The 72089-nt window shown below is 45.8% G+C and overlaps 1 protein-coding gene across 1 annotated transcript; it reads left to right on the top strand.

Annotated features, from left to right (window-relative positions):
- The first annotated feature begins 6712 nt into the window (after positions 1-6712).
- Positions 6713-35955, top strand: LOC134608379 (monocarboxylate transporter 7-like). Its single transcript, XM_063451187.1, has 5 exons — positions 6713-6938; positions 7386-7529; positions 24004-24132; positions 30583-31326; positions 35570-35955. The coding sequence occupies exons 1-5, from the start codon at positions 6713-6715 to the stop codon at positions 35953-35955; spliced, it is 1629 nt and encodes a 542-aa protein (XP_063307257.1).
- The last annotated feature ends 36134 nt before the right edge of the window (positions 35956-72089 follow it).

A 72089-nucleotide genomic window follows, 5' to 3' on the forward strand; every position in this document is an offset into this window, starting at 1 on the left:
TACTGTCTGTCCCCAAGTCGCCCACCCCACACAAGACCAATATGGGCAAAAGTTATAATCTCTATTTGGGCATCTAGGACTCACATATTTATTTTTACTACTGGGACAAATATATTTATCGTTAGACCCATACGTCCTCTCCCATCTAAGATCCCCACATACATTCCACGGCTTTCTACCACTTGATATCGCCTTACACGCATCAAATAGCAGAACACCTGAAGAATATACGGATTCTAATACCGTTTTATTAATTAGGGTCCCCTGAGGATCTCCATTCCTGAGAGTCAACCAAATTGTACGAGGTTGATACTCTGGACTGAAGCACTTAGGTTCTCCTACTCCTAAATGGCACACACTATATTCTATATTTAGGTATCTACATCTTGATACATCTCCTTTACACTCGTATTGTGAATGCCAAATTAGGGTTTGGGAAATATGGTTACCTGTTCTTGTAGTCTTAATGCATACCTCACAGCTAGGAGTGTCGGTACCTCTACCTTCCTGAATATAAAAATACAAATAAATAAATAAACATTATCATAAACACATCTTTCGTCGTCATCCTCAGTCTTCGTCCGTGCGAAGGCACCTCAGCTTCCAGGATGTAAGGGCTGCAGGGAATGGAGTTCTGCTCGTCTTCACAGGGGTCCCTTCGAGACTTTTCCTGGCTTATATACTATACGTCGGTGAGCGGACAGGCTTTATTATGGCCTTCTCACTCACTTACCAAATCTCTGAAACAATAAAATTTGTAATCCACAAGGTTCCTCGTCACTCCGACTGAGTCGTGCGCTTTAACCGGATCTTGCAGGGATTCTCTGGATCTGCTGTAACTTGCCAAGAATCGACTGCTGCTGGTTTAACCCTGGAGTGATGTATCCACGGAGTCACTTCGGCTACTTTTATCGCTGTAGGGGTAGACAAAAGAACAACATAAGGACCTCTCTACTTGGGCCCTAACGGTACATTATTCCACTCTTTAATCCACACTTGGTCTCCTGGGTGGTAACTATGAACTGGGGGATAAATATTGACAGGTAATCTATCTTGTACCCATTTCTGTACCTCCTCCATAGTCTTACCCAACTCTACAACCTGCTGCCGGGTAATTCCTTCTCCCAACTGACTCAAATCCCCCCTTAAGTTACCAAGTACGGGAGGTGGTCACCCATACATGATTTCAAAAGGAGAGAGGCCCATCCTTCTGGTAGGTGTACTGCGGATTCGCAATAGAGCTATGGGTAAGAGAACGTTCCACTTAAGTTGGGTTTCCTGACACATTTTAGCCAACTGATTCTTAATAGTTCTATTCATTCTCTCTACCTTACCAGAACTCTGGGGTCTATATGCCGTATGAAGCCTCCACTTTATACCAAGCATATGAGTCAGTTGTTGTAGGCACTGATGAACAAAAGCTGGACCATTGTCCGATCCTATAGAGCAGGGTAGTCCATATCGGGGTATTATTTCTCGTAACAGGAATCTCACAACTTCTCCTGCTTTCTCTGTACGAGTAGGACATGCTTCTACCCAGCCTGAATAGGTACACACAACCAGGGGCGGACTGACAGGTCGGGCAGATCGGTCATGGACCGAGGGCCCGAGGCAGTCAGGGGCCCGGCAGCACAGTCATGCTCTGGCTGAGGAGATCAGAGATCTCCTCAGCCAGAAAACACGATTCCTCTGTTATTCCAGTGATATGCTGCAGGGCCCCTGCAGCATATCACTCTGTAGTTAACCCCCTTCCTCCCTCACCCGTTTACTCTCTCTCAGGGAGACCTGGCAGTGAGTATTCAGCTCTTGCTGCCAGGTCTCCAGCCGTGCGGTGCTGTGTGTGAGGAGGAAGAGGCGGGGCCAGGAAGTGACATCACTTCCTGCCCTGCCTGAAGAGCACTGGACGATAAGTAGCTGGAGCAGCCTGGCAAACAGCACAGGTAAGCTTCTTATAATTTTAATTCAGGTCAGCACCCCCCTGTCTCCCTGTACCCATATCAGCCCCCCCTCCCAGTACCCACATCAGCCCCCCCCAGTACCCAAATCAGCCCCCCTGTACCCACCTCAGCCCCCCTGTACCCAAATCAGCCCCCCCTGTACTCAAATCAGCCCCCCCCTGTACTCAAATCAGCCCCCCCTGTACTCAAATCAGCCCCCCCAGTACCCAAAATCAGCCCCCCCAGTACCCAAATCAGCCCCCCCAGTACCCAAAATCAGCCCCCCCCAGTACCCACCTAAGCCCCCCCAGTACCCAAATCAGCCCCCCCAGTACCCACCTCAGCCCCCCAGTACCCACCTCAGCCCCCCAGTACCCACCTCAGCCCCCCTGTACCCACCTCAGCCCCCCTGTTCCCACCTCTGCACCCCTCTACCCACCTCTGCACCCCTCTACCCACCTCTGCACCCCTCTACCCACCTTAGCCCCCAGTACCCACCTCTGCACCCACCTCAGCCCCCAGTACCCACATCATCCCCCCCAGTACCCACCTCTGCCCCCAGTACCCACCTCTGCTCCCACCTCAGCCCCCCTGTACCCACCTCTGCTCCCACCTCAGCCCCCAGTACCCACCTCAGCCCGCCTGTACCCACCTCTGCCCCAATATCCACCTCTGCTCCCACCTTAGCCCCCCTGTACCCACCTCAGCCCCCAATATCCACCTCTGCTCCCACCTCAGCCCCCCAGTACCCACCTCGGCCCCCCTGTACCCACCTCGGCTACCACCTAAGCCCCCTGTACCCACCTCTGCTCCCACCTCAGGGCCCACATCAGCCCCCAGGAACCCACCTCTGCCCAACCTCAGCCCCCCTGTACCCACATCAGCCCCCCTGTACCCACCTCAGTGCCCACATCAGCCCCCCTGTACCCACCTCAGCCCCAGTACCCACCTCAGTACCCACCTCAGCTCCCCAGTACCCACCTCAGCCCCTAGTACCCACATCAGCCCCCCTGTACTCACATCAGCCCCCCTGTACCAACCTCTGCTCCCACCTCAGCCCCCCTGTACCCACCTCAGCCCCCAGTACCCACCTCAGCCCCCCTGCTCCCACCTCAGCCCCAGTACCCATCTCTGCTCCCACCTCTACCCCTCATTACCCACCTCAACCTCCTTTACCCACCTCAGCCCCCAGTACCCACTTCTGCTCCCACCTCAGCCCCCAGTACCCACCTCTGCTCCTACCTCAGCCCCCCTGTACCCACCTCCGCCCCCAGTAACCACCTCAGCCCCCAATACCCACCTAAGCTCCTCCTCCACACACCACATCTCCCCTTGCACCCACCTCAGCCCCCTTTCTCCCTGTACCCACCTCGACCCCCCTGTACTAACCACAGCTCCACCTGCACCCACCTCAGCCCCCCAGTACTAACCACAGCTCCCCCTGCACTTGCCTCAGTTCCCGTGCACCTACCTCAGCCACCATTCCTCCTTGCACTTACCCCAGGATCTACCTATCCCTGTACCCACCACATCCCTTATGCCACCTCCAACTACCATAGCTCCTATCCCTTTCAGTACCCACCACAGCCCCTATGTCCCTTCCTGAGCTCACCACAACATCTATGTCCCATCTCATACTCTGTCCAGCCCCACCCCCCACTTCAGTCCCCGTGCCTCCCTGCGCCCACCTCAGTCCCCGCGCCTCACAGTGCCCACCACAGCCTCTGTGCCTCCCTGCACCTATTTCAGCATTTATCCCCCTACACACACACACTACAGCCACTATCCAACTTATACACAGTAGAACCTCTATTATCCAAACACGCACACACTACAGCCCCAGTAACCACCAGATGCCTACTACAGATTCTATCCCACACACACTGCAACACAGCCAGCCCTCTCTACTCACATAATGCACTGCAAATAGCCCCATTCACACACGCAAAAACCCACAAGGAGCCTCACTGTATAGACACACCACAAGCAGCATCCCCACACATACAAAATGACATGCAGCCTCCCTTCACATACACATCACAAACAGCATACCCACCATTGCAATACTGCACACAGCCTTCACACACACAACTTTTACAATCTCTTATAAAGCGCCAACATATTCTGCAGCGCTGTACAATAGGTAAAACAAGAGAAAGGATTAATCTAACACAACACTTTGACATACAGGAACACATCACTAACCACATCCCCCACGCACGCAACCCCACAAGTAGACTCCAAACACATGTGGCTAGTTTTAAGGTTGTACATGTGGGGGATGCTGCTTGTGATGTCCAAAGCAAAATTAGTGGAAGTGTGTAATTAAATTTGCTTTATTTTAATTGCTGGGGAGGCACGCCAGCAAGGGTTACTCCATCTAAAAACAGTGTTTATTAAAACACTGGTTTTGGTTGGATTAACCCCTTAAAAGTAAATCTGGCCATTTTGGGGGGCACTCGGGGATGTGGGAGTCAGGGATTTGTGGCTCACACATCCATTCTGTGTGCTGGGCAGCCTACACATAATATATGTGTAAAAGCACCAGAAAGAAGGGGTAGAAGAATAGCAGGGAACCAGAAAACCTTGGACCAGGACCAGGAGGGCGGGCCCTTGATCAGTCCGCCCCTGGCTCTACCACATATGGTACTTGGTTCAAGTACCCTATATCCTTTGTAGGTGCTAATGTGTTAAAATCTCACACTTTTTAATTCACATGGAATACCTGGCAGTCCAGGTCCATGTAACTTAGAATTTACCCATGCACCTGCACAGCATTTCTCAATAGATGCACGAGGCATCATACAGAAGCCAAGTCAATGTGAACGCAGAAGTACAGTATAAGTAAGCATGCTTTGTACTTAAAGGCTTTCCTAGAAGTGGCGGTTATGCACTATGGAGATATTTTACCATTTTGGCAATAAGTACGACATAAATAAAGCCATAAAACTTGAAAAAAAAAAACAGAAACTCATCACAGCAAGTAGGACTGGAGAAAGACTTAAGAACCTGCTAGAAGGTTGTCATGATTTATGAAGATCTTCAGCAAGATGCACGGCAGCAACTCTACCAAAGGTAAAGCATGGAATGAGAGAGAGGTATTAACTGACCCAAGAGTGTCTGAGCTTAACGCTATGGAGGAAATATGAAATAACAGGACTACACTAAAAAATATATTCAAACCAGAAAGAGACAAAATAAAAAATAAGAATAAGTAAAAAAAATAACCATAAGACACATCCAGGTTGCAATGACCAGATATAAAAGAGATTTAAAAAAAAAAAAGAAAAAAGTGAGTTCAAGCACATTTTTAATAAAAAAAAAAAAAAAGTTAACATATCAAATATATCTATGACAGCCTTACCTGCATACCTCATAAACATTGTGATGTCACAGGCAGACAGCCTTATTTCCTCCTTGCTTTGCACATTGTTTGCACAGTGTATAGGTCATATGCCTTCAGTGCAGTGGTCACCCATCACTTATAGGTTAATATTGACTTTAATTCAAGAAATTCAAGAAAAGTGAGAATATTTGTACATTTACAGGTTAGTATTAAACCTCCTTTGATATTTAATTTTTGTTTAGAAACCTATTTGCCAAATACATATCAACCACAAGCCTTTACAATAACATGTGGACAGAAAAGGACTAGAAGGACAGTCTTTTGAATAAATAATTATATTTACATCAACATTCACTATACTACATTTACTAATATAATTCAAATTGAAGATCTGTGTTGGTTGACTACTGTGTTTTCAGAATTTTAGGCATTGACATAGGAACCAATTATCTGCTATTAAAAACATACTTTAATGAGAAGAAATGATGAAGTATTAAGAATAATTGTCTGTTTAAAGGGACACAAAGCACCATAACCACTACAGTGGATTCCAATATACAGTAGCCAGAGGTGGTATCCGGAGGTATGGGAAGAATTCTTCTATGGGGATGTCACTGGAAGTAATATAATGGGAGGCAATGACATTCCCGTAGAAGAATCCTTCCCATACCTCCGAATACCACCTCTGGCTACTGTATATTTACATCTATATTGGTATACTAATTTTGGACTTTCTCAACCTCTGGACTTTAAAATCTGGACATTTCTGTATTTATTACCATATTTTTCTTATTTAAGCTGTTTTCCACTGTACCTTAAGGATTATTAATCTGTGACCCCTTCTGTTGTTTTTTCTTTGTTTACTGTCCATAAGCGGGGAAGAGGGATCCCCCCTTTTATTATTTCTAGCAGGTGTTGTCAGCGCTGTCCCTTTTTCTATATCTCTTATTATCTCCATATTTGCACTCACACCTTTTTGGAGTAATAGTGACAAAAACATGCTCTTCTGATAATATGAAAATTACACTTCTGAAATCTGAATAAGAAATTGCCAATCTATCTGACCTTGAATGGCAGTGTCAGACTGAGAGAACTGCAAACAAGTTCTCATTGATGCTGCAGAAGTATAAATTCTACATTATCAATGTGGCTGCAAGGGGATTCCTGTTTTATGTTTAACTGCTCCAAAATGGTTTGTCAGCAAACTGGTGGACAACACCCATGGACTTATAGCACCCAGACCACTAAAATAATCTGCAGTGCTTGGAGTGTCCATTTAGCTTTACAGCCATCTTATTTCTGCCCATAGAGATTAGAAAAGCAAAAGAATGTGGCTTCTTCAGAGATAATTTCCTAATACTGTGTAAATGTAACTATTTTTCCCCAATATGTGTATGATGTATTATGGCTTTGTGTCCTCAGGGCGAACATGATTGCTATGAAGAAATTTATGCGCCCCAATGTTTATACAAAGGTGCCTGATGGAGGCTGGGGCTGGGTGATTGCCGTGGCCTTTTTCTTTGTGGAAGCCTTCACATACGGAATCATCAATACTTTTGGAATTTTCTTTGATGAACTAAAAGACTACTTTAATGAAAGTAACGACAAAGTATCATGGATCTTTTCTATCTGTGCATTTGTCTTCACAGTCACAGGTAAGTGGTTTAAAGGAATAGTTCTTTGGAGGTCAGGTAACCTGACTTTATATGAAGGGATAGAAAATGCTTTGATCTACAAGAACTGCATGTTACCTGCAGACATTTATTTGACATTTTAGCCCCACTCTCACGTAGAAAGACACCAGCTCATAGGCTGGAAGTTTATCTGGTTATTTTAGTCAATCCACAATTCAGTGATAAGGGAATCACCAAAGAAATACTCAGCATTAAATTCAGGCTCTCTTCATGAAAGGTTTTATATTCTAGAAAAATTATATTCTAGGAAGGGTGTCAAATTGACAAAGGAATTGCAAGATGAAAAAAGGCTATAATTTTCCTCAAAATGTGCAATTCCCAGTTGAGTGAATAACCCCTAAATGTATTTAGATTTGTTATGGAACACTCTTAATTACAGGAACAAAAGTGTCATCTGTTTAATTTTAGCTCCCATTGCTAGTATCCTGACCAGTCAGTTTGGACATCGCCTTGTAGTCATGGCTGGAGGATTGCTTTGTAGTATTGGCATGCTGGTAACCACATTTGCAAGCAATGTGAACACAATGTACATCTCAATTGGCGTTATGTCAGGTAAGTGCCCCAATCCCAAAATCATACAAAATTGTACCAGAAATGTTAGTAAGTGCCCCTCATTTACAGCTCTTAGTAGAAAAGAAAGATTAAACCCTCCTTGCTCCTATGGCCAGCATTGTGCGACTGAGTGAAAGAACTTTGTAGTGGCAAAACTAATATTTCCCAGTACAATACATTCACACATGGAAAGTGCCATAAGATTTCCGTCTGAGGAAACCTTACCTGAGGGATCCTGATTACTGATGTCGCGAACATAAAATTTTACGTTCGCGAACGGCGGACGCGAACTTCCGCAAATGTTCGCGACCGGGCGAACCGCCATAGACTTCAATAGGCAGGCGAATTTTAAAACCCACAGGGACTCTTTCTGGTCACAATAGTGATGGAAACGTTGTTTCAAGGGGACTAACACCTGGACTGTGGCATGCCGGAGGGGGATCCATGGCAAAACTCCCATGGAAAATTACAGAGTTGATGCAGAGTCTGGTTTTAATCCATAAAGGGCATAAATCACCTAACATTCCTAAATTGTTTGGAATAATGTGCTTTAAAACATCAGGTATGATGTTGTATCGATCAGGTAGTGTAAGGGTTACGCCCGCTTCACAGTGACAGACCAAACTCCCCGTTTAACGCACCGCAAACAACCGCAAACAGTCCATTTGCACAACCGCAAACTCCCCATTTGCACAAGGTTGGATACCAAGCTAGCCATGTCCCGTTCCTTGTCCTCACTGATGTCATTCCTCCACCCAGCCACGTACAACACCAAGGGTCCCCGAAAGGTGACAACAAGCCCCTTGGGACGCCTGCTGTGTTTGGTCTTCCACCTCCTCAAAGCCACCTTCCTCCTCTGACTCCTCTTCTTCAGACTCCTCTCTCTGCGTTGCCTCTCTCTGCGTTATTATAAGGTGTGTTAAGTAGTACTATTGCTATCAGTTTAATCCCTGTTACGTACCCTATCAGGGGACGTGTATATGGCATCGATTTTAGGAACCGGGAGATGGAAAAAGATGCTTGGTCGGTCCTCCTACTTCAAATTTGGGGCACTGCGCGTGTAATCTAATGTGCCACCAAAAAGGAGTGGTGTGTTAAGTAGTCCCCCTCATCAGGCCTTTTTTAGTCGAATGTATCGCCCACTGTCAGTTCTTAATAAAGGTGAGGTAATCTAGACTTTTTGACCTAGGCGACTTCTCTTCTCAGTGACAATACCTCCTGCTGCACTGAAGGTCCTTTCTGACAGGACACTTGAAGCGGGGCAGGCCAGAAGTTCTATCGCAAATTGGGATAGCTCAGGCCACAGGTCAAGCCTGCACACCCAGTAGTCAAGGGGTTCATCGCTCCGATATCTGCAGTTAAGGCGAGGTAGTCTGCTACCTGTCGGTCGAGTCGTTCTCTGAGGGTGGACCCCGAAGGGCTGTGGCGATCCATAGGACTTAAAAAGCTCCGCATGTCCTCCATCAACAACACGTCTGTAAAGCGTCCTGTCCTTGCCGGAGGAGGATTACTTTCACCTCTTCCCCTGTTAGATTCCCGTTGTGCTGTGACATCACCCTTATACGCTGTGTAAAGCATACTTTTTAATTTATTTTGGAACTGCTGCATCCTTTCCGACTTGCGGTAATTCGGTAACATTTCAGGCACTTTCTGCTTATACCGGGGGTCTAGTAGCGTAGACACCCAGTACAGGTCGTTCTCCTTCAGCCTTTTTATACAAGGTCCCTCAACAGGCACGACAGCATGAAAGACCCCATTTGCACAAGTTTGGATGCCGAGCTACTCATGTCCCGTTCCTCGTCCTCAGTGATCACACTGAAGGTATGTTCTTCCCCCCAGCCACGTACAACACCACGGGTACCAGATAGGTGACAACGAGCACCCTGGGATGCCTGTTGTGGTTGGTCTTCCTCCTCCTCCTCAAAGCCACATTCCTCCTCTGACTACTGTTCCTCACAATCCTCTTCCAGCGTTGCCGCAGGTCCAGCAAGCGATGCTGATAAGGCTGTTTCTGGTGGTGATGGTGACCACAACTCTTCCTCTTCCTCTTTATGCTCATCTATGGCCTGATCCAGCACTCTTCGCAGGGCATGCTCCAGGAAGAAAACAAATGTTATGATGTTGCTTATGGTGCCTTCGGTGCGACTGACTAGGTTTGTCACCTCCTCAAAAGGACGCATGAGCCTACAGGCATTGCGCATGAGCGTCCAGTAACGTGGCAAAAAAATTCCCAGCTCCGCAGAGGCTGTCCTAGCACCCCGGTCATACAAATACTCGTTAACGGCTTTTACTTGTTGGAGCAGGCGGTCAAACATTAGGAGTGTTGAATTCCAACGTGTTGGGCTGTCGCACATCAAGCGCCTCACTGGCATGTTGTTTCGCCGCTGGATATCTGCAAAGTGCGCCATGGCAGTGTAGGAACGCCTGAAATGGCCACACACCTTCCTGGCCTGCTTCAGGACGTCCTGTAAGCCTGGGTACTTATGCACAAAGCGTTGTACGATCAGATTACACACATGTGCCATGCACAGCACGTGTGTCAACTTGCCCAAATTCAATGCCGCCAACAAATTTCTTCCGTTGTCACAAACCACTTTGCCGATCTCCAGTTGGTGCGGAGTCAGCCACTGATCCTCCTGTGTGTTCAGGGCGGACAGGAGTGCTGGTCCGGTGTGACTCTCTGCTTTCAGGCAAATCAACCCCAAGACGGCGTGACACTGCCGTATCCGGGATGTGGAATAATACCTGGGGAGCTGGGGGGGGTGCCGTTGATGTGGAGCAAGACGCAGCAGCAGAAGAGGACTCAGCCGAGGAGGTTATGGAAGAGGATGGAGTAGGAGGAGTAGAGGAGGTGGCAGCAGGCCTGCCTGCAAGTCGTGGCGGTGTCACCAACTCCTCTGCAGAGCCACGCATTCCATGCTTGGCAGGCGTCAGCAGGTTTACCCAATTCGCAGTGTAGGTGATATACCTGCCCTGACCATGCTTTGCAGACCAGGTATCAGTGGTCAGATGGACCCTTGCCTCAACACTGTGTGCCAGACATGCCATTACTTCCTTTTGCACAATCGAGTACAGGTTGGGGATTGCCTTTTGTGCAAAGAAATTTTGGCCGGGTACCTTCCACTGCGGTGTCCCAATAGCTACAAATTTTTGGAACGCCTCAGACTCCACTAGCTTGTATGGTAAAAGCTGGTGGGCTAAGAGTTCAGACAAGCCAGCTGTCAGATGCCGGGCAAGGGGGTGACTTTGTGACATTGGCTTGTTACGCTCAAACATGTCCTTGACAGACACCTGACTGTGGGCAGATGAGCAGGAACTGCTCAAGGCGAGAGATGGAGTGGCGGATGGTTGAGAGGGGGCAAGGAGGACAGGGCTGAAGATGCTGGACCAGGAGGAGGATGGCGGCTTTGAGTTTGTGTGCTGCTTGTACTCATGTGTTGATCCCATAGGCGTTTGTGATGTGCGATCATGTGACTTCGCAAAGCAGTTGTACCTAGGTGGGTGTTGGACTTCCCACGACTCAGTTTCTTTTGGCACAGGTTGCAAATAGCATCGCTGTTGTCAGAGGCAGACACACAAAAAAAATGCCACACTGCTGAGCTCTGCAATGACGGCATTCTGGTGGTGGCAACAGCATGCGGTGATTGGCGTGCTGTCTGGCTGACCCCGGGTGCCGATGCATGCTGTCTGACTGTGCCACTAGCTCCTTGCGACGACCTCCCTCTTCTTCCAACTTGTCTCCTCCTCCTCTCTGTCTCCCCATCTGAACTTTCCCCCTGTTCTTCTTCTCTTCTAGCCGGCACCCATGTGACATCCACGGACGCATCGTCATCATCAACCGCTTCACTTGTATCTGACAACTCAGCAAAGGAAGCAGCAGCGGGTACAACATCATCATCACCACACCGTACGTCCATGTGTGTAATGCTGCCTAACTGAGACATATCCCTGTTATCTACATCCTCTGGCAATAATGCTTGCGCATCACTCATTTCTACCAACTGATGTGTAAATAACTCCTCTAACATATCAAGTGAAGCGGCTGTGGTGCTAGTGTTGGTGGTGGCGGCAGGCGGGCGAGTGGTAACTTGAGAGGTGCCCGAAGCTAAGCTGGAGGAGTGTGGTGCGTCAAGGTTCTGAGCGGAAGCTGTAGAAGATTGGGTGTCCTGTGTTAGCCAGTCAACTATGTCCTCAGAACTTCGAGTTCAGGGTACGTGGCCTCTGAACACTGGGCATTATTCTAGGGCCAAAGGGAATCACAGCACCACGACGGCCCCTGAGGGGTGGCCTGCCTCTGCCTGTCATTTATTTTTCGATTAGTGGTACTATGCGTGCAAGCTACTGTGACAACAGATATGAGTGGCACTGTGCACTGGCAGAAGTTGGCAGAGTAGACGCTGTAGGCCTGACACACATGCTTGCAGATAACAACTGCTATTCAATCTATTACATTTAAAAACATTTTTTTTTTTAAATGTACACTGCTGTTACACCAGATATGAGTTGCACTGGTGTGACACTGTGCCCTGGCAGGCCCTGAAACGCACACGTGTGAAGGAAACTGACTGCTATTATTTCACAGTCAAATTTCTAGTTTTGTTTTTAAATGTACACTACTGTTACACCAGATATGAGTTGCACTGGTGTGACACTGTGCCCTGGCAGGCCCTGAAACGCACACGTGTGAAGGAAACTGACTGCTATTATTTCACAGTCAAATTTCTAGTTTTTTATTTAATGTACACTACTGTTACACCAGATATGAGTTGCACTGTTGTGACACTGTGCCCTGGCAGGCCCTGAAATGCACACGTGTGAAGGAAACTGACTGCTATTATTTCACAGTCAAAAAAGTTTTTGTTTTTTTTTAAATGCAAGCTATTGTGACACCAGATATGAGTGGTGGCACTGGGCAAGTGGGCACAGTATACGCTGTGAGGCAGGCAGGCAACTGCAATTAGATTACACAGAAAAAAAAAGCAGACTGATGTTCTAGCCCTAAAAATGGCTTTTTGGGGTGCTGTCCTTACAGCAGAGATCAGATGAGTTCTTCAGGACTGTAGTGGACACTGAATACACTAGCCTAGCTATCGTTTTCCCTATTAAATCAGCAGCAGCACGCTGCCCCTCCTCTCACTAAGAATGCAGCTTCAGAATGAATCTAAAATGGATTCTATCCAGGAGGTGGGAGGGTCTGGGAGGGAGGGTCTGCTGCTGATTGGCTGGAATGTGTCTGTTGACTGTGAGGTACAGGGTCAAAGTTTACTCAATGATGACGCATATGTTCGCCATCCGTGGCGAACAAGAACAAGTTATGTTCGCCAGGAACTATTCGCCAGCGAACCGTTCGGGACATCACTAATCCTGATATTTATGTTGGACTTTTGTTCAGTGTAGGACTGACGACTCGGGCAGATAGGTCATGGACAGAGGGCCTGAGGCAGATAGGGGCCATGCTCTAGTTGAGGAGATCATAGACCTCACCGCCTAGAAAACATAATTAATCACATATTAAAGTGGGAGGTTATGGGACTCCTGCAACCTCTACAATCACAGGTTAGGTGACCCCTTCTCAGTGAGACCCAGTGTTCTGTCACAGTTCTTGCTGTCTGGTCTCTTTCCCCTCTGCAGTGCTATCTGTGAGGGGGAAGAGGTGGCCAGGGGGTGGGAGGAGGAAGGGCAGAGCACCTAGGAGATAAGGAGCTGTAGCAGCCTGCAAGAAAGTACAGTTAAGCGCCATGTAGACTTTTTGTATAGCCCCTATCCCCAACGCACCTACCTTAGCCCTCCCTGCACCCACATCAGCCCCTAATGCAGAAAACCAAAAGGCAGATCCTCAGCTGTTATTGATTTTTATCTTCCAGTTGAGTTTCTGACTCATGCTGAAGCAGGCAGGTTCACCAACATAAAGGCCTGTAGGGCCAGTGACATGGTAGTAACTGACAGGGTAAAACACTAAATTCAGTATACACGACTAATACTTAAAGGGGCACTATAGTCACCAGAACAACTACAGCTTAATGTAGTTGTTCTGGTGACTATAGTTAGTCTTTGCATGCATTTTCATGTAAACACTGCCTTTTCAGAGAAAAACATTGCAGCCTTAGGACACCTGCAGTGGCCACTTCTCAGATGGCTTCTCTGGGGGCTTTCTGGGGCAGTGCTGGCCCGCCTCCTTGACGGAGATCATCAATGTCACGAAAGCACCCTACTTCAAGAGTGTGCCTGACATAGTTGTGGTGGTGAAAGGGTTAAAGATCACTATTTGTCTGCACTAAAACGGAAATAATGATAAATTCCCACTTAACACTACCCAAACTTAACCATAATAATATAAATATTAAAATGTTAACACTGCCACCACCAAGACAATTTATAAATGGGGTGCCTTCGTCCCCCACGTAAATTAATAAAAAAAAAACACCAAATACAACTTAGCACAATATTTATGTTATTGCATAACACTAATTAGTCTATTCTGGTAACGTGATTCTTTACCAGACAAAGGCAGAACACAATAAAGGAATATTTATTATGAGCATCAAATAGTCACAATGCATACAAAAAATAGATGATAAACAAATTATTTACACCAACAACAGATAAAAAACTAAAAGGAAAAAATAACAGAAGTCCCAATCACTTACTCAGGTTTAAACTCAGGTAAAACTTCTGCCCTGGGGGTCTCTGGCAAGGAAGATGGTGACTCACTCAAAATTAGATTTTGGCCCCAAGCAAGTACAATATGCATTTCGATAGCATTGGATATATACCCTGTGGATTACCAAGCCTGGCCCAGAGGTGAAGAAAAGGCTAACCTCTAGAAACAATAAGTGACCACCCCCTTGTGTTCCAGACCAACATGAATCCAAATAGAAATGTTTTCTTCGATCTCCTCTTTTGTACGTGCCAACAAAATAATAATTGCATCTATGAATTTGTTACAATTTTTCCATTCCATAGATACGGCACACTTCTTACTTGTGACCCAATATAGCGGACATCACAATCCCTTCCCATATGGTTAAGTTACGCCAATCATGTTTAGGATTGATTAGAAGATTGTGCTTGTCCCATTCTAAATATAATAAAAATTAGGCTTAATTATTAATCTGTGGATAAGTATTAATGTTTCTTTTGGATCTAATACTGGAACACAAGGGTTTTTTTTCTTGAAAGCTAATGATCATTAATATTTTAAGAAATTAACTCATCAATTAAGAGTTACAGGCCATATGGTTGAAGTCAGTTAGTTTACATTGGAACTAGACATACAGGCTTTTCAAGTGTAGAATTTCACAGTCCACCTTGCAGAGCCTTTGATTAATCAAAGAATCAATCCATGTTGTAAGTCATCTGACCCCTTTCACATTCCTACCCCTTCTGTCATCTGACCTCTACCAAGTGGCCAATTCATATATGCACTACGTAAATTACATTAAATGGGAATATTCTATAGTGCAACAATGAATTACATACCCTTGGCATGACACCTCCCCCAAATAAGAGACGCAATAGGAGAAGGCTCTCATGCTTCTACCTTGTGTATCAACACTTGTTCTTTTTTTTGCCTTCACACCATACACTCATCTTTTTCATAGCACTGTTTATGTATGAATGGGGTAGCCCTCATGTGTTCTCACACCTCCCCCAAAAAGGCTTGTATTTAGTCCCTAAGCCATATAACAGCCATATCCACAACAAACATGCCTGATTTGCCTGTTTCCATTTCCCACTGCTCTCTGGTCACATCCCTTGGGCCACACCCACTGCACCCATGTAGAATCTCTAAGGGGAAGAAACCAACAGATTTCTGCAGTACCCCCCTGTAAACACACAAAAGATGAGACAGAAAACACTCCCATTTGCTTGTATCAACACCCTTCATCTCTTTTATTGTGTGGTCTGTCTGCTGGGCTCATTGCACTATCTGACTCTGAACCTTTCATTCAGAACCAGACAGTTGCTTAGAGACAGACTCCTGCTCCTGAGCTGGCTTGGGTGTATGCGTGACGTGTGGTGGTGATAAGGTGACAAGGTTCCTTGTTTCCCTAACAGTATGCTCCCATGCGGCCATACTCCCTGGATCCACAGGCTGAGTCTGTCCCTGCCCTTCACTTTGGGCAGACTGTGGATGGGTCGACTTTCCTACCGATGAAACCACTGTCTCTCCCTCGCTTCCACTCCATCTCCTCACACAAACAGAACCTTGGGAACTGGCTGAGTCTGGCACGGAGTACGGCTCACAAACATTCTGCTCTCCCTCATAGCCATGCTGTCCCTCCACATTTTATACACAGCACATTAAATACATTTGCTTCAGGCACATTTTTGCACATATATTCATTCAACCCCCTCTTGCTAGAAGGTTTTTTCTGTACATTTTCACAGGACACCTTTGACACCCCATGGTCAGGCACAGAATGTTGCCCACACTTACGTAATTTCCTCACCCAGCCAGGCCATCCTCTCACATAGACCCTCAAACTCTCCTGGTTCTCGCACCTGACCTATTCCTGGTTGAGGCACAGGTGAACATACCAACTCATCCTGCCCTGACTCCCAATGAGTTAAACCACTTTTTTTTTCACATGGCATCTCAAACATTTCTGGCTCTGGCACAGATAGGCACACACACTCATCCTCCCCTAGCTTCCTGTGAAGTTGTTTTTGCCCATTCCCTCATGGTATTGCACACATCTCTGGCTCTGGCACAGACTAACACACAATCTGCCCTCCCAGCAAAGTTGTCAAGATCTCTTACCTTATTCCATCATGCCCACGTGGTGCAGGATCCAGGGCAGACTCCTCTTCCAACGAGTTAAGCATGTAACACGCCGGCCGCTGGAGTCACCCCCTTTTTATGACGTGGCGCATGCGCTCCAACGTCATGACGTCATTGACGCGGCCCCGTGGCCTTAAAGCAAAAGATGCTCCCTTATAAAAGGGGTGCCTTTTGCCTTGTTCCTTGCCCTATTGTGGTTCCTTATTTTCCCCTTAGTGCTCTTTGATTCGTCTTGCATATTTACTGTTGGTTTTGTATACTGACCCGGCTTGGATTTTGACGTTCCTGTTTTCTGGTTCCCTGACTCGGTTTGTATTTTGACCTCCTGATTTCTAGTATGCTGACCCGGCTATTCTTGTATCATTCTCCTGATCTCTGGTATTATGATTTTTGTCTATCCTCTGACTACTCTTTTTCACCTACGTTAAATCCGACCATTTTAAGGTTCAGTAATACATGCTTGGATTTTTTGTGGGTTTACATACTGCGTGTTGGGTTATCACACGACCGTGATATTAGAATAGGACCTTGGACCCTGCAGGTGTCAACCCACAAGCTTCTGGCCATGATGTGCGGTTCGAGGAAATGGACCAGTTTGCCCTTGCTCTGCAGACTTTACTGGCTCGTACAGCACATCTGCAAACCGAAGCGCAAAATCCTATACCTGTAGTTGCTTCACTTAACCTAGAGGTTGCCACAGTTAATACGTCCACTCATATGACGTCCCCTTTACGTTACGGAGGTGCATGCTGAGGGTTTTTAAACCAAGTCAGCATACACTTTGAATTACAACCCAGGGCCTACCCTATCAAAAGGACTAGAGTGGGTTTTATGATCAACCTACTTGTAGATAGGGCATTGATATGGGCAAACCCTTTATGTTAAAATAACAACCCCTTGGTATACAACTATGCTGAGTTTGTGGCTGCATTCAAACAAACCTTTGATCCCCCAGGAAGATGAGTGAATGCAGCCAAAACTCTTCTTAAGATGGAACAAGGATCCCTTCCTCTTGTGGAGTACGCTTTAGAATTTCGCACTTATGCTGCAGAAGTGCGATGGAACAACCAGGCATTTGTAGACATATTTATGAATGGTCTCTCGGATACTTTGTTGGATGAGGTTGCAGCTAGGGACTTGCCAGAGGATTTAGAAGAACTCATAACCTATCTGTCCCATATAGACGAGGGCCTCAGGCTTGACCTTAACGCTCCCAACTTCAGAAATAACCACTGTGGCCATCCCTGAACCCATGCAATTAGTGTGAGAACAGGAATGAACCGTTAAGATTATGGACCAGCACTGGTACATTATCAGGAGTGTGTGAACTGCTCCGGGAGGATGGCTGCGTGATATGGGTGAGCTTAATGCAACCTGAACAGGTTGTGGATTCAGGGGGGGGGGGGGAGGGTTGGGAACATAGCGGCAAACTGGGAATGTCTCGGGGCTAACAAGATAGAAGCATCTCAGCTGGGGGTAAACTGTGTGTGTCCTGGTTATTATTGTGTCCGGGGGAGTCAGGTATCTGCTGTGTCGGTCGGCATCCTGCGTGGGTGCGGGAAAGCCCAGTGCCTTACAGAATGCCGGGACCTCTGCTAGTGTGGAGAGTTTATGGACAGTTCCCCTGTTGTGTGACCACCAGGAACCTGGGGGACCTCCAGTGATATTCCAGTCCCGCTTCTCTGAGGGTGCTGGTGACCAGGTGCAGCGATCTTCGCCATTGTAGCGTGGATCTAGTGAGGTCTTGATAGACTGTGAGTTGTGCGCCTTCAAATGTTAATGGTGTCTTGCCCCGGAGAGCTGTCATCAGCCTGCTCTTGTCTTGGGAGGTGGTGCAGCGTACAATCACATCTTGAACCGCATTTGGGGCTGCTCTGCCTGAGGATGGTAGGCGGTATATCCCATCTGTGTTACATTTTTTGGCATGCGTTGGCGGCAGGACAGCGGCTACGAGGCGCCTCATATAGTGAGGCAGTTCGTCAGATATGATTGCGTCTGGTACTCTCCTGATCTTAAGGTGGTTGCGCCTTGTTCTGTCATCAAAGGCGGTATAGTGGAGAGAGATTGCTTGCTGTTGGGCTCGTAGGGCCAGGACCGAGTCATGTAGGGTTGTCAATCCCTGCTTAATGCCGGAAATATCGTCCTCTGTGGACTGCACCCTGTCGGCAATAGCCTGCACATCTGTTTTTATGGATGCTGTGCTGGATGCCAGGAGGGTTTTGAGTTCCCCGACCAGGTTCTGAAAGTCCCGCTGGGTAACTGGGGCAGACCCATCTGGTATCCCTTTGGGTGTCTGTGCCCTTACTGGGGGTTGGTCTGGCGGCATGGGGTCTATCGGTAAAAATTTATTTTTTATGTTATTGATAGCTAGGCATGAGCATGGGGAAAATATTCGGCTCGGTTCGGCATTCCGAAATTTGGGACTTCGGCAATTCGGCACTTCGACACTTTAGAACTTCGGCAACTTTGGCACTTGAACACTTTGGCACTTCGGAACTTCAGCAACTTCGGTACTTCGGGACTTTACTTGGAGCCGCTTGGTAGATAACTCCCTAATTCCCACGGTATTAGGGAGTTATCTACCAAAAGACTGAAAGACCTAAATTGGTCTTTCAGACAAATTTACTAATACTAAGTAAAAATTACTGTGGCTGCTAACTGTTAAAAAAAATAAAAAAACCTAATGTCCTCCCCCCTGGCCCCCACCCCTGAATGGTGGGTGGGGGCCCTAAACAAGAATAAGGGGGGGGGGACCTAATGTCCTCCCCCCTGGCCCCCACCCCTGAGTGGCAGGTGGGGGCCCTAAATACAAATTAGGGGGGGACCTATTGTCCTCCCCCCTGGCCCCCACCCCTGAACGGTGGGTGGGGGCCCTAAACAAGAATAAGGGGGGGGACCTATTGTCCTCCCCCCTGGCCCCCACCCCTGAATGGTGGGTGGGGGCCCAAAATACAAATTGGGGGGGCCCTAAATGCAAACTTAACCCCCCCTCCCCCAGGTGACTAGGGGTCCCCAAACCCCTAGTCACCCCCTCCCCCAAAAAGTAAACCCCTACCTACCCCCCTCACCCTAAAAATAATGAGGGGGACCTTTAACTAAATACCTGTAAAAATAAACATAAACTTACCATTTGATGTTTTCTTTCTTCTAAAATCTTTTTTTTTCAGCCCCAAAAAAGGCCATATAAAAAGCCATAATAACCGACTCAATTAAAAATAAACAAACACTGTGTAATTTGACTCATAACTCTCTGATTGGTGGATTAAGTAACCAATCAGAGTGTTATGAGTCAAATTACACAGCGTGGGAAAATTCCAAAGAACTTTCCCACGCTGTGTAAAATGACACAGAGCACTCTGATTGGTGGATTTCAAACCAACCAATCAGAGTGCTGTGACAGGTAAATGTAGAGACTTACCTGTCAGATCACTCTGATTAGATGGTTTAAACCCACCAATCAGAGTGCTCTGAGCCTAATTGCAGGGCGGGGAAAGGTTTTATAAGCCTTCAGTCTGCACGGAGCCCTCCCTGGGTTGAAGATGGATTATTGTTTTTTGTTCTTGTTTTTTTTTAATTGCGTCGGTTATTATGTATTTTTATTTGGCCTTTTTTGGGGCTAAAAAAAGAAGATTTTAGAAGAAAGAAAACATTGAAAGGTAAGTTTATTTTTATTTTTATAGGTATTTAGTTAAAGGTCCCACCTCATTATTTTTAGGATGAGGAGGGTAGGTAGGAGTTAATTTTTTGGGGGGGAGGGGGTGACTAGGGGACCCCTAGTCACCTGGGGGGAGGGGGGTTAAATATGTATTTAGGGCCCCCACCCGCCGCTCAGGGGGGAGGACATTAGGTCCCCCTCAATTTGTATTTAGGTCCCCCCCCTTATTTTTGTTTAGGGCCCCCACCCACCGCTTAGGGGTGGGGGCGAGGGGGGAGGTCATTAGGTCCCCACCCACTTATTCTAGTTTAGGGCCCCCACCCACCACTCAGGGGTGGGGGGCAGGGGGGAGGACATTAGGTCTCCCCCCTAATTTGTATTTAGGGCCCCCACCCACCGCTCAGGGGTGGGGGCCAGGGGGGAGGACATTAGGTCCCCCCATTTGTATTTAGGGCCCCCACCCACCACTCAGGGGTGGGGGCCAGGGGGGAGGACATTACGTCCCCCCTTATTCTAATTTAGGGCCCCCACCCACCGCTCAGGGGTGGGGGCCAGGGGGGAGGACATTAAGTCCCCCCCCCAATTTGTATTTAGGGCCCCACCCACCGCTCAGGGGTGGGGGCCGGTGGGGAGGACAATAGGTCCTCCCCCCTTTTTTTTCTTTAGGGCCCCCACCCGCCACAGGTTGCTCACTGTTTAATAGACATGCCCCTACTCGCGGTATAGCGAATAGGGGCATAATTTACTAATACTAAGTAATCTTTACTTAGTATTAGTAAATATGACTGAAAGACCAATTCAGGTCTTTCAGCCTTTTAGTAACTTACTAAAAGGCTAAGTAACTTACATTTTATATGAATGTATGTTACTTGATTGTTGTAAGTGTTGCAAATGCTTACAGCTGAATCCTGGCTATGTTTGTATACGTTTTATTTGAAATTGTATACAGTGTAACATTCTTCTTCTTTCACTGGGTAAGTATAGCAGCTACTGGTAAATTTCTAAATAAAATTAGATCCTAAAAAAATGATATTAATTGAATATTTATTTACAGTGTGTGTATATAATGAATGCAGTGTGTGTGTATGAATGCAGTGTGTGTATGAATGCAGTGTGTGTGTATGAGTGCAGTGTGTGTGTGTATGAATGCAGTGTGTGTGTGTATGAGGTCAGTGTGTGTGTATGAGGTCAGTGTGTGTGTATGAATACAGTGTGTGTGTGTGATGCAGAGTGTGATGCAGAGCCTTGGTGGGGAGTGGGCATTTTTATTTTTTTATTTTTAATTATTATAATTTTAATATTAATATTTTTTTGTTATATTAATATTTTTCTTAATTTTATTATTATTATTATTATTATTAATATTTTATTATTTACTTTTTTATTTATTTTTTCGTCCCCCCTCCCTGCTTGATACATGGCAGGGAGGGGGGCTCTCACTCCCTGGTGGTCCAGTGGCATTGGCAGTTCAGTGGAGGGGGCTGGCAGAGAGTGTTTACTTACCTCTCCTGCAGCTCCTGTCAGCTCCCTTCTCCTCCGCGAGGTCCGGTCAGCTCCCCTGTCAGCTCCCAGTGAAAGTCTCGCAGCCGCACTCTGACCCCGCGGCTCTCGCGAGACTTACACTGGGACTTGCAGAGGGAGCTGACCGGACCAGCGCAGAGGAGAAGGGAGCTGCAGGAGAGGTAAGTAAACGCTCCCTGCCAGCCCCCCTCCTACACAGCCCCTTGTCTGTATTATGGCAACTTTTTTTATACTGTACTTTTCTAAATAAACCTACGTCTCTGTGAAAACTGAAGTTTTTGTTTTTTTGCAGCCTATATAAACTTAAACCTTGTTTATTTTGCCTGTGTTAGCCTTTGAGTTTGACATGCTTGTTGTAAGCCATCTGGCCCTTTTCACATTCCTTTGCAATTTACATTACCCCTTCTGTCATCTGAACTCTACTAAGTGGCCAATTCAAATATGCACTACATAAATTACATTAAATGGCAATATTCTATAGTGCAACAATGAATTATGCACCCTTGGCGTGACAATCAGAATTGACAATCTCAGCCAATCCAATGCTTTCCTATGGGGAAGCATTTTAATTGACTGAGATCATCACTTCTGATGATGTTAGCAAAAGAGGCAGATATGGGGCAGAGACTGCACCAGCAGACTGGAATATAGTTAAGATATTACTATATTTAGGGGGGCTAGATAGAATTGCACTTGCTAGCCAGCCACCACAACAAGAAGGTGTAAAATAATAATAAATAAGACTTATAGGGCGTCTTTAACTGCATACACCCCTTGAGTATCAAAGGGGTGTATGCAGTTAAAGACGTCCTTTTCCTATAGATGGAGCTATGCTGCAGTATTCTCCAGATGTCATCGCCGCCGATCAAATCTCCAAATAGGTAGTAGAGCTCTTACAAGAGCTAGTGATTAGTTGTGAAGCAGGTTCCCTACAAGCACGAGACAAGGCTACGTGTTGAGGGTTAAGCTGAACTGATTTTTAATGGGGCCACACTGGCCTTTTATGCAACTTTTCCCAACAAGGATGACACCCAGGTGGACCTTGTTGGGAACAGGGACACACAGTGAAGTCAATAAACATAGAGTCAGACAGAGAGACACACCATACATTACACACATTCCCTCCCCTCTGCTTGGGAGATATTTGAGTTAATTACTGTATCAACTCAATTATCTCCAAATGAAAAAGAGGGACAATTTTATGCATTTCTAGAAACACCCCACAATCACATCAGAACCCCATATAACATACATCTCCTGATAACCCCTATCTGGGGGAACAATATATTTAAAAATCATTCAAATCGGTTCAGGGGTTCGAAAGTTAGGTGGAAGTCCCATTTCTGCCCGGCCATGCACGAGGCTCCTGCCCAGAATAGTTCCATGAATTCAGCTGGTGCGGCTGGTCTCTTTCGTGCATGGTAAAATGTCGAACAATAGTTCAAATACTCATTCGTGCGTACGATAGTCGTGTGCCGCTTACCGTGTTACCGAATGCCGCCTTCTTCGGATGAATGAATACGAATCTAAGTTGTCCTGGAATTCTCAGCAGTGTTCGGGCCATCGAGTGTCTGAAAATAGTTCCAGACACTTGACGACCAAACCCTGCTGAACGCGTTCGACAAAACAAGATGGCCACCGCCACGTGTTTGTGCATACGAATCGAGCCACCCAGTGAACCACTTAGAATGTTAGAGTTGCGGTTTGTAATAGTGTCAAATAAGTCAATTGACTGCACACGACTGTCTTGGGTGGTCGAAAGGTTCGGTAAAACATTCTGTATACAAATTAGCTGGGTAAAGTTTGTTTGTTTCTATTCGTATACCGTTTTAGGTGAATGGTAGTGTAAATGAATAGATAGCAACAAAATTAGAAATCCAACGAACAGGGCATCTGTTACAAGGGGTCTGTATGAGTAGTCAACCATATTAATTTGCCCCATTCAGTATGGACCGTCGGACTTTAGTAAATTACAGTTTGAATTAATCACTGCAAGCAGCAAATAGTTGCTCGGACTCCTTGAGATGGGTTGACAATAAAAATCAGCCTCAACCAGAATTATGGATAAAAACAGGGTCTTAATAATAGACATTTACTAGGAAATGTAATATAATTAATACAAAAATTGTGATTCACAAATTAGAATGGAAAAAACGAGTCTGGGAATATTTCCAAGTCTAGTTTTCCCTTAGTTTGTCATTTGGATTTTATTCATGAAAATGTAGAGCTAAACAAATAACTCTAAACAAGAAAAATGTATGAAAACTAGGTAGTAACTTATAACATTGCTATACTCGTTAGATTAACTAATGTCTCCTTATTCTAAATTTAAATATTATAGTTAGTAATAATTATAGATCTGGTCAATAATAATTATTTATGAATAAAGGGTTGATGCACAGTCAATTTGCCATAACAATTAAGCTTGCTACCTAGAATCTAAGTGCAGCTAGTTGGTAGCAGTTCTGTTTCAATGTTAATTCTCGATAACATATTTTTTTTTTTTCATTTAGGACTTGGCTTCAGCCTTAGCTTCTTCCCAAGCCTCACCATTTTGTCACAGTACTTTGACAAGCGCCGGTCCCTGGTTATTTCTGCTGCAACCACAGGGGAATGTTTTGCAGTCATTGTATTTGTTCCAGGTAAGATCTATAATTAACTAGTGTCTGCCCTCCCTAAAGTAACAATAACCAACAGGTCAGTGCACAATGGACCAGATTACACCTGTGGGAATTTTGCAATACAACCTTTTGAAAGTCCACCACATTTAACCTGTCCAGCTGCAACAAAATTGCAAAAATAAGGACCCAGATGCAAAAAATCTGGACTATTTGTTCCCTGCTTTAGAAGTCAGCAAGAAAATCATTAAAAACTCCAAGGTAGTGCAATGTTTATGTATGTGGAGACTGTCCAGTACAACAGACAGCAGCCACAGGGATTTTTTTTTTCTTATTTTATCCGTCACCTGACTTATTCCTAGTTTGAGCATTTCCTGTAAACAGTGTGCAGCCATCAAAAGTGTTACCTACCATGCTTGCGGTCACATGACCGGTAACCCCATTACTCCTGTGGCATCATAGGTTTTCCCCTTTGATAACGCCTTTGTGGGCATCATCTGAGTATTTTGAAGTAGTGGTCATGTAACCACATTGATTGGGAATCACATTTCTGTGTGATTCCAAGTTTAACCTCTATTTTTTTTATTCTTACGTGGGGCTATTATTTACATGTTTTGTTAATTATGTTATGTTCCCCCTCTTTGAGAGCTAAGATTGTCTCTGATGATATCATTGTGTCAGGAAATTGACATGTGATCTCTCATGAGGAATTTTATTTTTGTAGTAACCAGAAGTACCAAACCAATTAGTATGTGATATTGTGTTTTGTAATTGAATGATTTAATTCTATTTTAGTTACATATAATTATATCATTATTGTACTGTCACTGTTGTGACAGAACACCCTGTCACTGAAAATATTTGTTCGTATCCTTTTTCCGTTCCCATTCGGTAACCAAACAAAACCACAAATGTTCCCTTTTTATACCCCCTGTACACAGCCCACCTTGGAGCCTGTTAACCCTATTGACCTCTCTTGACACCTCCATCATCGGTTCACACCTAATTGTTTCAAGTGTTCTGCTGGGTGGCCGCCATTCACATGAACGAACATGTGGGAACTGAGTCAGAGGCCATCTTGTTGCATGAAAGCAGGGAGTGGTGTTCGAACCTCGAGTGTATAGAACTAAAATGGACAGACTAACTTGCAAACACCGCTGAACTTCTATCCTCGCCTGCTCCCTTTCCAAACATCTCAGCAGAGCGCTGTTCGGTAGGATTGTTTGCAAAAACTAGGCGAACAATAGCTACCTAGGAACAAGATAATCTGTTTGGTGCTTTATTTGTTTTGGGACTTCCGAAAGTGACCAACCACCTCCACTTTTCCTCTGGAACTATTTTGGGCAGACGCCACGTGTGCGGTCAGTCAAAACTTTACCCCGGTGGCGACTCCTCTGTATTCGTGGGATCTAAGCGCTATTTGGACACTTTGGGCGCTCGGAACCAGGCTATTCGGGAATATAGGACTTGTATCCCCAAGGGGTCCCTTGTAATATTGTATTTGTTTTGGGGTGTTATGTGTTTTACACATGGTACCTCCGTGCCTGGGAGATAATAAGTTTAAGCAAAGTACACTCAGTTATCTCCCAGACACAGGGACACCAGGGAGGAGTTTGTATTGAACTGTACTCTGTGTATAAATTGCATGTACCATGGCCCAATAAACCAGTTCACTCCCAGCATTATGTCTTGGCTAATGTCTGTGGGGGAAAGCTATAATCATTCAGCTTGCTAGAATCACTCAGCAGCTATAACCACTGAATCCAGCGCACCAGAGTTCCAGAGAGGGGGAAAAGGAAATCCTTGGCAGCGAGACCCGTGTCCCTACCTGGGTGGCTGCCACATCTAGTGGCAGCTGTGGGATTTTTCTTTTCCCCAAGAGTGGATGCTGAACCCGGAACTAGCAGCAGATGGAGAATGGCTACGAGCAGCTCAAGCGATCCACATTGAAGGATGTGCTGGAGAGGCAGGGATGAAATGCTAAAAACATACGGAAAAGGGCTTTAATTGCCGAACTAATGAAGCTGGACCGAACCAATCCCAGCGTCGAAGCAGTTTCACGAACACTGAAGAATCCGAACAGATGCGGGACGATCGGTTTCGCTTGGCCTTGTTTGGGCCAAACCCTCCTGACAAAATAATAATGAAAGTACTGGCGGACTCGGTTGCAGAAGCTAGAGCCAAGCGGGAATACCAACTACACTTAGCCGAAATACAGTGTTCGGGAGCTCCGCTGACTGAAAGCCCCACTCCACAGCCAGAACGGAGGAAGGTACCTTTCACAGCCTTAAAAGCATTTCAAGAGACAGATGAGATTGATGGAAATCTCACAGATTTTGAAACCAGTGCGCTCTACACAAAGTACCAGAGGATGACTGGGTAATGATACTGGCTGGAAAATGATCAGGATGAGCTGCTGAGGCATTCAGGGCCATACCAGATGGGGAGATTCATCAGTATGAAAGATAGAAAGAAGCCCTGCTAGCCAGGTATGCAGTCACCCCTTAAGCATACCGCAGGCGGTTTATGGAATTGCGAAAGGAGGATAAAGACTCCTATGCAGAATGCCGCCTCCACAGAGATGCCTTATACTGGCTTATACTGGATATAGGGTGCCCAGCCTTGTCGGGAGAGGATATCCTACAATTATTCTTAATGGAACATTTTTTTAACCTACTTAACACAGATCTGAGATAGGAGACTGCACACTTTACCAGAGGCTGCCCGCCTGGCAGATGTATACACAGACACCTGAAAAACTGAACGACCACCAGTAAGACCTGCCCCCGCACCGAAGTTGCTGCTCCAGGAACCTCCAACCAACTTCAACCACCTTACAGGGGACTACTTGGGAACCAAACAGCACCAACAAAGACCGGGCCCAGATGCTTCCGATGCCAGCAACTAGTGCATGTAAGGTGCAACTGCCCACTGGAACCCCCAAGACCCTCGTGGGGTCATACCAACCCTGTACCACCCAGGTCCACAGACCACTGCTTAGAAGCAGAGAACACGTATCCCTGGAAAGAGTCCCAGCCTATACCAGAAGATCCTGGAGAGTATTAGATGAAGCTGATCCTGTTCAGGCTGCTACCATGGACAACCCTCAACAACATACACAGTTGGTCATTGTAAACAGACAAACGGCTAGGGAACTGAGAGACACCGGAGCTACCCTGACATTAGTACAACGCTACTTGGCTCGGGACAATGAACATACTGGATAATCTGTGGCCATTAGGGTAGCCGGGGGCGCTATTTACAGACTACCCACTGGCCGAGTTCACATGGATTGGGGAGCTGGATCCAGTACTGTGAACGTGGGGATTATGAAAGACTTGCCCGCGGAGGTACTGCTCGGGAGTGATTTGGGGACCCTTACCTCAGCCTACGTTACCAGGAACACTGCGGAAGCTCATCCAGTAATTACTCATCTTCAAGCCCGGCTGGCTCACGTTCTGAGGAGATCCAGGTAAGCGATGACTCCCCAACCCCGACAGTAGACCTGGCCTAGTTAGCTTGGGACACCCCAGAGGAGTTTGGGAGGGAGGCAAGGGAAGACCCACACTCCAAAATTATAGGACCCAGGCAGACACCGAACAAGGGGGTTTAGAGAGGAAAAAGTTTATTTGAGAACAGGACAGGCTATATCGGTTAACAGAGAATCATAATAGAGGGGCAGCCCCATCCCAGAAGCACCAGCTTGTAGTACCCAGGAAGTATCAGCTGGAACTCCTACGGATCGGACACAATGTACCTTCGGCAGAACATCTGGGCATAGGCTGGACTTCTCATAGAGTAACCCAGAACTTCTTTTGACCGGGAATCAAGATGTTCAGCAGTACTGCCAAACTTGTGATGTTTGTCAACGGGTGGGAAAGAACGGAGATCACCCCGAGGCTCTGCTGCAGTCCATGCCGATCATTGAGGAACCATTCAGCCAAATAGCGGTCGATATAATAGGAACCCTAGTGAGACCTAGTCCCTCCGGTAAAAAGTATATACTTACCATAGTGGACTACGCTACCCGCTATCCTGAAGCAGTCGCTTTGACTAACATCCAAGCAGAAACCGTAGCAGATGCACTGATCTGGATATTCTCTCAAGTAGGTTTTCCCAGGCAGATCCTTTTGGAACAGCGCACCCAATTCACAGCAGACAGAACTCATCAGCACCTTTAACTCTCTTCTTCGCCCTGCTGTGGCCACCCCCCAAACTAACCTTACAGCCGATGCTTTGCTTGCTACTTTACTGACAAGATTGAACCGCTACGAAAAGAATTCTCCCCACCTTGCCATTCTCTTTCTCAAGCGCACGTAGATCATGCCTTTCCTGCCCTTCAGACTTTCTTCCCGACTACTAAACAAGAGGTGGCTGCGCTTCTCCTTTCCTCTCGCCCGACTACTTGCCCGCTCGATCCTGTCCCATCTCACCTTATCATATCTCTCTCCCCTGTTCTTGTGCCTCCCTAACACACATCTTCAACTGGTGGCAGCCAGGTGGCAGGAGACAATGCCCGATTACTGCGGTGGAGTCTAGCTTTACAACCATACAACTTCACCATACACTACCGGCCCAGCAAGCAGAACGGGAACGCCAAAGGGTTGTCAAGGCAAACTGAGCTCACCAACTAACGAGCAAGTCTAGACATATCGAAGTTGACCCGAAAACTGTTAAGCCATGTCTGCTGAAGCACCATACAAGGGGGGGAGCAGTATGACAGAACACCCTGACACTGAAAATACTTGTGTGTATCCTTTTCCCGTTCCCGTTCGGTAACCGAACATGAACACAAATTTTCCCTTTTTATACCCCCCAGTACTCAGCCCACCTTGGAGCTTGTTAACCCTCTTAACCTCTTTTGAGGTGTCTTTTGACACAGAGACGCCGAAGAGGAGTTTGTATTGAACTATATGGAGACTCTCTGCTGGGGGTCTGTGTATACATTGCATGTACCATGCCCCATTAAACCAGTTCACTCCCAGCATTAAGTCTCGGCTAATGTCTGTGGGCGAAAGCTATAACAGCTATAATCACTGAGCAGCTATATCACCAAATCCGGCGCAGCAGAGTTCCAGAGAGGGGGAAAAGGACATCCTTGGCGGCGAGACTCGTGTCCCTATTGGAGTGGCCGCCAGATATGTATCGATAGGCACGATCTTAAATTTATGACTTGAAAAAGGCCAGTGTAGGCTGAAACATTGTCACCCTGTTTGCTGTAGAAATAAATATATAACTATGGCAGTCAGCTACTGCTCTTATCAATACCTCATCCACTGAGCAGAAATGGAGGGATAATGGTATGTTCCACCTTGTATTTTTACTTTATTACGAAGTCCCCACTTTATACAGGGGTTAGTGTAGCTGTACAAAGAACTTGTCCACTACCTATCAAGTGAATTATGATGGTGGAAAAATAACCCTCCAGACAATTTAAATGTCTCCCACATGATGCCAGGTGTGGGTGCAGGGGGTGGGGAGGTGGCTATAAACTTAATGGTGTATTGACATGAATTGACTAGGAAATTACTAAATTTAGGCAAAAATAACTAAAATGGGGGTAAATTTGTAATTCCCTGGTGAGTCCCTAACATTTCACAGGTTTGAGAATAAACTTGTTACAGTGGCAAAAAAATTTTGAATGCTGGAAAGAGATTCTCAGGGCTATTTAATAGAGTGAGAATTCAGAGTGAATTTAAAATTTAAGGCCAAAGTAGCTGAACTGAAGGCATTCCTGCTTAAGGAATTTTCTAGTTCATCTATTTTTAAAATGAAAAGTGACATTAGAAAGAGCCACACGTTATATGGATATAACATGGACACAACATTAGAATTTCAGTGCTATCTAGTAGTTTATAACGCTGTCGTCAAGCATTTGTGACCAGCCCTCTTTTACTTTTAATAAAAAAGGTGTGTTTAAAATGGCTTTGCCACTTGAAAAGTGTCTTAAATCTAGTCTAAAAATGTTTGGTCATAGAACTACTTTTCAGCAGACTGCGAAGCACAATTATATGGATAATGACTGAATGCTAGTGAATTGCAAACCTAATAACAAAAATAGCCAAGTTGTGACTATACATTTCTTTTTCTTTTTATTTTTTAAATGTGGTTTGCAATTCACAGTTTGGTGAGTAAACCCAACAACAAACAAAACTGTAGTGAATTCAGGAACAGTTCTGCAAATTGGGAACTGTGTTTCAACTCAATAATGATCCCAGTTTGGCAATGTTTGACCTAAGCACTGTAAATTCCGTTTCTAGTTAATCATTGCTCCTTTTTTATTATTATTATTATTATGATTATCATTATTATTATTGACACTTATATAGTGCCAACAAATTCTGTATAAATGAATACTAATATGAAGAACGTTTTAAGGGTTTTAACTATGTAAAAACATATTGTGAGATTTATATTTTTCTGATGATTCTTTCCCACTTACATGCTCATAATGCTTTTTTCTTTACTTTCCAGCTTATACTGCACTTATGCAATACATGGGCTGGAGAATTTGCCTGTTCGTCATCGGAGCTCTGCAACTTGTCATCATGGTTTGTGGATTCTTGCTACAGCCAATCATTATTATACCAGAAGAAGACCCAAAACAACATTCAGAAGTTGATAATAAGGACACACGCATTACTATAGACATCACAGATTCTGTAGACAATACAAAGGCAAAGACTGACATGCCCAAAGAGGAGAAGATGCTTGAGCCAGTAGAGTCTGAAAAGGATGAGCTTGTACTTGATTTTTCTGTATTGAAAAATACTAGCTTTATATTTTACACACTATTTGGATTATTTGCTGTCTTTGGCACTTCTGTACCTCCCCTATTCATTATTCCTTACAGTGTAAGTCTGGGCATACCTGAAGAACTTTCAACACGCATTCTTATCTTCATGGCCTTTGCTGAACTCCTCGGAAGAATTAGTGGAGGCCTTATCATGCACAAGGAGCCAATTAATAAGATTTACATTGAACTGACATTTGTCATCCTGCTGTGCCTGGCTCTTGTTGCCATCCCTTTTGCTCATACTTTTCTGGGACTGATGGCATGTAGCTTCTTTTACAGCTACATTATGGGAGCTGTTGCAGCAACTTACATTCCGCTGATAGGGGAAAAGGACATTGTTGGCATCGAGAAGATGGAATCAGCAGTTGGAGTCTTTGTCTTTATTCAAAGTTTCACATCACTGACGGGACCCCCATTAACAGGTAACTAATACAATTTGTTATAATTTTTTTTTTTTATCTCCCCACTAGCCCATGAAGTCACACAACAAGACAAGCACTTGGTTAGCACCAGCTGTGCATGGGCCAGCACTGGGCATCCTTTGATCTTCATTGTTGGCCTCTGCCAATGCCCACTCCAAAATTTAAAATAATGATAACCTGCAATACTCTGAGTGTCTCCACAGGGCTCGTTTCCTTGTGCCATCATAACAGAATCATATATTGTCTACAATGATTAGAGTCACCCTATTTTGAGTATTTGAATGAGCTATGCAACACTGCGAACCCTGCAATATGACAGATGTGACTGTTTTGGTCAGTCCAGCATCCTCTGGAAAACTGTTTATAAACTCCACAAGTATCAGGCGCTGTGTGAATGTGTAATAATTACATCTGACTCAGTGCCTGCTCACTAGTTCATAATCCTAGTCCTAGTTTTATACAAAAAAGCAGGAATGTTTGCACTGATGGAGCAAACACTGGGGCTAAGAATTCTGTGAAATATATGTTTAACCCCTTAACGCCGTTACGGCGTTCTATGCCGTCGCGGCTTTAAAGGGCTTTAAAGCCGTTGCGGCGGCATAGAACGCCGTAACGGCTTAAGCCCCCAAAAGATCGCAGCTACTTACCTCCGCCGCGATCCTCTTCTGGGGGGCTGCCTGACAGCCCAGGCAGCCCCCCCATGGCAAATGAGGCCCCCGGGGCGATCACATGGCCCCCATAGCTGGCTATGGATCTGCCAGCAGGGGGACTGTCTAAAATATTAGACAGTCCCCCTGCTGGTAGGAAGAGTAAAAAAAATGTATTAAACATGTGTAAAATTAAATTAAAAGTATTTATATATATATATATAATATGTATATATATTATATATATAATATATATACATATTATATATATGTAACGTCATACAAAGTGTATTTTAATATTAATATTAGTATATATATTAATATTAAAATACACTTAGAATGACGTTACATATATATAATATGTATATATATTATATATATAATAGATATATACACATATATTATATATAAATACGTCTAATTACAATAATAAATAAATAAAATAATAAAATAAATAAATAAAATATTGAAACAAAATTTAAAATAAATTATATATGCATATGTAATTTCATTCTAACTGTATTTTGCTATTAATATATATATATATATATTGGTAACATAATACACTTAGAATGACATTCTATATATATATATCTATATATAAAATGCAAATAACCGCAAATATATATATAGAGATAAATACATATAATTACATAAAAGATTACATTAGTATGCACGTAGATTTTAAATACCTATAACCTATACTGTTTTACTCGGGAGACTTCGCTGAACTGAAATATTAGTGTTTAAAACTGGTAAATTTTATTAAAACAATGATATTTTAAGTAAAAGTGAAGTTTTTTGCATTTTTTTCAAACAAACGGCACTTTTATGGACTATATTATTGTTGTAATATGTTTTACTGTTTTAAAACACTAATATTTGTGTTTAGTGAAGTCTCCCGAGAATAACAGTACCCCTCATGTACAGGTTTTATGGTGTTTTGGAAAGTTAGAGAGTCACATATAAGGCTTGCATTTCCTTTTTTTGACATTGAAATTTGCCAGATTAGTTATGTTGCCTTTGAGATCGTATGGTAGCCCAGGAATAAGAATTACCCCCATGATGGCATACCATTTGCAAAAGTAGACAACCCAAGGTATTGCAAATGGGGTATGCCCAGTCATTTTTAGTAGCCACTTAGTTACAAACACTGGCCAAATATTAGTTTTTTGCTTTTTTCACACAAAAACAAATATGAACGCTAACTTTGGCCAGTGTTTGTGACTAAGTGGCTACTAAAAAAAGACTAAACATACCCCACGTTCAATACCTTGGGTTGTCTACTTTTTCAAATGGTATGCCATTATGGGGGTAATTCTCATTCCTGGGCTACCACACTGTCTCAAAGGTAACATTACTAATCTGGCAAATTTCAATTTGAAAATGGAACGTTCTATATTTGACCCTGTAACTTTCCAAAACACCATAAAACCTGTTAATAGGGGGTACTGTTGTACTCGTGAGACATCGCTGATTACAAATATGTGCTTTTTGTTGCAGTAAAACCAGTATTATGACATGTTCAGCTAAAATGTGAGGCGGAACTACAAATTAAAAAAAAAAATTAAATTTCTCACAGTTTTTTTAATTTTATTCATAATAAATTATGTTTCATATATAAATATTTGATATAAAATGAAAGCCCTGTTTCTCCTGAACAAAATTATATATAATAAGTGCATATAATATGAAAGAGGGGAACTACGGGTGAACAGACATATAGCGCAAATTCCAGTATTTGTTTACGTTTTGTTTTGATCAGAACGTGTACTATTGACTCCGTCTTGAAGGGGTTAAATAGCTGGCTAAAAGTCAGCAGGTCTAAACGTTTTGTAAATATTGATGGGAATGTAGGCACCTGGGAAATCAGGCCATGTACTATCCCTTTTGTAGCAAGATAAGTATCAGAAGCACTGAGAAGTTTTAATGGAGGTACAGATAGAGTGAAAAGTTTAGTTTAACCCCTTCAGGACGAAGTCAATAGTACACGTTCTGATCAAAACAAAATTTAAACAAAAACTGGAATGTGTGCTATATGTTTGTTCAACCGTAATTCACCTCTTTCATATTATATGCACCCACACTTATTAGATATCAGTTTGTTCAGGAGAAACAGGGCTTTCATTTAATATCAAATATTTATAATTTATTATGAATAAAAGCAAAAAAACAGTGAGAAATTGTACATTTTAAAAAAGAATTGTAGTTCTGCCTCACATTTCAGCTGTAAATGTCATAATACTGTTAGCTTTTACTGCAAAAAAAGCACATATTTGGATTCAGCAAGGTCTCACGAGTACAACAGTAGCCCCCATTAACAGTTTTTACGGTGTTTTGGAAAGTTAAAGGGTCAAATATAGCACATTCCATTTTTCAGTTTTTTCACATTGAAATTTGCCATATTAGTAATGTTACCTTTGAGACCGTGTGGTAGCCGAGGAATGAGATTTACCCCCATGATGGCATACCATTTGCAAAAGTAGACTACCCAAGGTATTGCAAGTGGGGTATGTCCAGTCTTTTGTAGTAGCCACTTAGTCACAGACACTGGCCAAAGTTAGCTTTCATATTTGTTTTTGTGTGAAAAAAGCAAAAAACTAATATTTGGCCAGTGTTTCTAACGAAGTGGCTACTAAAAATGACTGGACATACCCCGTTTGCAATACCTTGGGTTGTCTGCTTTTGCAAATGGTATGTCATCATGGGGGTAATTCTTATTCCTGGGCTACCATACGGTCTCAAAAGTCAACATAATCAATCTGGCAAATTTTTATGCGAAAAAAATGAAATGCAAGCCTTATATTTGACTCTCTAACTTTCCAAAACACCATAACACCTGTACATGGGGGGTACTGTTTTACTCAGGAGACTTTGCTGAATACAAATGTTAGTGGTTCAAAATGGTAACTTGTATTACAACAATAATATCGTCAGTAAAAGTGCCGATCATGTGTGAAAAATGCACTCTGCACTTTTTGCCTGGGTTGTCAGGTATGTCAATCAAATTTTAACTAATTAAATCACATAATTATGTTAAAATATTACTTAAATATACACATAGAATTTTAATATATATACATATATATGTATTTAAAGTCTACGTGTACACTTATGTAGTTATTTATGTAATTATATATATTTATCTGTATATATATATTTGCGGTTATTTGTATTTTATATATAGATAGATATAGAATGTCATTCTAAGTGTATTTTGTTACCAACACTATCCACCAGCAGGGGGACTGTCTGACACTCCCTGCTGGCAGATCCACAACCAGCTATAGGGGGCCATGTGATCGCTCTTTGAGAGTGATCACATGGCCCCCGGGGGCTTCATTTGCCGTGGGAGGGCTGCCTGGGCTGTCAGGCAGCCCTCCAGAAGAGGATCGCGGCGGAGGTGAGTAAATCGGAGCTGCTGGGGCTTAAGCCGTTCTCTGCCACCGCAACGGCTTTAAAGCCCATTTAATGCGGGACGGCATAGAATGCCGTAACGGCGTTAAGGGGTTAACATAAGTACAAGCTATGTCTGCAGAAGATTATATGGCTGAAAGTAATGTTTCTACTTTTTTGTTTTATTTTCTTTTATTTAGGTTTACTGGTGGACAAAACAAAATATTATGGGTCTGCATTCTACTTCAGTGCTGTCGGGATGGCACTTGGTGCTATATGCTTGGCCTTTGTAAAACCTTCTCAGAATGGTCTGTGCAAGAAAAAGGCACCAGCTACACAAGACTCAGCTGAATTCCAAGATGCACAAGACATGCCAATAAACAATGCAGTAGTAGATGAAAACCCGTCAGGAACTGAGGAAAACTCCAGTACTATAGAGATGGAACTACCTGCCATAGTAAGACCTTGCATTAATGGACAGTGCAAGAAAAAGTCACCCGATACACAAGACTCCACTGAATGTCAAAATGTCCAAGATGTGGTGATAGAAATCCCAGAAATGAATGGAAACCTGTCAGCGGATTGATCTGAAAATCATTGGACACCTTGCCACCCATGGGTTTTCGCATTCTTTCTGTTCATCTGCATACATGTGGCACAAGTTTTCTAAAAATCTACAGTTCAGAGGGGATATGAGAGCTCTATTCAAACATATACAGGGCCAGTCTCTGTGCTACTATTGGTCTTTTTTATTATTATTATTATACTATTTATTAACCCCTTAAGACCGGAGGGCGTACTATTACGTCCTATTATAGGCGGCTCTAAACGCCGCCGGGCGTAATAGTACGCCCTCCGGTCTTTCCTTACTTACCCGGTGCCGGCGATCGCGGTTGGGGGGACTCCCAGGGAGCCCCCCCGCGGCAGATCTTCCTCCTCCGGTCCCCCCCGGCCATGTGAGAGTGAGGTCCTTGCGAGGACCTCACAATCACATGGCAGGGATAGCTGGCTTCTGTATTGCCAGCAGGGGGATTGCCTGTAATGACAGGTGGTCCCCCTACTGGCTGAAAATAAAATAAAATAAATGTTAAAAGTGTAAAAAAATAATAATATATACTTAGATCATATATATATATTATATATATATATATGATCTAAGTATATATATACACATATACATACACACACATACACTGTATAGGTGTATTTCACTATTAATATATATATAATTATATATATATATATTAATATCAAATTACACGTAGACTGATACTGATTAAATATATATAGAATTATTGTTATATATATATATTTATATATAATATAAAAATTTTTTATATGTAAATACGTTAAAAAATAAAATAAATAAAATAATTAAAAAAAAAAAATTAAAAAATATATAGATGTGTGTTATTTCGTTCTAACTGTATTGTAATATTAATATATATATTTATATCAAAAAACACGTAGAACGAAATAATATATATATCTATATACATAAATATATACTTAAATATCACTATATATATACCTATATATAAATAAAAATATTTTAGAAATATTATATATATATATTCACATACGTATATATATATACATATATTAATTCTACATATATATTTATGTAATATTTTTATATAATTGGGTATCTTAATTATTTACAATTAGCGGGACCTGCCTGACAACCCATGCCGAAAGTAAAGGGAATTTAATTTGCTAGCACAATATTTAACCCTATAACTTTCCAAGACACCATAAAACCTGTACATGGGGGGTACTGTTCTACTCGGGGGACTTTGCTGAACACAAATATTAGTGTTTCACATTAAAATTTGCCAGATTGGGTACGTTGCCTTTCAGACCCTATGGTAGCCCAAGAATGAAAATTACCCCGATGATGGCATACCATTTGCAATAGTAGACAACCCAAGGTATTGCAAACGGGGTATGTCCAGTCTTTATAGTAGCCACTTAGTCACAAACCCTAGCCAAAATTGGCGTTTTTTGCATTTTTCACACACAAACAAATACTAACGCTAACTTTGGCCAGTGTTTGTGTACTGTTTTACACGTGAGACTTTGCTGAATACAAATATGTGTATTTTATTGCAGTAAAAGCAAACAGTATTATGACGTTGACAGTTAAAATGTCATGTAGAACTAAAAAAATAACAAAATTTCTTATTTTCTCCCATTTTTTTCATATTAAATTATGTTTCATAGCTAAATATTTGATATTAAATGAAAGCCCTGTTTCCCCTGAATAAAATGATATATAATAAGGGGGGTGCATTTAATATGAAAGAGGTGAATTACGGTTGGACAGACATATAGCGCAAATGCCAGCTTTTGTTTACATTTTGTTTCGTTCACAACGTGTGCATTTGGCTCCGTCCTTAACCCCTTAAGGACAGAGCTTCGGAAGCTTGTCTTTCCCTTAATGACAACGGCATTTTTTGCATTTTTTGCTGTTTGCGTTCAACTGCAATTTGCATTTGACTAATTTATTGCACCAACACATATTATATACCGTTTTTTAAAGGACAGAAAGGGCTTTAATTTGATGTAACATATATATACATAAATGCTTATTTATTATTAAAAAATACAGAAAAATGAAAAAAAAATGAAAAATGTTGTGTTTTTTTTGCAGTTTTTGCAATAATAATGTGTGCACAATTAGTGCAGGTTAAGGAAAGTAATTAAAAATAAATTCATTTAGTTGTTCTGATTTACAGAATATATAATGTGTCTGGGATTTTAAGGTTTTTTTTGGTAGTTACAGGTCACAAAGCACAAGGAGTAAAATAAACTTTTAATGTGGAGCGATTTTAGAATTTGGTATGTTTGTCTTGTAAGCTTAATAGCCATAAAAGAAAACAAAATTGCCACACAAAAGTATATATTTATATAAAGTAGACACCACAGGCTATTTACCTAAGTTGTTTTGACACTTTCTACGTAGCCATTTTACCGCCAACCTCTGCTAAATATTGGAGTAAAATTGTGTTTTTTGGGGGTTTTCGCACACAAACTTATAACAAAGAACTTCTCATGTGTATTTTGTAAAGTTGGTGTGTGCTATTCCTGTACAAAGTTTTATTATGTGTTCAGTTACTTCTGCTGAGTACAACGGTACCCCCATTGTATGTCTTTGGCACTATTTCGTGAAGCTACAGTGCCATATAGGAGACCTGTCCTCTTCAGTATTCACAGTAGAATTTTGAGAGACGGATTTAATGAGCCTATGCTTCCATTTGGGGTATTATAAAAGTTTGACTGTTCAAAAAAACCCCACAAAGGTCTACCATTTGTAAAAGTAGACACTCCAGGGTATCTCATAAGGTGCATATTGTGCCTTAACATGCCCCCATTTTTTTACCATTACATGCCAAAGTATGTGGTAAAAAATAATTTTGTGCATTTTTTACATACGGATTGCATTTTTGCTGGGCATTTTGTATATTTCATATGTGCCACTAAGTTCAAACCCCCCAAATTATGCTCAGCTAAGTCTTCTGAGTAAAAGGACACCCCCATTGTATGTCTATGGCACTATTTCGTGAAGCTACAGTGCCATACAGGAGACCTGTCCTTTTCAGTATTCACAGTAGAATTTTGAGAGACGGATTTAATGAGCCTATGCTTCCATTTGGGGTATTATAACAGTTTGACTGTTCAAAAAAACCCCACAAAGACCTACCATTTGTAAAAGTAGACACTCCAGGGTATATCATAAGGTGCATATTGTGCCTTAGGATGCCCCCATTTTTTCAGCAATATATTTTTGCTGGGCATTTTGTATATTTCATATGTGCCACTAAGTTCAAACCCCCCAAATTATGCTCAGCTAAGTCTTCTGAGTAAAAAGACATCCCCAATGAATGCCTTTGGCACTATTTTGTGAAGCTACAGTGCCATATAGGAGACCAAGCCATATCAGTTTTTACAGAACTTTGAATTTTGACGCTGGGCCTATGTGTAATTTCCAAGCATCTTCGCAGGTTTTAAATTCAAACTACCCCACAAAGGTCAACCATTTCTTAAAGTAGACACCCCAGGGTATTTCAAAAGGCATATTTTGAACCTTAGCGTGGGATAATTTTTCCGCTAGCTTGTACCAGGTGTAGTGGTAATAAGCGTTTTTTCTGCCTTTTTGACACACAAAGTGAGTTTGCACAGTATATTTTGCAAACCTTATGTGTACCACCACTCTATAATACTTTATATGTTGTTCAGCTATGTCGGCTTAGTACAAAAATACCCCCGTATGTACCTTTGCCAGGTATATGTCATTACAAAAAGGGATCATTGCATAGGTTAGTACCCCTACATTTGCGGTATAAGTCAACAGGTATGCAAGTTCTGATTGCATTAGACTTGTCCTTGGTTAATATATATGTTAATAAAGATCTTTCCTTTCCTCTTTTTTTCTTTTCCCTTTCCCCCTTTCCCCTCCTTCCTTGATTTAAGCAAGGTACAAGTACCTAATGTAACCAGCAGGAAGGGGATCAGAGCTGTAACTTGCGCAGCATTTTGAAATATACATTCAGATTTAACCCGAGCTTATGTGTGTACGGATAAAAATACTGGCCTACCAAAAAAACAAAAACTATAACAAAACCATAAACAAACAAACCCAGAAATGGTACCTCGTACAGGAGTGAAAACGGCCTTTCTGTATTCCCCAAGGTGCTACAGATTTGAGGTATCTCATCCTCTCACGGCCCACCACAGGAATCGATCAGGGCAGAGCTTCGGTATTGGGTGCGGGGGTTGGGAGGGTTGGGAACAGGCATCCCCAGTCCTCCCTCTGTCTAATATTACTATTAAGTGAAACCAAGGTGAGAATTTGCAATACATCCTAGTAAGCCAATACAGAGCCATCCCTGCCTATCCATACACTGATCCCAGGTAGCAAAAGGCATATTTTGAACCTTAGCGTGGGATCATTTTTCCGCTAGCTTGTACCAGGTGTAGTGGTAATAAGCGTTTTTTTCTGCCTTTTTGACACACAAAGTGAGTTTGCACAGTATATTTTGCAAACCTTATGTGTGCTACGACTGTATAATACTTCATATGTTGCTCAGCTATGTGGTCTGAGTACAGCATTACCCCCGCATGTACCTTTGCCAGGTATATGTGGATGTTGAAGGGGCACATTTGAGACGCAGTCATTCCGTTTTTTCTAACTTTGAAGTTTTACGCTGTGTCCATGTTCCAATTTGGAGTAGTTTAGATGGTTGGTTATTGAAACTTCCCCATAAACACATACTATTTATTAAAGAATACACCCTGGGGTAATTCAAAAGGCATATTTTGAACCTTAGCGTGGGATCGTTTTTTCTCTAGTTTGTTTTTAATTTAATTTTTTTAAACTTCCTAAACTTTCTTAAAACTTTTTTTTACAGATTTAACATTTTTCTAAGCTTTTTTTTTTTTTACCATTAACCCCTAACTAGCAGTAAGCAGCACTAACTGTAAATTCCCCATTTTCCCATAACTCCCACCCACCCCACCTAGAAAAAAAATATTTAATTATACAATATTTAAATTAGTTAATTAAATAAATTAGATCACAGTATAATACTGTGATCTGTGTTTTGATCACTGTAGGCAGTGATCGACTGGCAGGGAAGGGGTTAATTTTTATTTGGACTGGGTAAAGGGGGGTGTTTTTTTTTTTTTACTTAAACGTTATTAAAACTTTTTTTAACTTAATCTTTAACTTTTTTTAACGTTAACCCCTAGTTAGCCTAACACCAAATCCCCCAATTCCCCACTAACTTCCACCCTCCCCAGCTAGCTAAATATATAATTGTAAAATACTTAAATTAATTAATAAAATACATTTAACCCCTGAGGGTTAAAAAAAAAAAGAGAATTAACCCTCAGGGGTTAAAAAAAAATCAGATCATATTAAAATGCAATCCCTGCCAATTGATCACTGTAGTCAGTGATCAATTGGCAGAGAAGGAGTTAATTTTTTTATTAAAATGGGGGTGGGATTTTAAATAAACTTTATTTTTTTTTCAGCACTGATCCGTCTCCCTGCACTTCACACTGAACCCGGAAGTGCAGGGAGGCGGAAGGTAAGTATACACAGCACATGTGCTCGCTCTGACATGCTGTCAGAGCGGGCACATGTACTGGGACAGCCCGATCCGGTGCTCCTGGTCTGCCTCTAATTCAGAGGCAGACCAAAGCACCATTAACCCCACGATCGCCGCGATTGCTGCGATCTGAGGTTAATTTTACCGCGTGACGGACGAGGTCCGTCACTCGGCCTTAAGGGGTTAAGGGGTTAAATTACTGCAGAATGCACAGCTGAATTGAAGTGTTTTACTAGCATATCAAAGTAAATAAAAACTTTATACGCTAACATTACGATTAGAACTTTGCATTTTTCCATAGCACCTTAGCTTTTTATATTTATAAACAGGGCCGGTGCAAGCATTTTTGCCGCCCTAGGCAAAAAAAAAATTGCTGCCCCGTTTGCTCCACCCAATCATGCAGACTAATACACATGCTGACTCAAGTACACCCATGCAAACTGACACACACGCTCTAACCCATGTAGACTGACGCACACTGACCCAATGCAGACACACACATATAGAGACACACTGACCTCATGCAGACACACACATATAGACACACACTGACCCCATGCAGACACACACAGCTAGAGACACACTGACCTCATGCAGACACACACATATAGACACACTGACCCATGCAAACTGACCAGGGCCGTCTATAATATGAATAGGACCCTGGGCAAGGCATTTTCTTGGGCCCCTTAGGCTCTGACCCTTCCCCCCCCCCCCCAATTACGCCCAAACCCCAATCCCACTGACAGACCTTCTGACACATACACACACAGACAGATATATTGAAACATTTGCAGATACATACTGACACACATACACTGACACACAAATATATACTTATATACATTCAGACATACTGACACACACACATACATACAAACACACACAGACACATACACTGACAGATATACTGAAAGACACACAGACACATACACTGACAGATGTATTGACACACACAGACATACTGACACACACAGACATACTGACACACACAGGCATACCAACATACAACCCGACAGGCATGCTGACACACACACACACACACACTGACATACACACAGACATACTGACATACACACACACACGCAAACAGACATACTGACATACACACACACACAGACATACACACACAGAAACATACTGACACACACAGACATACTACTGACACACACACACACACACATTTAGCCACCCTCCAGGTTCTTACCTTTTCCTGAAGGGTGGTTTCCCTGGGGTCCAGTGGCAGGCTGAGGCAGATGGGAGTTCTCCTCTGGAACTCCCCTCCTCCTGCCTTTCTCCTCCCGCGCGGCTATTATCTCCGGTGGGAGGAAGTGACGCGCGGCACTCACTTCCTCCCAGTCGGTACAGGAAGGGGCCCGGTCGCGCTGTTTAAGCGTCACAGCGCCCGACCGGGCCCCTGCTCACACATGCTTACTGGGTGGCCCTTAGTGCATGGGCCACCCGGAGGGCCTCCTTAGTTGGCGGGCCGGTGCGGCTCTGTGCAGCCACACCGCCGGGTACATGGAGGCTGCTCAAATCCCAGGGCCCACTGGGTAGCTGCTCTGGGGCCCCCCAGGAGCAACTGGGCCCAGGGCAGCTGCCCTGTTTGCCCCACGCTAAAGACGGCCCTGAAACTGACACACGCACTAACCCACGTAGATTGATGCACACTGACCCATATGTACACGCTGATCCATGCAGACACAAACATACAGACACACACAATGACCCGTGCAGACACAGACACTGACCCACACAGACACACACAATGACCCATACAGACACACACACACTGACCCAGGGTCGATCCTGGGGTCACTGATGCCTGGGTGAAAGAATATTTTTGGTGCCACTGGTGGGTGTGGCTATATTGCTAACTCCTCCCTTTACAAACATAATACTTCTAACCACACTCAATTTCTATGGAAACCACACACCCTCAACCCAGGTCACATGTCACCCACTTCCTACAGTGCCAGTTATGCTCGCAAAAAGCTTATTAGTGCTATATTTGCATACATACAGCTTCCCAGTGCCATCTTTGTCTTAAAATAGCTCATCAGTGCCATCTCTCTGTCCCAATATAGCTAATCAGTGCCATCTTAGTTTTAAAATATTTTTGTCCCCATCATATCAGTGCCACTTTGGTGTCCAAATAGCCATTTTTGTGCCCAAATTGCTGACCAGTGTATCTGTTGTCTCAAAATTACTAATCAATGACATTTATTTTTTAAAACAGCTTACCAGTGCCATCTTGGTATTGTTTTTGTATGACCTGTCAGGGCTGGATTAACGTAGGGGCTGATGGAGCTGCAGCTCCAGGCCCAGGCCCAGGCCCATTTAAAAATAAAAATAAAATATATATATTTTTTAAAAATCTTTTGAACACTACTCTTAGGTTTGCCACCTGTATGTACGTAGTGGGCATTGGATAGCATTCCACTCATCCCCCTAAAACCATAACTTACCCCTTCAAATAACGACAGACAACTTCTTGGGAAAAACAGGACACATCATTTATTAACATAACCAAATACTGTTGCTACACTCCTAGCCATTGAGTTATTATTTCTAATGTCAAACTGTACCATATAATCTAGTTACGCCATAAGCTGGAGTCTGTCTTTTTTTGTGTTTTGTCCACAATGACTGTTTGATCAGTCTAATGTACTTAGACAAGTGGTGCTACCTTTAATTATTTTTTTATCAATAAACTTGTTTATTATTTTTCTATGTGGTTTGCACCGTGTCCGAGATACACTTTTAATGTGATTTATATAGAGTGTTCCACTGGGGTACTGGTTTTGTAGGGATTTACTTCCTGTTCAGGAAAGTTTCTCCCTCATTTCCTCTAATTTATAACCAAATACTGTATAACTCCTTAAACGTATAACATAATAATAAATTAATAAATTAACATAAACACTTTTCATACAGTCATACAGTAATAAAGAAACCGTCCTTGCCAATCTAACTTCCCCAAGGCTCTCACCTCCCCCCTAGGCATAATAAAACATCTTCCTTTTCAGGGCTCCCCACCAGCCGGTTTTCCGCTCAGTGGGGCCCAACCATAATGCTCCCCACCGGTCGACTTACAACCCAGAGGGGACACGTCCAACCTGGTACCTCCTCCAGGTTCACCATAAGAGACAGCGGGAGGATGAAACCCGGCCATTATCCCCCTTTTCATCTAATCTACCATCCCTTATTTGGCAAGGACATGCCCCCGCCTCGCTGTGACAATCCCCCGGGCCCAAAGCAGCAAAGGGAGGGTGGGCGGGAAACTTGTTGCTGGCCCGGCTCCTAAGTGGCACTAAGGTCAGTCTGCTTTGTCACCACCCATTTCCTCACATCTCACACTCCCACACGTAGCACATAGCCAATCATGCATCATCCATCCCACACTCATACATGTGCCCCTGTCCGCTAAGCTGCACACTCTCCCTGGGGCCATGTATGAACATAGTGGGCATTGGAGAGCATTCCCCTCATCCCCCCATAAAACCATAACTTACCCCTTCAAATAACGACAGACAACTTCTTGGGAAAAACAGGCCACAGCATTTATTAACATAACCAAATACTGTATAACTCCTTAAACGTATAACATAATAATTAATTAATAAATTAACATAAACACTTTTCATACAGTCATACAGTAATCAAGAAACTGTCCTTGCCAATCTAACTTCCCCAAGGCTCTCACCTCCCTCCCTCGGCATAATAAAACATCTTCCTTTTCAGGGCTCCCCACCAGCCGGTTTTCCGCTCGGTGGGGCCCAACCATAATGCTCCCCACCGGTCGACTTGCAACCCAGTGGGGACACGTCCAACCTGGTACCTCCTCCAGGTTCATTATAAGCGACAGGGGGAGGATGAGACCCGGCCATTATGCCCCTTTTCATCTAATCTACCATCCCTTATTTGGCAAGGACAAACCCCCCATGGCCTGTTCCAAAGCTTCTTGAAGCGCCAAGTTAAACAGGTGGAGCCTGACTTCCGTCAAATGCACCCCATCCGGTCGAAAAAAGTTCACCGCAGTTTTTTTCAAAAACCTGGTACCGTATTGAGATTCCCCCAACCCCTGTTACAAATTTCGCAATCCGCCGATTAAATTTTTTGCGGCTGCACTCCAGCGCACTCTGGCTGTGGGCATGCCGCCAAAAATTCCTTGCCACTACCTCTGACCAAATTAAGGATACGTTGGGGAAAATGATCAAGATCTGGGACAAGTCCCTCCTGACCATGTCCACCAGGCCCCCCACAGGCACGGTCCCCAGATCGTTGCCCCCCAGATGGATAATCAAAACTGATGGAGCCGGGGGGCGGGGCCTGACTGCCGAGCCAGGCGGACGCGGGTAGCAAGAGCTGCTGCGACAAGCGACTTACTGAGCGAAATTTCCACCGATACGTGTGTCATCTAGACACACACAGGCTGCCAAATGACGGAGAAACTTGAAACCTACCATTAGACACCAAACACGTGGATTTGTCATCCGTTCCCTCCCGGCTCCAACACGCGGCCTACACACTGGGACGGCACGGGGGAGACGGCTGCTCTCCTGCCGCCTCCAAACTCAGTGGCTATCAACCAAAGCCCGCGTTCCCCCCCCTCTGGACTGGCGGGGGTTATCCCAGTCCGCACCGAACCAGCTCACAATCTGCTGCAGATCTACTTGTCCCCCTGCAGCCCGAGCGAGATGGTCGTGGCTGATCATGCTCCCACTCAAAGGCCCGCGCAGACCCTGCACGAGCGGCTAGATGCTCTATTCCACCGCTTCTGGGAACAAATAGAACGCAGAACTGCCCAACACCCCCCATCTATACATGGAGAGGTGGAGGGGCGTGAGATTGCGGGGCAAAGCAGGCCCATCCCGGGCGAAACGTCGCACCAAACTAGCGCTAAGCAAAAGAAGAGCCTTTCCAGGTCTGGGGTCGAGAGGGAACTCCCTCCAAGGCATCGACCACGACGCCGTAAGGCCGCTCGCCGCTGGCGGCAGAAGATCACCAGGCCGTACCGCAGCGCCCAATATGGGAATGACCCTGCCTCACAGAGGCCTCGAGTCAGTAGCCTACGGATGCTGACCCTGCATGGAGCCGGGAGCTGGGGAGGGACCGCCTGCCAACTGCGACTCCTGCCGACAAGCCGCAACCCCCAAGTGCCTACCACACAGAAGCCCAGCAGAGGAATAGGCTGACACACGGCCTGGAACCTACGCACCCCATGTCCCACAGGCGGACAGACGAGAAGGGGATGATGTCACAGCTTGCTACCGGACGGAATGCACAACCCCTCATCTAAGATCACTTGTGGACAATGCACTGCCACCTTGCCAGCCAAGAGGCTTGCCAACTTGGACCCACCTGCAAGCTATACTGTAGTTTCACAGCTCAGCCAAGCACGGTTCCTGAAAGACTTTCCAACTGGCAGGGCTGGCAGCAGCCTGATGGACACACTTGTTCTTTCTGATATCAAGCCAGCCGGTACAGACACATGGGGCAGTCTAGCGGGGGAAGGAGGGGCCAGGGACAGTGTCAGTATGTATAACTCACTAGTTAAAATACCAGCTTGGTTTGCTTATCATCCTGTATATATGGATAGTTGTGTATATGTATGTGTATCTTACTCCATTTAACCCACTATTGTATTGCATACATACCTCAGACCTGTTTCATGACAATCTAGCTTGTTATACTAAGAATTTAGCGACTCAACACATACATAGCCGTTCAACTACTCACTCAGTTTACAAGCATGTCTTAGTATCCTAGCCTGCACAACTAGTTGGCCTTAATATGTACAAGTTTTATTGCATAATGCCTAAATCTGTCTACATAAAGCATCGTTGAACCACAAACATAAAAAAAAAAAAGAGGCACAAATGTTATAGAAATGTTACCTACCACTGTTACTAAACCCTATATTGTACTCTGAACGCACATTTCCTTCTCTCTATTCTGTATCCCTTTTATTATGCCTCAATAAAAAAAAAAAACAGATTGACAAAACTGATGGAGCCCCAAGCAAGCGGGAGAGGAGCCGGACCCACCTCATGCCTCTTGCCCTCCGGGCCGGACTGCCGCTCTCTGCCGCGCCCAGTGGATATAGGAGTGGCCAATAAACCAGACCTTGCAGGGGACCAGACCTGGGGAGGAAAACAAAACATTCTAGCTCAGGAGACCGACAGGACGCACATAAGAGACAAACCTCCTGGATTCCCACCTCCCTATTCTCTGTACCTCCTGATCCGGCATACCCAGCCGAGAAGTCTCCGTCGCTGCGCCAATTCAGGAGTGCGCCCAAACTCCGCACCCTCCACGCTCAACGCAGCCAACCCTAGCTGAAACACCCTGACAAACTGAAAATGGGAGAGGAAGCTCCCATCCTCGTGCACTTGCAGAGGGCCAGCCAGTGCAGGGCGAACCTTGCAAAACACCGGAAGGACAGGACTGGGCAGGTGGCCAACCCTGGGGCAGCCACCAGCTGAACCCACTTACCTTTACCAAACACGTCAGTCTTGGAGCGGCAAATCTTAAAGGAAACCCAGTCAGGCACGTCCCTGACATCCGAGAACCCCAATGGTTGCCCTGCTTGGACACACCACACTCCCCAATCCTCATAGCCCCAAAGAAAGCAAACGAAAAGGCCAAGCGAAAAAGCCGCACTTCGAAGTCCGAAAAACACACCTGCGGGAGCACTTGGCACAATTGCGCTAGGATCGCCCCCGACACCGGCCTCCGGGTATCCACCTTAACCCGACCCTTACGCAGCCCCTTAACCACCTGCCGCACCATAAACTCCTTGGTCACGTCCCTCCACCCTTGCTGCTTAAAGAAAAAACTCAGCCCAGCCAGGCGACATGCCTGTGAGTATCTGACCCAAGTGGAACTCCATACCGACCCTCGAACCAGGTCCATCAGCCTGTCAAGCCCAGGGACCATAGTTCCACCGGACACCGGCACCCTTCCTCATCAGCGTGGGGCGCAGCTGCCCGGAACTCCAACCACTGCGAACGAGAGAGAGCATCCGCAATTACATTGTGAACCCCGGGAACATGCAGCGCCCTACATGACACGTTAAGGCACAGGCACCATAGCACTAAGCGCTGGAGCAAACGAACCACCGGCGGGGAGGATGCAGAGAGCTGGTTAATCGCCTGCACAACCCCCAGGTTGTCACAGGGAAAGACAACCCGCCGATCCCGTAAGTCCAGACCCGAGAGTTTCAATGCCACCACTATGGGGAAAATTCGAGGAAGGCCAGATTCTTATTCAGGCCAGAGGCGTACCAGTCCTCTGGCAAAGCGTCAGCGCACCAGCGCAACCCCAGTATCGCCCCAAAGCCGACGGAACCCGACGCGTCCGTCTAGAGGTGGAGATCCGCACCGGACACCTCTTGCGCTTGCCAATACGACCTCCCATTATAATCCGCCAAGAACGTACCCCAGATGTCCAAATCGTACCATAACTGCCTCGTGAGCCTAATGTAGTTCCGAGGCCGCAAGCCCCGTGCTACCGCCACGTCCCGGCGCAAGCCTTCCACCTTGTCCAGAGGTAGCTGGCACTCCATGTCCACCGAATCTAGCTCGATGCCCAGGAAGCTAAGGCACGTTACCGGCCCCACAGTCTTATCGCACGCAAGGGGAACCCTGAAGCGCCCAAACACCCTTTCCTCCGTGGTGAGCAGGTTCCTACACGCCGGAGAATGCGCAGGGCTCACACACAGGAAGTCGTCAAGGTATTGCATCAGCAAGTCGATCCCCCATTCCAGGAAAGTGCTGAAGCACTCAAAGTAAAAGCAGGATATGGAGCACCCCATCGGGAGGCACATATCCACATAGTACTGGCCCTGGAAACAACAACCGAGGAGGTGATGGCAATCGGAATGCACCGGCAACAAGCGAAACACTGATTCCACGTCTGCCTTTGCCAGTAATGCACTGGGGCCCGCTGCCCTGACCATGCGCACTGCTGCATCAAAGGAAGCAGAAGACACCCAACACAGCTCGGCAGAGATATCATCATTTACCGAGCCCCCTTGAGGGTACGATAAATGGTGAATCAGGCGAAATTTCCCTGCCTCCTTCTTGGGCACCACCCCCAAGGGAGACACCCGCAAGTTGAACAATGGAGGGGCCTCGAACGGCCCAGCCACCTGCCCTAGTGAAACCTCCTTCCGGAGCTTTTCGAGGACCACGTCAGGAAAATCAAACACTGACTTCAAGTTGCGGACAGCCCCGAAGGAGGGGCGCTCCGAGAAAGGAATCCAAATCCCCTGGGTAAACGCCTCTAGTAGCAACCCCACGTCGCCTTTGTCCCCAAACTTTCCCCGTTTAAAGCAGCAGGGTGCCGGGTGGGCAACCCCGCAATGGGAGCATTCGTGTTTTAAAAACACATTGCGTCCCACTTGCATTGGCTGTCATTGAACTTCCAACAACAGCCCGGCCGTCTGTGTGAGGCCGATGGGGCAGAGCCGCCCCCCCCATGACCCTCCCAAGAAAGGACGACTTGGTGTGCCGCTGGGTGGGTTATGATGGACAGCCACAGGCCAATGTCCATCTGATCCCAAGAGATAGAGGGGCGGACAGCGAGCCGCTGACAAAATTGTTCATCATAGCGCCACCAACCCAGGCCACCATAGGTCCGACACGCGTTCCAAATGATGTCCTGATAGCAAAAAAGCACCGAGCAGTGCTTGGGATCCTTTTCCCCAATCACGCTCGCCAAAATGGAAAACGCCCCCACCCAGTTCCCGAAAGTTTTTGTAATCTTCCTATAACGGAACTTTTCCTTATCCTTGTCCGACTCTATCCCCTCCATGTCCCCCGGAGGAGGGGCGTCCTCCAAGGGCAACAGGGAAAATATCTCCACAAATTCCCCCTTCCAGATCTTGTCCCTGACCTCGGGCTTTGGATGTAAGCCCAAGGGACCCGACCAGCACATATAGGCTGCCCCTCTAGCCACGTCGGCGACGCCTGCTGTACTATCCAGCACCCCCCTGTCGCTTCCCCCTCCCCCCCCGTGGCCGCGGTGTGCACCGGAGGCTGAGTCACATGAACGCTAGCCACTGCGCTAGGAACTGAACCCGTCTGCGGAGGGGACCCCACCGAACGCAGCTGACCATCCAACCCTTGGGATCCCTGCGCTAGCGCCCCTCGCTCCCACTGGGAAAACAGCTCCCGCAAACCCGACATGAACCCACCCAGCGTGGACACTCCAGCAAGCGCAGGAACATGTGACTCACCTGGCGGTGCCCCAGGACCCGCTAGCGGCAACAGAGCAGCAACAGAAACCTGTGAAGAGGATTCCATGGTTTGATCAGCACTACTTCACTACAGCTCCAGACGCCATCTGGTGGATGGATCTGGTAACAGCACCCAGAGCCTGAGGAAGCAGTGAAGAGATCGTGAGCCCACACCCCTACTCAGGAGGCTGCAGAGACAGGTAAGTAGGGGGGGGGGAGGGGACCCCAGGGGCAGGTGGGAACCAGTGGCCAGGGGAGAGGAGGACAGAGGGGGAAGGAAGGCAGAGTAGGACAGAGGGAAATAGAGAGAGGGAACAGAGGTGGGGGGGGGGGGAGAAAAAGGCCCAGAAGAGGCCCCCAGAAGTGAGGACCCGGCGGGGGGACCCCCGGGCCTGAGAGAAGCGGGGGAGCAAGGGGGGAGCAAGGGCAGGGGAAGAAACTACTAAGCACGCGGACCCCCCGGAGGACGGGGGCGGGGGGAGAAAAGGAGAGGGGACAGGCTGGATGGGGCCCAGAGGCCTGGGGATCATGGGGGACACCCCCACCCCAGTCGATGTCCGGGACCCCGCATGGATGGGGCGGACGTGTGAAGGGGAAAGGGAGGGAGACCCATGAGGGATGGGAAGCCCAGAACTTGGGGAAGAACCCCCCCCCCACCCCGCGGCAGTGGGAGAGGCCCACTCTGCGTGCCCCGCAGGGGCCTACTCAACACTGCCGGCTGTGAGGTGGGGGCCTCGGGCGGCATCCCGCTCACCACCCGGGCCAGAGTACTTGAAGGCCGATGAGGATGGAGGCCCACGTGAGAAGCCGCTGCCCAGCCTCCTGCAGTCACAGGAGAGACCGGGGGGCCGGGGACGTTGCAGGCCGCACGCGGGCCTGTTGTTGCCTCGGGCCCGGGCTGCGGCTCCTGTACCGGGCCCGTGGGGAGGCAGTCGGGCTCAGACGAGCCGGAGGGTGGGTGCACCGACCCGCACTCGTCAGGCCACCCAAGGAGGGTGTCGCAGGGGGCACAGCACTGGGAGGGGGGGGGCGGCGCCAGGCAGCTGTGGCTGGGGCAGGCGCCCAAACTGCTTGCGAAGCTGCCAGCCACCGTCTGCTGCTGCACTAGCCCTGAGGGCAGACAAGATAGCCTCGATGTCCATGCCACAGGCGAAAATCCTACAGGCCCAAACAACAGGAGGAGGAGGATCAAGGAAACTTGTTGCTGGCCTGGCTCCTAAATGGCACTGAGGTCAGTCTGCTTTGTCACCACCCACTTCCTCACATCTCACACTCCCACACGTAGCACATCGTGCATCATCCATCCCACACTCATACATGTGCCCCTGTCCGCTAAGCTGCGCACTCTCCCTGGGGCCTTGACTGGTATTAAACCGGCACAGCCGGTATTTGAGGCTGCCTGGCCGTGCCGGTATTGCAGTACCGGCAATACAAATGCAGATATTTTTCTCAGTATAAACGGAGATTACTCTGCAATACCAGCACCAGCCAGTAAGGGTCACTGTGTGTGGAGAGAGGCAGGCATAGGAAGTTACAGCATATCCCTCCCTGCCTATCGCTACTCACTGATCCGCTGGGAGACAGCAGCTTCCAGCCTGCAGAGACAGCCTTCAGCTCATAGAAGTGATGGATGAGGGGAAAGGCAGCAGGGAGACATGGGGACACTGAGACACTAGGGGACACTTGGAGATCTGGGGACGCTGTGAGACATAGGGACATTGGGAGACACATTGGGACACGGAGACACTAGGGATACAGTGTCCCCTAGTGTCCCCATGTCTATGTCCACAAGTGCCCCTATGTCTCTCAGTGTCCCCATGCCTCCCAGCCAGTGTCCCTAGTCTTCCAGTGTCCCTAGTGTCTTAGTGTTCTCATGTCTCTGTGTCCCCATGTATCCCAGTGTCTGTGTCCCCATGTCTGTGTCTCCATTTCTCCCAGTGTCCCCAAATGTCTGTATCCATAAGTGCCCCCATGTCTCTCAGTGTCCCCTAGTATGCTAGTGACACGGGACACACTGAGACCTGGGGACACTGGGAGAAATGAGGACACTGAGACACTGGGAGACTAGGGGACTGGGCGACATGGGGACACTGACACTGTGATATATAGGCACACTGATGCCAGGCTGGCCTTCCAATTCTTTGGACAGATATGCCCCCTTTTTTTGGGCATGTTCCCCCCTTTTTGCAGTCCTGGTCACGTGATTCGCGTCAGTGGCCCACCACCCCGCCCATTGACTTCCTGCTTCACTGGACACTGCTGTTAGGAGGTATGGATTTACTTGAAAGATGAAAGCATAAATTAGAGAGAGATTAGCATAGAGTTTGTGTTTTCTTATAGCTGCATCCTTTGAGTTTCCCTCCACCATCTCCATCATATACATGACACTTGGGAGGTATGACTGTTTTAGTGTTTTTGGTTGATAAGATTCTGTAATTAGGCTCCATCATAATTGTCAGCACCAGGCCCACTGGGCTCTTAATCTGGCCCTGTAAACTGTGTGTAAGCTGGGTGTGTTATGCAGAGAGTCAATGTTTTTGTAATACAGAAATGTATTTACAGATGTAGGCATAGGCGTGCGCAAGGGGTGTGCCGGGGCACACCCTAATCCCTGCGGCACGCCTATGGATTGAGACCGGCAGGGGAGATCTCAGGATCCCCCCCTGTCGGCTCATGCAGCTATCCGAGTGCCGGCTCTGCTCTAAGCCTCCCCTCACCGACCCACAGGCAGTGAGGGAGGCAGGAGAGGACCCGGAGAGCTCTTGCTGGCAGATCCGCCGGGTTCCTCTCACGAGATCTGAACATTGCTGCGGCAACGCTCAGGTCTCGCGAGAGTGAACTCTAGCCCCGCAGGCTAGAGTTCACTCACCACTGGACCACCAGGGAAAGCAGAAAGGATCCCCCCTCCCTACATAAGGTAAGAAGGGAGGGGGGATATTAACTGATCTGCCCCCACCTCCACTGGACCACCAGGGAAGGAAGCAAGGAACAAGAATCCCCCCTCCCTACATAAAGTAAGAAAGGAGGGGGGATATTAAGTAATGTACCCCCAAACATACAGCACCCACAGACATACACAGCACCTACACACATACAGCACCCACAGACATACAGCACCTACACACATACAGCACCCACAGACATACACAGCACCTACACACATACAGCACCCACAGACATACACAGCACCTACACACATACAGCACCCACAGACATACACAGCACCTACACACATACAGCACCCACACGCATACAGCACCCACAGACATACACAGCACCCCTACACATACACAGCACCTACACACACATACACAGCACCAACACACACAGCACCCTCACAAACACACACAGCACCCTCACAAACAGCACCCTCACACACACAGCACACTAACAGTACCTTCACAAACACAAACAGGACCCTAACAAACACACACAGAGCACACTAACAGTACCCTCACACACAGTACATTAACAGCACCCTCACAAGCGCGCACACACAAACACCCTCACCCACATAGCACACTACCAGCACCCTCACACACACATCACACTAACAGCACCCTCACACACACATCACACTAACAGCACCCTCACACAACTCACACACACACAGCAGTGTATGTGTATATATATATATATATATATATATATATACGCGGCGTGTGCTTGTGCTTTAGGGTGCACACCCTAATGCAATAGGATGCGCACGCCTATGGATGTAGGTGAATTCAAATGAATATTTGTGTATAATATTAATGTGTCCAGATGCAGTTATTGAATATTTGTATGGGATGTATTTGTAAATGCAAAAATCTGTTTGTAAGACATGTATATGTGTGTGTGTGTGTTTGTTTGTATGTATGAGTGTCCTTCACTGGACGTTACTGTGTGTGCATGCCTTGTTGTTTTCAGCAGTATGTTTGTTTATTTTTCTGAATGTCCCTGTGTGACTTATCTCACCATTCTCTTGTGACTTGCTCTGTGGACTAGGGATTTCAGCCCCAAAAATACATTTAATAACCCCTCCTATAGTTGACATTAAGCTTGCCCAATATTCCAGCTCAGCTGCACCTTAATTTTTTTTTATAAATAATAATTATATTATAACTCTTTTCCCCCTTCCCCAGCCCCTCTGTGTCTCTTTGACCCCCAACCCCTTTGTGTGTGTTTCTATGTGCCCTCCAGCCCCTCTGTGTGTGTGTCTTTATGCCTCCCTTCAGCCCCTCTTTGTGTCTCTTTAGCCCTTCTTGTCTGCTTATGTAGCCCGCATGTACACTTTTTAGCCTCCCTCCCCTTCTGTGCCGTCTTTAGCCCCTCTTGTCTGCTTATGTCCCCTCTTTAGCCGCTTTCCCCTCCTGTCCCCTTATGTAGCCCTCCTTCCCTTCCTGTGCCATCTTTAGCCACCTTCCCCCCTCCCCTCCTATGCCATTTATTTGCCCCTCCCCTTCCTGTGCCCTCTTTAGCTTCCCTCCCCTCCTCTTTTGGCCCCTTCCCTCCTGTGCCCTTATATAACAGCCCTCCTGTGCCCTCTTTTTCCCCTCCCCTATCCCCTTATGTAGCCCCCTCTCCTCTTTAGGCCCCTTACCTCCTGTGCCCTTATGTATCCCCCATCCTGTGCCATCTTTAGCAACTACCCCAGCTGTGCCCCTATGTAACCCCCTCTCTGTGCCAACTTTAGCCCCCCTTCCCCGTGTGTGCTCACCTTCTAGCTTTACCTTCCTGCCCAGCCAGCCTTCCAGGAGCTCTGGGGGCCTTCAGACAGGAGGCAGAGCTTAGAATTAAGGGTGGGACTTAGCAAGAGGGGCAGAGCCTATCGCCACAATGCGCCTCTACTCACAGAGTGCATGGGCGCTGTGCACCCCACGCACCCGCCCAGGATCGGCTATGCACTGACCCATGCAGACACATACTGACCCATACAGACACACAATGACCCATACAGACTGACATACACAAACATACTGACTGAAGCAGACTAACACACATTCTCTCACACATCTTACCTTCATTGCTGTTCCTTGCCTCCGCCTGGCTGCCCATCATGTTCTTTCTCAGCATATTTCCTGTTATGCTCCCGCCCACTTCTCCACTTCTTCTCACGTACAGGGGAAGGGGCGGGAGCGAGGAATTGAAGCAATGGATGTCTGGGAGGGGTGTCCTGGCTGAGCGGGCTGTTGTGTATGCCGCCGGACCAGTGTTCTACCGGGCGCTAGTGAGTAACAATGTAAGTGCTTCCAAGCGCCCGATAAGATGGCCAACGGCATTGCTCAAAATAATCTAACTTGATGGAGGGTCAGGCACGGCACAAACTATCATAAAGCCAGGGCCAGCACCCCCCTTAAGCAGCGCCCTAGGCGACTGCCTAATTTGCCTATAGAAAGCGCCGGCCATGTTTATAAATCTACTATTTAAGTACAAAATCAAGTTACAATTCTGCTTCTGGTAAAAATGTTGTTCTGGACAACTTGTGTCTTGAAAGAAAAGATTATCTGATGTATAAGGTACTACACAATATGTTTGAATGTTCTGGTTGTCAAAAATTTAATGGAACTTTAAGCAGCATAACCACCACAGCTCATTGTAATAGGTAACATGTACCTTTGGGTGCCATTTCTATCAAACCGTTTCAGTGTTTTAACAAAAAATGGAGCCAGGCTAAAATATCTGAAATAGAGACATTGCCTAACTCTACTATTTTCCCATTGTACCTATTTTGGCCAATATTTTCATTTCTAATCAAATAATTGTACATCTTTAGAACACGCAATTTATTGTAACATTACAGCATCTATATCTGACTGCTATTTTGGGGTCAAGAAATAATTTTTTCCTAGTTTGAAAAGCGCTTCAGACTAGGTTTTTTGCCTTCTTTTGGATCAACAGCAAAAACATATGTGAGGAAGGCTGAACTTGATGGACGCAAGTCTCTTTTCAGCTATGTAACTATGTATATATAGGATCACAGCTTACTAACCGATAACATGGATCCGGATTGCCTGAACGTCTTTCACATCTTCACAAGACACTTTCTCAATGGCTTCACTGTCACTAAAAGAAACATCTTAATATACACTGGATCAACCTTCTTACGTGGTTGGGTCACTAATAATCAATTAATCCTCTAGCATGTAAGCTCATCGAGCCCTCAACCCCCTCTGTTCCTGTACGTCCAGTGGTCTGATCTCAATTATCTGTCTGTTAGTACACCCATTGTACAGCGCTACGGAATTTGTTGGCGCTATATAAATAACAAAATAATAATAATAATAATAATACTAATCCTAAATAGCCAAATGGAGACTGGATAAAACATATTCACCAGCAAAAACCTTTCAGAAAATGTGAAAGTTAATTCAAGACATCCCATGTAGTGCAAGATGAATCTATTTAAAGAGTAGATGACATGTCTCCTTAACGATGCAGTCTAGTCATCATTGATACCCAAGCTTTGGCAGATATTTTTATGTGGCAGACATCTCTACTCAAGTGGAATGGGAAGTATATGTTTCTTCCACCTCTATTGGATAATTCTAACACAATCTGGACTGATGCTGCATTCCTCAACATATTTTGTGGCAATTTTTTTATAACGATTGGGGCATCGGTCCCCCAGAAAATAAGGTTTCTTTCATCATATAAGACTTTAAAAACTGAAAGGCATTCAGAAATCCAGTCAACCCGAAACACAACAGTGATATATTGCTTACTCTTCACAGTTCTATTCGTACAACAATAAAATATTATATGTAAGAATTGTACTCATACGATTAGGCCTGAATCTGATACTTTTTTCAGGACTCCCGTTCAGGATAATGGCAACATCCAAATAATTGAAGTCTACATCATGTTGCCGTTATATTCTCGAACCTGAAATAGAACTCACACAAGCATTTCAAGGTCTAATGGAATAGTTGTCCATTGTTGTATTTTGCTGGCTTGCAATAAATAACGTATTTTAATAAAATGTTTGCCCTCTTTATTTACATTACATCAATTTAGGCACACCACAACTGACTATAATGTCTGGCCCTGGCTATATTGGGACACATGGGACTGGGGGTATAGGGACACGTGGGGGCTGGGGAGGGGGCTATAATGGGACACATGGGGGTTGGGAGGTCTATAGAGACATACGAGAGCTATAATGGGACATATGGGGGCTGGGGAGGGGGATATAGGGACACATGGTTGATGGGGCTATAGGGACACATGAAGGGCTGGGAGGGCTACAGGGACACATGAAGGGCTGGAAGGGCTACAGAAACACATGAAGGGCTGAACGGGCTACAGGGACACATAAAGGGCTGGAAGGGGGGCTAGTTGGACACATGGAGGGTTGGGAGAGGGCTAATAGGACACATGGAGGGCTGGGTGCTAATGGGGCACATGGGGGGGCTCATGAGACACATGGGAGAGCTAATGAAACACGTTCAAGGCTGGGAGGAAGCTAATGGGACAAATGGGGGGCTAATGAGACTTCGTATTAATGTAGTGGTTCTGGTGTCTATAGCCTGTCCCTGTAGGCTGAGCATTGTAAATGCTATCTTTTCAGAGAAAAGGCTGTGTTTACATTGCTGCCTAGGAACATCTCTAGTGAGTCACTTACACGGTCACTAGAGGTGCTTCCTGGGTCAGTGCTGCACTGGTGTTCAGCGTCTCAACACTCTGCATAGAGGTGCTGAACGCTCCCCATAGAGATGCATTGATGCAATGCATCTCTATGAGGAGATGCTGATTGGTGCGGTGAAGCACTGCATTTTGCCATACATGCGCAATAGCCTCCCAATGCTTTCCTATGGGAATTGAATTGGCATGGAGATCATCCAGATGTCGGCCAAAATGAAGAGCACACTCTTATTACTTCAAGATGAGTAATGGCTATAATGGGACACATGGGGCTGGGGGGTATAGGGACACATGGGGGCTGGGGAGGGGGCTATAATGGGGCACATGGGGGTTGGGGGGGCTATAGGGATATACAGGAGCTATAATGGGACATATGGGGGGCTGGAGAGGGGGATATAGGGACATATGAAGGGCTGGGAGGGGGTATAGGAACACATGGAGGGCTGAGGGGGCTACAGGGACACATGAAGGGCAGGGAGGGGGTATAGGGACACATGAAGGGCTGGAAGGGGGGCTAGTGGGACACATGGAGGTCTGGGAGAGGGCTAATAGGACACATGGAGGGCTGGGTGCTAATGGGGCACATGGGGGGGCTCATGGGACACATGGGAGCGCTAATGAAACACGTACAAGGCTGGGAGGGAGCTAATGGGACAATGGGGGGCTAATGAGACTTCGTATTAATGTAGTGGTTCTGGTGTCTATAGCCTGTCCCTGTAGGCTGAGCATTGTAAATGCTACCTTTTCAGAGAAAAGGCAGTGTTTTTATTGCTGCCTAGGAACATCTCTAGTGAGTCAGTTACATGGTCACTAGAGGTGCTTCCTGGGTCAGTGCTGCACTGGTGTTCAGCGTCTCAACACTCTGCATAGAGGCGCTGAACGCTCCCCATAGAGATGCATTGATGCAATGCATCTCTATGTGGAGATGCTGATTGCATCTCTATGTGGAGATGCTGATTGGTATGGTGGCATTTTGCCACCCATGCGCAATTGCCTCCCAATGCTTTCCTATGGGAATTGAATTGGCGTTGAGATCATCCAGTTGTCAGCCAAGGTGAAGAGCACACTCTTATTACTTCAAAATGAGTGAGATAATACATAGTTACATAGCTGAAAAGAGACTTGCGTCCATCAAGTTCAGCCTTCCTCACATTTGTTTTTTGCTGTTGACCCAAAAGAAGGCAAAAAAAAACCAGTTTGAAGCACAATTTTGCAACAAGCTAGGAAAAAAATTCCTTCTTGACCCCAGAATGGCAGATTTATCCTTGGATCAAGCAGTTATTACATTGAAAGATTATATCCTTGAATATTCTGTTTTTTGCAAGTATGCATCCAGTAGCTGTTTGAACATCTGTATGGACTCTGATAAAACCACCTCTTCAGGCAGAGAATTCCACATCCTGATTGTTCTTACAGGAAAAAAAACCTTTCCTTTGCCTTAGACGAAATCTTCTTTCTTCCAGTCTAAACGCATGGCCTAGTGTCCTATGTAAAGTCCGGTTGTGAATAGATTTCCACACAATGGTTTGTATTGGCCCCGAATATATTTGTATAATGTTATCATATCCCATTCTCAGGCGACGTTTTTCTAAACTAAATAGGTTTAAATTTGTTAACCTTTCTTCATAGCTGATATGTTCCATTCCTTTTATTAATTTTGTAGCCCGCCTCTGCACTTTTTCTAGTGCCATAATATCCTTTTTTTAGAACAGATGCCCAAAAATGCACAGCATATTCAATATGTGGTCTTACCAGTGATTTATAAAGAGGCAAAATGATATTCTCGTCCCAAGAATGAATGCCCTTTTTCATGCATGACAATACCTTAGTGGCCTTGGCCATTGCTGATTGACATTGCACATTGTTGCATAGTTTGTTGTCTATAACAATTCCCAAGTCCTTTTCGTGTGTTGTTATCCCTAATTCGCTTCCATTAAGGGTATACGTTGCTTGTGTATTTTTTACGCCGAAGTGCATAACTTTGCATTTTTTAACATTACATTTCATCTGCCATTTGAGTGCCCAGTCCCCCATTCTATCCAAATTTCTCTGCTGGAAATTAATATCTTGCTCACATTGTATTATTTTACAAACACTAAAACATGACTTTCAATGCTGTCTTCTAGGTCATTTATAAACATGTTAAATAGAAGGGGTCCCAGAACAGACCCCTGAGGGACACCACTTGCCACCTCTGTCCAGCTTGAAAATCTACCATTAATGACAACTCTTTGTACTCTGTTTTTAAGCCAATGTTCTACCCAAGAACAAGCATTTTCATCTAGACCGATTTCCTTGAGTTTGAACACTAATCTATTGTGTGGAACTGTATCAAATGCCTTGGCAAAATCCAAATAGATCACATCCACTGCAACACCCTGATCTATACTTCTACTTACTTCTTCGTAGAACGCAATCAAGTTAGTTTGACATGACCTGTGCTTCATAAAACCGTGCTGATTTTTGCTGATAACCATGTTCTTCTCAAGGAATTCTTGAATATTATCCCTTAACAACCTTTCAAATATTTTACCAGCCACAGAAGTTAAGCTCACAGGTCTATAATTTCCAGGCAAGGATTTTGAACCCTTTTTGAAAAGAAAAGAATCTTGAAAGATTTAAAAACAGAGGTTCACTTATTTCTGCACTTAAGTACACGTGGATGGATACCGTCAGGCCCTGGAGCTTTGTTTATATTAACTTTCTTTAGTTGCTGCAGCACCTTGTCTTGAGTTAACCAATTACAATTATTCTGCAAGTTTTTAGTAGCAATCCCTTGCACATCTATTGCCATGGGTTCTTCCTTAATATATACGGAGGAGAAATAGTTATTTAAAATTCCTGCCTTTTCCTGGTCTTCATTAACTAACACCCCCGTTTCAGTTTTTAGTGTACCTACACTTTAATTTTTGTTTTTTTTAGAATTTATGTACTTAAAAAATGCTTTGGGGGGGGCGTGGTCTGACCGTCGATGAGACTAGACGTGTCTGACTAGAGCTCCGTCCTACAGGCGCCTTAAGCATACAAAAGCTGCCTTTTTTCTGCCTCATAAGAACCCCCAACGGACTCCTTACGATGGCGAAGAGACTCCCTAAAAAGCAGCCCAAGAGGAACACGGAGTCTGGAGGATCGGTTCTTGACCTCCTTACGGCGCAGCCGCAGGGTCGGGCCGGGAGTCAAGATGGCGACGGGGGATCCCCACACACATCGCCTGGAGCTGACAAAGGGGCCCCTGCCGCTGATCAAGACGCGGTGCTCACAAAACTCGCCCAAGTTAAGGCTTACCTAGCTGGGGAAATAGCAAAATTTACAGCTGTGTTACAAACCGACATTAGTGCCTCGGGGGAGCGCACCGCCAAACTCGAGGACCGCATGGAAGCTACCACACAGGCCCATAATGAGGTAGTCGACAGGGTGAACCGTATGATGACCCATGTTGTGGACACAGATCTGGCCTTGGAGGACCTGGCTAACCGGTCCTGGAGGAACAACCTCTGCCTGAGGGGCTTAGCTGAAGGGCCCGAAGAAGACTTGCAAGGGCTCTTGCTTTCCATCTTCAAGCCTCTCCTTCCGCACGTTCCGGAGGAGCAATGGCACATGGAGAGAGTGCATAGGGCAATGCGAACGCAACGTGCCGATACTAACACCCCGAGGTATGTGATAGTTAACTTCCTCCATTTCAGAACTAAGGAGGCTTTGATGAAGAGGGGTCATGAGGGACCGATCCGGCATGATGGAGCTGTGATCTCCCTTTACCAGGATTTGGCCCCTTCGACACTGCAGCGGAGGAGGGACTGGCGGCCCATAACCGGGGCGCTGCGAGGAGCAGGCCTAAAATACGCCTGGGGCTTCCCCTTCAAACTAATGGTGTTCCGAGACGGGCGAGCGCATGTCCTAACACCAGGTGGCGATCCGAAGCGTCTATTCCAGGGCCTAGGGATCCAGCCACCCCCGGACCTTCCGATGGTGGCGATGTATCCAGGGGACCTTCCACACCTGCGCGCTGAGTGGCGTGAAGTGGGATCGAGAAGTCGCCGCTAATATGCAAGTGGTATCGTATTCTAACTTTCCCTCAGGGGCCTAGTTTTTTTGTGGGGGGAACCAGGTTTTTTGTTTGGGCGGGGGGCATGGGTTGGGGGCTCCATGTGCACAAGCTGCACGAAAGCTATATCCTTAATGCTGCCATCCCCTACAAATGGGTCGGGGATTTATACAGCTCACCGGATAACCCTTTTGCCTCTCTTATCTAGGCCGGTCTGTTTGGGCGGGGGAAGGGGGGAGGTAGGGGACTGGCTCCTGGTTCAACAGTTCTTCGTTCCCTCCTTTTATTTTTATTTTTTGTTCTCCCTTTTTATCACCCAGCCTCCGAAGGCATTTTTGGGGACAGCCTACGACCCGAGGAGATATGGTTTTTTGGGGGGCTGTCATGGTCCTGTTGTTGGCTACCATATCTAGACTGCCCTGATCACGTATGGGTGTCGTTGAAGCCTCCAAAGATGCAGGGATAGCTCCTATCCCCCAGGTGCTAATAAGAAGGATGGTTTCTGGACATTTATGTTTCGGGACGTACATGGAGACTGTATATGTAGATGTCCCAATGATGTTCCCATATTAGTGGCTCATGGATACCCAGAGGTATATTCCAGAACCCTCCCTCAAGGTGGAAATTTCTACGGAACAGGCATTGGTCCAGATAGTCTTTGACTTCTGGATCCTCTCCCTTCCTCCGAGGAGTTTATTTCGTTATTTGCAAACTTTTAAAAGGAAAAATATATATAAAAAAAAAAATATATATATATATATACAAAATACAAATAGCTTGGCACTCTCCTTATTGTATAATAGGATACCTGCCTGGGTGCAAACCACGATGCGTTCCAAATATAGACAAAAATAGAGAATGTAGGATGCACACTCAGGTCTTTGTGAAAAAATGTGTAGTTTTATTCAATCCAGGTACAAACCAAACCAACGTTTCGACCTCTGCAGGTCTTTTTCAAGGTTACTGTAGCTAACACAATAATCTCTATATATATACATAAAAGTAAGTGAACTTACCAATCAATCTCGTTGTGAATCCCTTCACCGAACCCGGAAGTGTGTTAGGACCGCCCATGTGACGTCATTACGTCATGACGTCCGGCGGAATACTCATCCACTATGGAAACATATCCACTATGCATAAAGTCTGTGTCTAAGAGGAAATGTGAGTCCGAGGTTGTGTTAAAAGGACAACAGGACGGAAGATATCTACAGCCTTTTAGGGAATCTACTAAATTACTATAATGACTACATAGAGTAATGAGATGCCTAATTAATACCCAAATCACCCTTACACCTGTGAAAGTGAAAAAAATGTGCATAAATAAGTGAAAAATATGTGAAAGCAACTAAGTGACTATAACAAGTGATGTAAGGCATCCTAACAATATATGTTAAAGCATTTCAATATTATTACATTGCACACAATAAACAAACATATTGCAATTATATCAGTACATATATAATATAATATAATATCAGTACATATGTAATATATGATGTCTTTCGTGACAGCAGGAAAAAACTCCATCCTACATGTTATATGGGACACTACTTTAAACATAAAGCCAAGAGAAAATACCAAAAAACAGAAAAACTGTTTTTTGGTATTTTCTCTTGGCTTCATGGTGCAATGTACTAAAGCAATGCGTATTTCCACACAATGCACGACTAACGTGGCTTTGCGGGGGACGGAATAGAGGTATACCGTTACGGGATCTGATTCTACTCTCTAGATTTCTATCCAAACTCGGTGTATCTATGGTCCGACCTATTCTCCATGTAATTTCAGCCCCATTTGGCTTTTTGGTTTAAACGGGTTAGGAGACACCCGTGGGGGGGTCACTACTGCTTCTGTGTGTGGCGGGAGGGTGATGTATACATAGCTGTTCGCCTCCCTCTGATACAGACGTGCCCTGCTGGATGCGGTGCCGGGGGGAGGTACAAGCTGTCAAACTAGAAGGGAGCTAATTGGGCAACAACATGGCGTTGGTGGGGGGGGTTGCCTTTTTTGACCATTGGTAAGGGAGCGGAAGGGTAGTTCGGGTCTCCTGGTTTTCTCGTCCCTCCCCCAGATTGATTAATTAGTTGGGGTGGCTGATGGGTCTGAATGGGCTATGAAGGTATACGAGTATAACACTGTTGTGAAAAGGGTTGGTTATTTGCACTTGATTCTTATAAGTTATGTTATTTACAAGGGGGGGTTCCTAATGTCGGGATTTCATGTATGTGACTCCGGATATGTGTACTACCTTGAGTTCGAAACCGCCATTTATAACAAAAGAGGGACCAAACTTTATGTTTTAAATGCCGTCATGTTACATACTAATGTCATACAAGGAACAAGGGGTAGACTGCCGCTCATAGAAAAAGAAGTGAACAGTTGGGAAGGGGACCCAAGTCATATTTAAATGAATATGCAAGTTCAATTCGCCATTGTTTTTTCCCTGGATTCACATTGTAATATAGTCCGGCTGTTTTCGAGGGGCACCTTGGAAGGCAAAAATGCACGACATCAAATGGCGTACCCATTCCACGGTGGGGATCTGGTAGCTTTGGCACTGAATAGAGAGGATGGTGGCCGATTTCGGTGCCCTTTTATTGGGAGACTTAATCCGTGCCCTATGGGTGGGATTCCAGAAGCGGGCAGGCGAAATCATACATTTAGATACATTGATTCTTCCCCCCCCCCCCCCGGGTGGAGGGCAGCAGCCAGGTTACTACATATATCTAGACGGGGTTGGTAGGGGCTAGGGAGCAAGGAGGCACGAAGACGCAGAGCATCATAGACTGGCGGACATAAGCGGTGCACTTGACGTACTGAGGACCGAGGGAATACGGAACAGTGCCAACAGCCAAATTTCAGGAGGACCTGAGATGGTCATGGGTATTTTCCATTAGGAGGGAGACATAGGTCCTTTATGAATGCTAATAATGAGATTTAGCTATAGTCGTATATATAGGCCCCCACATTGGCGGATCCAGGGGGGGGCAACGGGGCAATTGCCCCCCCCGAGATTCTCCCCTGCCGGCTAGTGCAGGGCTGGCATTGCCCAAGCGCCAGCCCTGCAATGTGCCTGCGGACCGGGAGGGAGATCAGTGATCAGTGATCAGTGATCTCCCTCCCCGGTCCGCAGGCACATTTCTGACAGCCGACCGGCAGGGGAGGGAGAGAGGACCCGGGAGCTGTTACCAGCAGCTCCTCCGGGTCCTCCTCTCGCGAGATTTGGAGCGTTGCCGCGGTTACCACGGCAACGCTCCAAATCTCGCGAGAGTGAACTCTAGCCCTGGAGCGCGGGCTAGAGTTCACTGGAACCACTGGACCACCAGGGATTCCCCACTGGGACCACCAGGGATCCAGAAATGTCCCCCCTCCTCCTCAATAAAGGTAAGAAGGGAGGGGGGACATAATATATTTTATTAAATACATTTATTTTTATTTTTTTTTATTAAAAAGCCTCCCTTCCCTCCTCCCCTCCCCCATACACACTGCCCCCATACACACTGCCCAACATACACTGCCCCCATACACACTGCCCAACATACACTGCCCCCATACACACTGCCCAACATACACTGCCCCCATACACACACTGACCCCATACACACACTGACCCCATGCACACACTACACACACTGACCCCATACACACACTGACCCCATGCACACACTGACCCCATGCACACACTACACACACTGACCCCATACACACACTGACCCCATACACACACTGACCCCATGCACACACTACACACACTGACCCCATACACACACTGACCCCATGCACACACTGACCCCATGCACACACTGACCCCATGCACACACTACACACACTGACCCCATACACACACTGACCCCATACACACACTGACCCCATACACACACTACACACACTGTCCCCATACACACACTACACACACTGTCCCCATACACACACTGACCCCATACACACACTACACACACTGTCCCCATACACACACTACACACACTGTCCCCATACACACACTGACCCCATACACACACTGACCCCATGCACACACTACACACACTGACCCCATACACACACTGACCCCATACACACACTGACCCCATGCACACACTACACACACTGACCCCATACACACACTGACCCCATGCACACACTGACCCCATGCACACACTACACACACTGACCCCATACACACACTGACCCCATACACACACTACACACACTGACCCCATACACACGCTACACACACTGTCCCCATACACACACTACACACACTGTCCCCATACACACACTGTCCCCATATACACACTGTCCCCATATACACACTGTCCCCATACACACACTGTCCCCATATAAACACTGACCCCATACACACACTACACACACTGACCCCATACACACACTGACCCCATACACACACTACACACACTGACCCCATACACACACTGTCCCCATACACACTGCCCCACAAACACTGCCCCATACACATACTGCCCCGCACACACTGCACACCTATACACACACAGTGCCCTACACACCCTGCTGCCCCCCCATACACACATTGCCCCAAACACACACACACGACCCCCCCATACACACAGTGCCCCCCATACACACACTGCCCCACACAGACATACAGTGCCCCCCATACACACACTGCCCCACACAGACATACAGTGCCCCCATACACACACTGCCCCCTAACACACACACTGCCACCCTTACGCACTCACACTCACTTCGCCACTCACACACACACTGCACCTTTCACACACACTTCACCCCTAACACACACCACTTCTCCTATGCCCTATATCCCAGCAGACCCCAGGTAAGTTGTCAAACTGTTCTTAAACGGTATGACTACTTACTCCGGGGTGGGATCCTGGCACTACTGGCACCATAACTACTACACTGAGCTGTAGTGGTTATTGTGCTAGGATTATTTTTTTTAAATAATCTACAAGTGCCCCTCCCGAGATCAGGCTCTGGATCCGCCACTGGGCCCCCACCGACTTATATAGAAAAGTTAACAGCAAGGCCCCAACCCGGGAATCCCCGAGGATACTAGAAGCGAACAGGAGAAGGGGTGAGGTTCCTAATGGTTCACAGAAACACCAATACGATGGGGGGCGAACCAGAGGCCAATTTATCCAAAGGTAGGCGTCTAGGTTGTAGGAGCTCATAGACCCATTGTTCCTCCCAACGTTGATCGTGGTGGGGATGTGGGAACATGTTCCCCACAAAACTCTGGCAACTGGTAGGACCAGAGTAGTTTTGCATCGGACTGTGTCCAGATGCTGTTTTCCTTTTTTCTATCCTTTTATTCTTTCCTACTTCCTTTTGTCTTTTATCCTATTCTGGGGGGCGGCGGGGGCGGGTGCCTGTGGACTTGAAAGGGAGTGAAACCGAAAAGAAACTATGTTTAGTATGTATGGCAGGAGTGAACGTATCACGAGATGGAGATTAAGATCACCTCCTTGAACGTTAAGGGTTTTAACGCCCCAAGGAAGCGCCGACTAATGTTCAAAGAACTGAAAAGGATGAAATCTGATATAGCTTTTGCCCAAGAGACCCATTTGCCAAAACAGGCCCAGTTTAGGCTTAGAGACCACATCTTTGCAGGTTCGTATGAAGCCAGATCCCATCGCAAATGTAATGGGGGGGCGACACTTATTAGACGCAGCTGCCCTTTTCAAGTGAATTCTCAGGAGGCAGACCCGGAGGGGCGCTTTGTCCTCATTTCGGGTACTCTACACTCGCATACCGTCCATCTGATAAACATTTACGCGCCAAATCAATCGGACCCAGGTTTTTGGACTGTGCTCCGCGAAAAACTCTCGGCACTACCCTGCTGTATGGTGTACATGGGGGGCGATTTTAACGCTGCCCCGTTCCCGGCCGTTGACAGGAGCTTGCGTGGTGGAATACCTAGATCCCAGGGCAGGGGTGGTCAGGACAGGCTACTTAAAGACTTCATAGCTGAAACTGGGTTGGTGGACGTATGGCAGGCTCACCATCCGGATGATAAAGAATACTCGTTTTACTCAGCTCCCCATGGCACGTACTCGAGGATAGACCTTTCCTTGGCTAACGCGTCGGGCATGTCTCAAATCGTGGGGTCAATGGTGGGTAATATATCGTGGACGGATCACGCAAATGTGTCTATTGCGTTGGGCAACCTATGTGTAGCATCACCATGGACGTGGAAACTGAACGCGTCCTTGCTACGGGAAGAGGAGATACGAGAACAGATTCGGAAAGGGATCATTGAATACTTTGAATTGAACACAACCCCAGAAGTTCCCGCGATCACGTTATGGGGGGCTCATTAAGTGGTCACGAGAGGGAATTTTATCAAACTCGCTACCAGGAGGAAGAAAATGAAACACCAGAAACTGGAGACCTTACTGGGACAATTGAGAACCCTCGAACAGAAACACCAAAATGTGCCGGATGAGAGAATCTACAGGCAATTAGAAGCAGTACGAAGAGACATCCGTACACTTTTGCTGGATGATACGGCCAGATCTACGGACATACTATGAAAAGGCTAACAAAATGGACACTCTCCTTGCTAGGACACTCCGGCCCAGGCAGGAACGGACTCATATTACAGCCATCAGACATCCTGACGGTGCGACAAAATCGACACCCACCGAGATAGCTAGGGTTTTCGAAGATTTCTATAAAAGGTTATACAACCACACGCCGGACGGGAGTCCCTATGGGGACCACGAGGAGGATCACATATTGCAATATCTGGACAACCTAGGGATGAATAAACTGAGTGGAGAGGCCGTGGGCATTTTGGAGGCGGAAATTAAAGAGGACGAAGTGGACAAAGCTATCTCGACCCTGATATGTCTCTGGCTACCATTGTGTTGCTGCCCGAACCCGGAAAGGATCCACTTCTTCCTGAAAATTACAGGCCCATATCACTAATTAATCATGACCTGAAGATTTTGGCAAAGATACAAGCGGACAGACTGAACCCATTGTTAAACTCGCTCATCCATGCAGATCAAGTAGGTTTTATCCAAGGTAGGCAATTGTTTGAAAACACCAGGAGGAATATTGATTTGATTTGGAAACAAGTGGCCACCATGGGGACCCCCACTCTAGTGGTGTCCATAGACGCGGAAAAGGCCTTCGACAGAGTCGCGCTGGCAATTTCTTTTCCCGGTACTGAGGAATATGGGCTTCCCGGAGGGATATCTGGCGATAATGAGAGCAATGTACCATAATGTGCGAGCTCAGGTGCAGATAACGGGAGCCCCACGGACCCCTTTTCGGCTGTATAATGGAACCAGACAAGGGTGCCCTCTTTCCCCCATCCTCTTCTTATTGGCTTTAGAGCCTTTGTTGCAAGCTATTCATCGGCATCCGAACATTGGAGGAGTTAGGGTGGGTGATACAGAATTTACGGTATCGGCCTATGCGGACGATGTCCTCCTGACCGTTACGAACCCGATGGAATCGATGTCGGCGCTACAGGAGGTCATGATGGAATACGATGCTTTATCGGGATACAAAGCAAACATCCAGAAATCCAGCGCTCTCCCGGTCTGTCTCACGGAGGCAGATACTGCTCGGATTAGGGAGACCTATTAAATCCGGATGGAAACAGACTCTATAAAGTATCTAGGGATTCATCTGACGGCTGACCCCGGGCGCCTGTACCTTGCTAACTATGCCCCGATGATTAGATCCCTGATAGGAGACCTAGACAAGTGGACAGATAAGCCTATCTCCTGGACAGGCCGGATCAATTCTGTGAAGATCAACATACTTCCACGTATACTATTCTTGTTTCAGGCGTTACCCATCCACGTCACAAAAACTCAATTGATCCCTCTGCAAAGATCGATGGGGGACTTTATTTGGCAAAATAAGAGGCATAGAATCTCCAGACAAGTACTGTATAGATGTAAAGACAGGGGAGGGTTAGGCCTCCCGAATCTATATTTCTACTATCTCGCAGCTCAATTGACGCAGGTGGCCGGCCATGTGGCACTTCCCGCTGGAAGAGAGAAGGTAGGTGGACATCGAGTCTATGATGGTGGGGGTTGAGGTCCCCCAGTTTACGATGTGGGTTCCCAAGGAACATAGACCTGCGATACGGATCACATGTCCAGCCATACTCAACTCACTCCGAATTTGGGACGCATGTAATACCAAATATGGGCTAGCAGCGTCCCCCTCCCCTATGACTCCAATCCTTAGAAACAGAGAATTTCTCCCTGGCATGAAACCCAGAGAATTTAGTAATATAGAAAAGACCGGACTCCAACGGCTTCATCAGCTATATCGGAATGGAGCGGTCATTCAATTTGCTGAACTCCAACAAGGATCCCACTTAACTCCTGCGGATTTTTTCCGATATGTACAGATCCGCGACTTTGCTAGAAGACCTCACATTAAAACGGCAGCCTTGGGTAAACTGACCTTTTATGAAAAGCTCTGCATGGATGGAGCAGCCCCCAAAGGTATGATCACGCTTTTATACGCTCATCTTAGTACAGAAAATGGAGAATGGGGAAGTCTGACTTATACAGATCAATGGGAAACGGACTTCGGGGAAGTCTTGGAGGGAGTTGAGTGGCAGGAGATATGGGAGGCAAATGCCTCTGTTTCAATCTGTGTCACTCTTCAGGAGCAAGCATGGAAAACTATGCTTCAGTGGTATACAACGCCAGTTAAATTATATCGAATGCACAAATTGGATACTGACGACTGTTGGGGGGGTTGTGGATCCCGAGGCACATATTTGCACATGTGGTGGGACTGCCCGAAGATAAGTAGCTTCTGGAGGTCCATGGAGGGTCTTTTGAGACAGACGTTCAACAGGCCCCTAGACATGGACCCATGGATATACCTGTTAAACAGATCTCTGGACGGATGGACCAGGAGAGAACAGAAATTAGTGCATAAGATAACGTTAAGTGCACGCCGTGTTGTAGCGACTGCATGGCTCTCACCAGAGGGCCCAGAATTCTCTGGGGTAATATCTAGGATTAGAGAATGTAGAATCATGGACGACTTGACAGCAAGAGTAAGAGGGTCAATGACGACGTTTCAAAAAAATTGGGAACCATGGGACAACAGTTTAGTGGTCTCAAACGGAGAATGACGGGGCCTTCTATTGGGGTACATGTCCAGATATAGAGGGGATCCCTCCTAGAGGGGGACATGATTCCCACACTGTTGTGGCGAGGTTTCCGCCCCCCCCCCCCCTCCGTCTTCCTATCCTTTTTTTCTTTTTCCTCTTTAAATACTCTCTGCTCTCCCTTCTTTGACTACATCTTTTTTCTTATCTCTTCCTTATCTATAGAATATCACACATATTCGGTCTCTTTTTTTTTGTGTTCTTATTTTTTCTATTTTTGTCAATCTGTATTTTATTGAGGCATATGAGATGGGATACAGAATTGAGAGAGGGAAATGTGCATTTAGAATACAGTATAGGGTTCAATAGCAATGGTATCTAACATTTCCTTAATATTTGTACCTCTTTTTTATGTTTTATGGGTTAACGTTGCTTTTGTAAACAGGTCAGGGAAATATGCAGGTTAAGTCGCTTAACATTGGCTAGTTGTAGTAGGTTAATTGAGCATGAAGTCGTTTAACGAAAGCAGTCAAGCATATAACAGTTATTTTGAGTAACCCCAGTAGTACTAAAGCTATGCTTGGAGCCATGCTTTCCA

This window comes from Pelobates fuscus, chromosome 1, assembly GCF_036172605.1.
Source record: "Pelobates fuscus isolate aPelFus1 chromosome 1, aPelFus1.pri, whole genome shotgun sequence".
NCBI lineage: Eukaryota > Metazoa > Chordata > Amphibia > Anura > Pelobatidae > Pelobates > Pelobates fuscus.

Excerpts from the sequence above, each read along its gene's own strand:
- LOC134608379 (XM_063451187.1), top strand. The coding sequence starts at position 6,713 with ATGATTGCTATGAAGAAATTTATGCGCCCCAATGTTTATACAAAGGTG. Across the intron at positions 24,133-30,582 it reads AGTCATTGTATTTGTTCCAG|CTTATACTGCACTTATGCAA; the intron begins GTAAGATCTATA and ends TTTACTTTCCAG. Across the intron at positions 31,327-35,569 it reads GACGGGACCCCCATTAACAG|GTTTACTGGTGGACAAAACA; the intron begins GTAACTAATACA and ends TCTTTTATTTAG.